This window comes from Cryptomeria japonica, chromosome 11 (assembly GCF_030272615.1).
Source record: "Cryptomeria japonica chromosome 11, Sugi_1.0, whole genome shotgun sequence".
NCBI lineage: Eukaryota > Viridiplantae > Streptophyta > Pinopsida > Cupressales > Cupressaceae > Cryptomeria > Cryptomeria japonica.
In genome coordinates, this window is record NC_081415.1 from 584,292,023 (window position 1) to 584,364,111 (window position 72,089).

Genomic DNA, 72,089 nt, shown 5'->3' on the forward strand with positions numbered 1-72,089 from the left:
GGAATTTCCTTCATAATTTCTTTTTGCAAATTCATCAATTTTCACATTTGTACTTTCTACTATTTTGTTAGATGATTTGATTAGACATTTAAATTCTTTTTTTCTAGAAGAATAACCTAGAAATGTTCCTTCTTCACTTTTCTGATCAAACTTGCCATTTCTATCATCTTTGTGTACATAGCATCTACTTCCAAAGATTTTAAAATAACTTACATTAGGTTTCTTATCATACCAGATTTCATATGATGTCTTCAAAGTACCTTTCTTCAGTTGTACACGGTTCAGGGTATAAACTGATGTGCTTATTGCTTCTCTCCAAAATTTTTTTGGCACTTTCTTTTTAATCATCAAGGTTCTAGCACAATCCACAATAGATCTGTTTCTTCTCTCAGCTATTCCATTTTGCTGTGGAGTTCTCGGTGCAGAGACTTGTCTTTTAATACCATGATCATTGCAGAATAAGTTGAACTCATCAGATGTGAACTCTCCTCCTCTATATGCTCTAAGACATTTCAATTGTCTTCCTGTTTCATTTTCAACTCTTGCCTTGTACCATTTAAACATTTGAAAAGCTTTTGATTTTTCTTTTAAAAACATAACTAACATCATCCTTGAATAGTCATCCACAAATAATATGAAATATTTATCACCATAATAACTTTGAACTTTCATAGGACCACAAAGATTAGTATGCACAAGATCTAAAATTCCCTTAGAAGTGTAAGACTTCTTGTAAAGCTTGATCTTGTCATCTCACCCATCTGGCATCCTCAGCACATAGAATTCTCAAGTTTTTCAAGACTCGGTAGACCTCTTACTCGGTGCTTCTTACTTATTTTGATCAGATTATCCAAATTTACTTGACAAAACCTTTTATGCCATAACTAGGTATCATCTATCTTTGCATACAGACACCTGTTCCGAGTTGAGTCAAGGTGAAATGTGTTACCTTTTGTTTGTGTCTTGGTAGCAACTAAGTTTCCATTCTTGTCATGAACTTTGACAATTCCTTTCTGAAATTCTATTTGGTATCCTATATTGTTTAGCTGTGCTACACTCAGTAAATTGTATTTCAAACCTTGAACCCAATAAACATCATTGCATCTTGCATTGTTAAGAAGTTTTATAGATCCTTTACCTTTCACCAAACATGGTGCGTCATTACCAATTCTAACATAGCCTCCATCATAATCTTCTAACATAACAAACTTGTGTTTATCACCTGTCATATGATGTGAGCATGCACTATCTATGATCCAAGAATCATTAGTGTTTATGTGAGATATTAGGGCTTTTTCTTCATACCTTTCTTCATCTGAACCATCTTTGATAGCCACATAAACTACTTCCTCTGTATCAGTTTCATCTGATTTATCATCATTGGATTCCTCATCAGCTATTAAGCATGTCTTTCTATCTCTTCCTCTGAAGTCTCGGTGTCCTCTGTAATGATTGTCTTTCTGTCTGTCATCTCGGTAATCTCTCTTTTCAGTAGAATCTTTGTTAGGACAATTAGAAGCCATATGTCCTATCTTATCACAATTGAAACATTTCAGAGGTAATTTTCCTTTATACTTACCTTTGCCTCTAGGTAACCTTCTGGCTAATAGTGCTTCAAACTCTTCCTGCTTTTTGATTTCCTCATATAGTTTGTGTACTTCTTCCATGTTCTTACGAAATCTTTCACTTGCTCCACTGTGATCTCCTTTAGAGTACTTGTACTTTCTTTCATTGTAATCATTATATTCATCAAGATGAAAAGAACTAAATGTAGATTCAACTTTATTTATCGAAGATCCACTGTTATCAAAGTTACTTAACTCAAATGCATGTAGCTTACCAATAGTAGCATCTAAAGAAATTGACATATTAGCTACAAATCATAATTCATTGATTGCAGAGACTCAGATTGCATAAGTTAGTAGAAGGGTTTTTAACAACATGCTTGTTGTATCCTTTTCTTCAATAGTTCCACCCACTCATTTATGTTCTTGCTTTGCCTTACTTATTATATCCTTTTTTTTGTACTATACTAAGTTATGTTATATCCTTGTTATATCCTGTTCTTGTTTTTAACAACTTACTTGTTATATCCTTTGTCTTGTACTGTACTAAGTTATGTTCTCACCTTCATTCATCCTCGTAGATTCAAGTTGTCCTCTTAGACTATCTACTTTTGCTCTTTGAACATGTTCATCTCCTCCATATACTGATATGCGCTTATCCCACATAGCCTTTACATCATTGTAACCTTCTAGATCATTAAACTCTGAGTTGGTCAATGTAGATGTTATTTCAATAATTGCTTGGATATGTTCTTGCTTTGCCTTTATCTCTTCCATTGTCAATGGATAGGTGCTCAGTGTGATGAAATCATTCTCTAGATAATATATAGCATATTCTCCAACTCCTAATAGGTGTAGCTTCATCCTTTTCTGCCATGTAGAGAAACTTGACTTGTTCAGCTTCGGTGCATCCCTCTTATACATCTTCGAATCTTTGCCTCAAGTACCTTTAAACTTTTCTTTCGAAGTCCAAAGCTCTAATACCAATTGATAGTTCTGATACTTAATGTAAGTATAGATCCAATATCCAACAAGATGAGAGGGGGGGGGTGAATCATACAAACTTAATCTTCCATAAAAACATCAAATTCAACCTCGGTAACATATACTTTAGTAATATAGCCAAAACTGCTAAACATGCAAACCCAAAAGCATATAAACATCATAAACCTCATAACACCAGATTTAACGTGGAAACCCAAATAGGGAAAAACCACTGTGGGATTTGGGACCCACTAAGAAATATACTCTTCTAGAGTATGCTCAGTTAAAAGCAAATCCTGTTAAATATTACAAACCACATTGCTAGATGTGACATAGTTAAGGGATTTCCCTCAGATCTGTTAGGATCTTCACCTTGTTAGAAGTGACCTTGTTAAAGGATTTCAAACACTCAATCATAATGTCACCTTGCTAGAGGGTTTTACAAAGAATACTGTTAAGTCCACTAGGTTAAGAGATTTTCGGTCACTTCACAAAATAACAGTAATAGAAATCTATCTTCAACTTCACATCTAAAATGCTAAAGTAGATTCTTATTTGCTCAATACAATCTAGACATAGAACTAGTCGTGTCCATCTATTGGGCTTCTATACTCTGTTATTCAAACAGGTCTTCAAGCTTCTATGCTCGGTAATCACTATGTAGCATCCCTGTGCATACATTTTCCCACATGCATTGTTTATCAATAGTTCCCTATTTATAAACAATTAGCTAATCGCTTAATCTCCTTGATCACATTTCCCATGATCAATCATAGCCATCAGATCTTCAAACTTTGACTAGGTTCAATACATCCTTTGATCTGAAAATGTTTTACCCTACCTTGGAACTTGTGCTAGGGTATTGTGGTTCAATCTGAGCTATAGATCTTCATGCCGATTTTCCTTTGCCATAAATTCATTAACAAACTTCATGCATGGCATACCAATCATCTAATCAGTTCCAGCTCATCAGCTTCCTTCATTAAATAACGCATGTAACCATTTAATGTATTCTGTTATAGCTCGGTTACAACTCGGTAATAACTCGGTGAATACTAAACTTCACACGGTAGACATTCTGCCTTCATTAACCAATAGCAATAACCTTAGGGTTTACCAACTAGGTTCCTTAGGGTTTACCGACTAGGTTCTTTGCTCAGTAACATAGTATAGTATTAACCTTAGAATTTAAAACATATGTATGATGTTAAAACAATCTAAACATCATGATCTCATCATTGTCTGACTCGGTAATAGTTGCCCATTGAATACCTTATTCATCCCCTTATTCATCATATTCTTTTTGTGTCTTTTACCAACATCGTTATACTCTTTAAATCATACTTCTCAAGATATGGCAACATCATATTGAATTAGAAAATCAATTTCTTGACATCAATGACAAAATAATAATATCAAGATAGTAAACATCCTTAATCAGTTATATCCATTATCATCAACAACCTTCTCAATATCCTTATTGAAATGCCAATAATCTCCCATTGTTTGTTATAATGCCAAATGCTAATAGGGACATAGTTAGCACACCCTCTTGTACTAGATGATGAGGCATTATTTTCTCCAAGTGGCGACAAAGAGACCATTTAGCATGTGTGTGTTAGTTCTCAAGGATATTCTCAAGGATGGATGACAAGGTTGTTGTAGATGGATCCACATCTCATTCATGCATGATTCGCGAGAGTAGATTTCAGACCCGCACAACTGAGGATGTGTTGTTGACAGAGGAGTTGATGCAAATGTTGTTTCCCGATCAACAATAGACACAGGTGTGTTGATTTGAATTCATAGCATTTTATTCATCAGTCACTTTAAATTTGTAATTACATAAATTAATTTTCATTTATACATCGATTTAAATTGATACAAATAATATGCATTTTAGGATGCAACAACAGTATCCCATACTCATCTCGCAGTTACCACAACTGCAACTACGATGCCTGAGGTATAAATTTGGCAAAATGTTAAAATATAATAGTACACTTTGAATTCAAAAACATTACAAGATATATTAACAATCTTTAATTCTTGGTCCAATTTTTGGTTTGTAGGTGTTGACAGGGGACCAAATGTCCCAGATTCATGACATCACACTCTCAGCGATCGATTTTGGCCTACAAAGCTACACGGTATCATATTTTGTACAACCTTTTTTTGTATTATTTTGATGGAATATGCAAGTCATTTCATTTTTATTTTTAAAATTATGTTTAATTTATTATCTGTACTAATATCTCATGTTAATTTTGTTTTTTCAGGTTACCCCCTCCATGTCTAGGCCTCATCCTAAGAAAAAGAATTCCTCAAAGATGCCAAGAAATGGGAAGAAGGTAATTGAACAAACTTTTAGTTGTACAATTGTTTGAATTTGTTGAATTCAAGTCGTGGTTGGGGTTTTTAGATTGATTAGTGTTTTTTGTCTAGTTTACATGTACAATGGCCATTGAGCTATGTGGATTTGTTGAATGCACCTGATTCTCGTGTGGATTGAGAGAGGGTGGAGGTATGTATCCCTACTTTATTTTCTTGATTTCATGATTATATGCATGTGTACATGTGAACTTGTAAAAAATTATACTTATAATTTTTTCATACAAGAGATATCCATAGTTGCTTCATCAATGGCAAGCCCTTCTATGTGCACTAGAGAAGCATCTCAGGATCTAGTACACTTTTATTTGATATATTATTTTAATTATTTTTAACCTACAATATTTATCGTTATACTAGTTATATTTAATCTTTGATCATTTTTTGGATAGGTAATAGCGATAGTTTCTCCATCGATGGTGAGCCATCCTCAGTCCATTAGAGAAGCATCTCAGGCACTGGTAATTCATTCTTCTCTTTATTATAGCTTTTCAGTGTTTTTGATGTATTTATGTTAGTACATTTTATTAATTGTATATTTAATCTATAATAGCCCCCTTCATGGTTTGGCCATAACATGGATCCTTTTAAGATTGTCTTCAGGAAAACTCCTAAGAGTGACAAGGAGAGGAGAGCGAAGATATTAGCTTCAAGATCAACCAATGAGGTAATCTACATTTTAATTGAAAAGGAATTATAGTTAAATGAATAGTTATGTTGTTAATTGTGAACTATTTTCTACAAAATAATTCTAACTTGTCTTTTGAATTGTGATTTTGCAGTCATCTACAGAGTCACGTACTGCATTGAAGAGGCTTGATTTTGATGATCCACCACAAGTTTAGGATCATATAGTGCTAGTTGTGGTCATGGAATGACCAATACATGTAGATATATTCTACATTGTTATTGTATATTGATTTGGACATGGCATATGCCACATTTTTCTAATACTTGTATTGACTTGGCAGACATGCCTTTTTTTGATATATATATAAATGTTGATATTCAATCCAATAAATGTGTACTGAGTTAATCATTGTGTATTCATTGTATTTCATGGCTTTCCTTTTATAAAGTTAATTGATCATTTGCCTATGTAATAAAAAATATGAATATAAACAACAAAAATTCACAATATGAATATAAGCAACACTATGTGTGAGGTGCGAGAGCACCATCATGATTGCAATGGTCAAATTTTGGTTCTCGTGTGAACAAACTAATGTCACAAGCATGCCTAGGTGGGTAGGTTTATGCTAGGCATTCTCCTCTCATGCATTCCAAAGCGTCAGAACATCGAGAGTCATACCCTATTGATGTGATATCTCAAGTGCCTCGAGTCCAAAAAATTGTCAAATTTTGACAAAATGTTTCTTCCAATCCAAGACACATATGATCAATCCATTTGAACCTATAGGGTTGTGTGAGGCTCTATAATGGCCTATCTCATTTTTTTACGACTCAGAGCCATTTTCAATTGGTAGCATTTTTTCACCTGCTGCAAAAACCGTCAGTTGCATGCAATGCAAAGTTGCAAGATAGAATATAACTGATTCAGTTTGTCATTGCATGCAATGCAAAAACCATCAGTTTCATTCAATGCAAATTTGCAAGAGAGAAAGAGAGAGAGAGAGGGGAGAGAGGGAGGGAGGGAGAGAACAGATAGAGGGATGGGGTATGGATGAAGGGAGAAGGGGGGAGAGAGAGAGAGAGAGGGGGGAGAGGGGGGAGAGAGGGAGGGTGGGAGAGAAGAAGAGAGAGAGAGAGAGAGAGAGAGAGAGAGAGAGAGAGATTGGGTATGGAGTAAGGGAGAGAGGGAGAGAGGGAGAGAGAGGGAGAGAGAGAAAGATGAGGAGAGAGGGAGAGGGAGAGGGAGAGTAAGAGATGAGGAGAGAGGGAGAGGGAGAGGGAGAGGAAGAGATAGGGGGAGGGAGGGAGAGAGAGAGAGAGAGAGAGAGAGAGAATACACACATATGTGTGTATATATACTTAATATATTATATATTATATACTATTATATACATATTATATTATATATATATTATATATTTATATATTATAGGTATATACACATATTATATATACAATATCATTTTATAAACATATTAATAGTGTTGTTTATAGTAAAGATAGAGTGTATGCGCTTCTTACACCATAGGTACCCCGTATGCGCTTCTTATACCATAGGTATCCCGTACACACTTTTGACTATTTAGGCTTGGAAATAGGCCTGGATGACAAAGCTATGGGTTGGAAGTTTGATTTCCCTCCATTTCCCTCCTTTTTGACGTGTTTTATTTTATCAATTTGGTTTCATGACTTTGTCATCATCAGGTTTACACTTCATCAAGTGGGTATTTCTAAAATTTCCACCATATTTTCACCCATCTTCAAAGCTTTCTAACCATATTATTTTTTAAAAATTTGAACAACAATAACATATTATTATTGAATTTCTTTTACCAGTGTCTCCATAGTTCTCACAGACATACGTGTACCATTTTTTTAATAAATTTTGATGTAGTTATCCAAATTTAAAAATTTATATATTATTGTAGTGCACTTGATTCTTTACACTTTTTAAAAAAAGTTGTATTTTTTGATTTTTTTAGTAAAAGTTATTCTTCGCGCACGAATAGGTACCTAATTTTTCAGGATGTGCTTGATTGGAAAAATCATAAAAAAACAAATACTCAACAAAAAATTACAAAAAATACACATCTTCTAGTGATCACTCTTAACTATCTTTTTTCCAAAAGATTTGTCAAAATACTAAATCTAACTATGACTTTTTTGATGCACACATCAGACACTATGTTATGTTTTACAGAAAAAAGTAGGGTCTATTTTTTGTGCACGAAGGATTTGATCCCCTTAATCTTATCCAATTTTGAAAAAGTTTAGTATTTTGGAAACTAGATTCAGAGTACTACAATATTTGTTCTTTGATTATCTTCATCTTGAGTGGATGAATTTCAAATTTGGTCTCCAAGTTTAGGTTCACCTGATTTTATAAAAAAATTGTCCACTTATAACCCCCTTTTTGATGACCATCTTTGTGAACTTACCCACAATAACAACCAAACAAATAACACCAATATTTTGATGTGAAAAACCCAGTTAAGGGAAAAACCACAGTGGGAACCTACCCACAATACAATGATACTCTATAGTAGTATGTGTAAATATTACACTAGGGAATGCACATGCATTCAGGCACACTGCCTAGAGCTCACTGCTCAAAATATAATTACCTAGAAAGCTCCAACCCTCAAGGAAGGTTCAGTACCTTACTATAATGATCAGACTACAATCTGGATTGCATGAACTGCAAAAATAGCATCTACAAATGCTTGATGACAGTTCTGGTTAAGCTCATTTATCTTCCCTACAACAATCTCTGCATAATATACCATACCAAAGGATAAATTCACTTATGAATACATACACAACTGTCTAATAATGCAAACATAGAAAACCACACCCTAATTACATGAATCTAACACCAATTTATAGAATTCATCAACCTTAACTACAAGGTCGGCCAAACCCTCAAACCTCAATTACAAAGTTACATCACACAATCCATAAATAAACCACCAGACCAATACAATCCCATAGATAACATAGCATAGACCTAAACCAAATGTCCAAACATGCATCACCACTGGAAATCTTGCCAAGATCTACCACAACATGCTACACCATCAAAAATACCACATAAAATGAAGAGTATCACCAGATCAACAAAATCACCAATACCGCACACAAGGATCAATGAAAACTACCAAAAAAATAAGAAAAGATCATGAAACACCAACAAGGACATTAGAACCATCTACAATAGGTGCACCAACACACTAACTCATAAGAACACTCAACAATGACAATTCAGACTAGAAAGATAACTTGCAGAGCACCAAATCATGAACCATCTAAAATGAAGATAAACATGAATATCCAAAAACATTCTCCCAAACCCACAACCAAAGATATGATCATACCAAAACACAATGGATCAAATACCAAAATCTGCCAACCTCTTAACAGAAAGACTAAACTTCAAACCGGATCAAATGATATGATCAAGTAAAGTTCTCGATCACTGAAACCAATAAGGAATGAAGTATTCTAGCATCCCAAATAGATAAACCTGCCATATCAACTCAATGCAATCATTGGAACACCAAACAACTCTCTACAACACCAAAACATAGGAATATATTGACATCAATGAAAACAACATATCCTAGCAACATCAATATCAAAAAATATCCCCCTTTTTCATTGATGGAAACATATGAATGTGAAAACCAATCAATGCAAAAGAATAGATAAACACCAACAATATGCAACAAACCCCCCCTAAGATCATGCATACAAAGCTTCAAAGATAAAGCAGTTTTTCACATGCTTCTCTCCCCCTTTGACAACAATGTGAAGGACAAAATATAGATTATGCTTCTCCCCAGTCTCCCCCTTAGGATAAACTCACAATTGAACATCAAAATCATACACTAACTACTCCAACTGAGTAGCAACACCAACTCATCAACCTAGATAAAGAGATAAGGATATAAAATCCATCGTATTGATGCAACTCCATGCATCTAGTTCTCATTAGGAGGGGAAAAGACCCCTAACTTGTCTCTCAAATAGACAAATGTATCTACAGGCAAAGGTTTAGTGAAAATATCTAGAAATGATACTTTATGGACACATGCTTTATTTTAGAATGCAGCACCAGATTCTTTGAAATATTGATAGCACTTGAATTATCACAATAAATAAGAGCAGGCTCATCATAAATCACTCAGATATCCCTCAAATTTTTCTTCATCCAAACTACCTGAGTATAGTTACTAGCAACAACAATGTATTCAGCTTCAATAGTAAATAGTGATACAACATCTTGCTTCTTATTGGACCAAAATCAAATTCTTTCCCAAAAATAATGCTCCATCAATAGTACTTTTTTTATCATCAACATCACCTACCCAATCAGTATAATTGTAGGCACATAATAGGAATCATCATTCTTTGGATACCATAAACCATAGTCAACAGACCCCTTCAAATATCTGAAAATCCTCTTCATAGTAGTAATATGACTCTCTTTAGGATCTACTTGAAATCTAGCACAAATATAGACAACATGCATAATATATGGTCTAGTCTAAGTTAAGTATGATAATCCACCAACCATAGATCTATACAAAGTCTGATTAACATTCTGAGATTCATCATTCTTAGACAATTTCCATCTAGTCACCATAGGAGTCCCAACAAGTTTAGAATCAACGAACATAAACTTCTTCAACAATTCCTTCACATACTTAGATTGAAAAATGAAAATACCTTTACCAGTCTAAGTAATCTACAATCCTAAGAGGAATTTCATCTCACCTATCATAGACATCTCAAATTCCTTGTGCATATCATCAAAAAACTTCATACTCAAATCATCATCTCCTCCAAAAATGATATCATCAACAAAGACTTCAACAATCAAAATGTTATCGTTCTCAACTTTAAAGTATAAATTAATATCAACCGTACCTTTAAAAAATCCCAACTTCGTGAAGTATTTTTCTAATCTAGCATACTAGACTCTACGAGATTGCTTAAGATCATACAAAGCTTTCTTCAATTTGCATACCATATCTCCTTCATCTAATAATGAAAATACATCTGATTTCTCAATGTAGCCTTCCTCTTCCAAATCACAGTTCAAAAAGGCCGACTTGACATCCATCTGGTACGCTTTGAAATTCTTGTAAGAAACATATGCAAGAAGCAATCTAACAACTTCAATTCTATCTATAGGAGAAAAAGTATCCTTATAATCAATACCTTCCATTTGAGAACATCCCTTGCATACCAATCTTTCTTTGTTTCTAACAACTTCACCGACATCCTTTAGTTTATTCCGGAACACACATTTAGTGCCAATTACATTCTTATCTTTAGGTCTTGAAATAAGCTCCCAAGTGTTATTCTTTTGAATCTGATTCAACTCTTCTTCCATCAATTCTATCCAATTCTCATCTTTACATGCTTCTACAACATCTTTAGGCTCAATCTTTAAAATGAAACATATCTCTTCAACAATAATCCTTCTCCTACTCATCACACTTTTATTCTTATCACCAATAATCTGATTTTTTGAATGATTCAATTTTACACATCTTGGAGTCTTTTGATTGTTCTAATTCTTGAGCTCTTGCACTTCTTCACTGGCATCAACAATATCTAGATTAATTGTCTCCATCAGATCATTCTACTTCCAGATCTCAGTTTGCATAGGCTTCGGAACAACATCTTCATCATCAAAATCATAACCTCATGCTTCGATCTGCTTTCTAAGACATTCATCAACCTTCACATTTGCACTCTCCACTATCTTTCTTAGTCTCTTGTTGTAACACTGATAGGCCTTACTCTTAGTAGAATATGCCAAGAAGATTCTTTCATCACATCTTGTATCAAAGTTTCCTATATCCTCATCCCTCTTGATATAACATTTACTTCCAAAAAATCTAAAATATATAACTGTAGGAACATGACAAAACCATAACTCATAAGGATTCTTACCAGAATCACCTTTAATATGCACCTAGTGGAATGTGTAAACAACAGTGCTAACAAATTCTCTCCAAAAGATCTGTGCAACAATTCCCTCAATCAACATAGTCCAAGTAGTGTCCAAAATAGTTCCATTCTTCATTTAAACAACTCCATTTTGTTGAGGGGTTCTAGGAGAAGATAATTGTCTTCTAATTCTATTCTTCTCATAGAATGTATCAAAATCTCCTGATGTAAATTCTCCTCCTCTATCAGATCTCAAGCACTTCAGCTTCAATCCCATCTTAGTCTCCACTCTTGCTTTGAATATCTTTAATTTCTCTAGAGCTTCTAATTTCTCCCTTAGAAAGGTAACCCACATCATCCTAGAATAGTCATCAATCAACAACATGAAATATCTGTCACCCTACATGCTTCTCACTCTTGTAGGACCACATAAGTCAGTATACACTAGATCTAACAATCCACTAGATGAATATAGCTTACTCTTAAATGAATTTCTTATTTTCTTTCCCATCTGACATTCCTTACATACCTAATTAGTAGGCTTCACAATCTTGGGCAAATCTCTAAAATATTGAGTTGAACTTATCCTTATCATACAGTCAAAATTAACATGACACATACTTGTTAGAATCAATGATAGTCCCAAAGACACTGGGAGAGGGTGGTGAATCAGTGTCTAGCCGATTAATAGAATATTTAAACTTATTAAGAACTTTGTATCCCAGAACAATGTACTGATAAATAAGAATTAATGCAGTAAATAAGAATAATAGAGATAGCATAGAGAACACACCATAACACAGGATATTTAATGAGGAAACCCGGTGTGGAAAAAACCTCAGTGGGATTTGTGACCCACAATATTCACTCACTGGCCAATGAATAAATATTACTTACAATGAGGGGCCTGCACATGCAGAAAGGCTAGCAACCTAGAGCTCACTGCTCAACTACAAAACAAAAGTCTCACTGACTTACAAAATGGATTATCAAAATCCAATACAATGTATTGCTTCAGATTAGCATCAACTATGCCAGGTTCAGTACCAGTTTCAGCTCAGTCTATAACCAAACCCTTTGCTGTCAACTATATCACCATATACAAAATATCATCTATCCTCTCTCTCACATTTCTGTCATATCACATAATGAACTATAAGATCTCATACATATATATGATTTTTTTACAATATGCCATGGCAACTTTTACAGGAGATAATTACATTATAAAACAATAAACAAAAGTTTATTCCATGTTGGCTTGAGTGTCGATATACATTATTGTCGTTGTCGGTGAAGTGTCTGCTGGTGTGTGTAGAAATCTATTGTTGGTGCCGATAACTGTCAGTGGGTTGATAGATGATTACCAGTTGGTTGCCATCAATGACAACATCATCTATTCCCATAAGAGTGTAGAATGCCAACAATCTCCCCCTTTGGCATTGATGGCAACACTCATGTGAAAAATCCAAAAACTGTTCCAAAAACTGAAGTCCAAAAAGTTTCCAAAAAGGTGTGCTCCCCCTAAGAAAATGATCTCCTTTGAATAATAATTTTTTCTCTCCACTACTCCCCCTTTGACATCAATGACAAAGGTTGTCAAAAATAGTCAAACGAGTGCAAAAATTTTACCTCAAGGTCTATAACCGGTTGGTTACAATCTGAAAGATATCTACTGAAACTAGATTTAGAGTTTGCATAAACCTTTTACTATCATTCAAGGTTGTCTCGGTCTATTGGATTGTGCAAGTGATATAATGCATGTGATCTTCTAGTGATCATTCTTGTTGAAGTAATGCCTTAGATATTTCTATTCTCTGAGAAATAAGATTGTCCAACTTGGGACCAAGTTTATTTTTAAGTTCTCAAGCATTAGACCTTATCCTTTCCTTTTCTTTCTCAAGTTTCTCTTCCTCCTTTCAACTCTTTTAAACTCAGCTACTTTCTTACTATTGGTTCTAGAGGATGTGCCAATTGGTGAGATGTGTACCTCTATTTGAAGTCCTTCAAGCTCACTAGCTGATATGCCACTAATGTTCATTACATTTTCCTTAATTTCCTTCACTTTCTTGGAAGCATCTCTAATGTATTTTTCTCTTTTTTTCTTTGCTTCAACATATTTGCATCACTTACAATAGTCTCAGCACTACTAAAAACCTATTTTGATGGTTCTCTCCATGCAGGTAGTAAAGCTTTGCATATGTCTCTTGAATGTTAAGATCTACCTCATATCCCATTTCAGTCACCCAGACAGTCCTAGGGAGTACAACCTCCATCCATGTCTCATCTCTCTTGATAACATAACAAATCTCTTTATCATATTTGTCCACTACACTCTGTGGTAGCCTTTCTCTAGTTTTCATCTTAGCTTGGAATTTTTTGAAGTATTCAATTATGTTGTTGTCCCTAGTAGTTTCCATGCTGGTAAAAGCTTCCTGTAATTGTTTTCCTACCGGTATATCATAACCAAAGTCTTTAGGTCCTGTACCAGGGATTTCCTTAGTAAAATGCAACATCAAGCATACCAAAATATTTCCAAATAATTATGTCCCTTTCTTATATGCTTTAATATTTTTCAAATTGTCAATAAGCTCATCTTTTAGCCATTCACACACATCTATCATTACATTGTTGTTAACCATCTCATAAGCATTGTTTATACAAAGACTACAAATTGAATTTATCCTGTTAGCATGTGTGGTCTTGTATCCTAGCACCATACTTACAAATCTCACATTGATGTTCTTGATATCATTCATTCTCAGGGATCTATTGTCAGATGTTGTTCCGGTTAGGTTCATCACTTTGTTGTTAGGAATCTTCTTTGTTTTATCAGGTCTATTGTCGATTGAGGGTAAACCAATTACTGCCCTAATTTCTTGTCGGCTTATTTTGAAGATGGAATCCAACCATAAGAATTCTCCATGTACTCTACTCAGTACAATTCTTACTACCTCCTCTGGAAATTGGGGAATGTTCAGTATCTCCACAAAACCTAGAGTTTTTACAATTTTGTGTTCGTGTTTAACAACACCATTTTCATCACAAATTACCTTAGTAAACATTTTCATCAAATCTTCAGAACCTAGTTCTTCTATATTGCAATGTATATAAATCCTAGGGTCTTCTGTAAATGCTACACCTTTAAGAATTTTTGAAAATGCCCCTACAGAGTCATCTTGGTTAGCAATTTTGAGAATTATCTTAAATACAGGCCTAGGGCATTTCACATTTTCCACAATAGTAGGGATCAGAATAAACATGGGAGCAAAAGAAGAAGCCATTGAAAAATACCTTTACCTGCCTGAATATATTTTGACTTCTTGAAGAAATCACTTCGCACCTTTGCCTTGAATGCCTTTGCTCTGTTTTTGCACTCTTTGATAATTTGAATGCTTGGTGAGTCAAAAAATGAGGGAAATTAGCTGATTTATAATGACATTTCTCTCACCAACCATATTAAATGCTCATCGGTTAAGTGAAAACCTAACACATCTGTCGGTAAAGAGGAAAAATATCTTCTCACCATTGTCCGAGGGTAATTTGCATGATTTTCAACTTGTTGCAATACCCCCAAAGGGTTACTTCTCAGTGGGATGAAGAATCTCCTGCTGGTGGAGTATTGCTCTGTTCTATCGATATAAAGATAGTTTCATCAACATTCTGATCTCTCTTCCTAATCCATTGTTTTAAAAATTATTGTTTTACCTCATCTACATTTTATTTTCCTTTTAAACTAGATCCTTTATTGTTTGTTGGTGAAGTCTTGCTTCTACAAAATTTTGCAATGTTGGCAAATGCACACTCTAATGAGATATTGTAGGTGATTGAAGGTTTTGTCATTGATGGCAACCTTGAAATCCTATGACACCTCCAAGACAATTTACAAGCACCAGTAAAGACAGGTTCTATACCAGCACAGAGACCACCGACAGTGAAAGGAAGCATACTGGCACAGAAGCCGACAAGAATTTTGTTTATATTATATTTTGTTAAATATTGTAAAATTATTGTAAGCCAACTTGGCAAGTTGTAAAATGACTCATATATATAAGAGATCATTGTAGAACATTTAGTAAGAAAAAAAGGTAGAAGATAGACAAAATAAGGGAGACCTATTATGCGAATTATAGGTTAAGGGTTTATGTATAAAGCAGAGCTATAAACCGGTACTGGATCTAGCATAGTAGATGCTATTTTGAAGTAGTACAAGATATTGGATTTATATAATCCATTTTGTAAGTCAGTGAGACTTCCCATTTTGTAAGTCAATGAGACTTCCCATTTTGTAATTGAGCAGTGAGCTTTAGGCACTTGGCCTTCCTACATGTGCAGGCCCCTCTTGTAGTAGTAATATTCTCTTATTGGCCAGTAAGTGAATATTGTGGGTCACAAATCCCACCGAGGTTTTTTCCACACTAGGTTTCCTCATTAAACTATTGTGTTATGGTGTGTTTTTCATGTGGTTACTGTTATCTCTGTTTATTGCATTACTTTTTGTTTACCGGTATACAGTATTGATATGCTTTACATGTTTTAAGTTAAGAAAATCATTCAACCTGTTAGATACTGATTCACCCCCCCCCTCTCAGTATCTATGGGAATCCTAACAATTGGTATCAGAGCTTGGTCCTCTATTTTCAGAAAACTAACTGTAGACATCTAAAAATGGTCAACGCTTGTGGAGTCATACTTTAACATTTGCGCATTGCCTTATTTTAGGGTTTTTGCGTCGCATTAACATTTCTTCTATGTTGCATACTTGGTCTGTATCATTTGCGAGCATCGAGTCCTTCTTCTACATTCCTCATTTTTATCACTTTTGAATTAGGGTTTTGTACTCTTGTCAATCTTGTCATTTTGCGATCAATTCATCATCGATCCTTGTCCTTTCGTCAATCTCATCAATTTTGCGATCGATTTGTCATCGATCCTTGTCCTCTTGTCAATCTCATCAATTTTGCGATTGATTTGTCATCGATCCTTGTTCTCTTGTCAATCTTGTCATTTTGTGATCGATTTGTCATTGATCCTTGTCCTCTTGTTAATCTCGTCAATTTTGCAATCAATTTGTCATCGATCGTTGTCCTTTTCAATCGTGTCAATTTGGATCAATTATTGTTCCTCGTCAATTGGTGCCTATCAATTTGGTCTCTTTATCAATCTTGGTTAATTCGTCAACCAATCTCAATCGTTGGTCTCTTTATCAATCTTGGTCAATTTGTCAACCAATCTCAATCATTTATCAGCATTGGTCCTTTGTCAATCAAAATCACGATCGAATCGACATTAATTTCTTGTTGTCTTGACCTAATTGTAGTCCTTGCATTTCTAATTCATCTTCTAGGGTTTTATGATTTATTCATTTAATCTTGTTTGTTATTTTCCCTCTAGGTTAAATAATTTATTTATTTATCCTAAGTTTTCTTGTCACAATTAAATATTTATTTAATTGGCTAATTAATTCCCTCTCTTTTTGTGAATTAATTAATGAATGAAAAATTATTAATTAATTCACCTAATTTTCTAATTTCTTCTAATTTCTATTTCTAATTTCAAATTTTTGTCATAACATCTTGCATAGCAATTTGACATAATTTGTCATAAATTGTCATAATTTGTCATAATACCTTGCATAGCAATTTGTCATACACTTGTCATAATTTTGCTATTCTTGTTTTGAATTTCCTTTCAAATCTCTTCATGCTAATCTTGTCTTTTCTCCAATTTATCTATAAATTGGATGAATTTCTTCAATCAAAGGATCCATTAATCACATTTTCAAAGAATCAATCACGCTTCTAGTATCCTTATGCTGTCATCTCATCTTGTCAATCTTGCTTTCATACTATGCTTATGCACTTGTAGGTGAGATCCACAAACACACTAATTTGAAGGAGAAAGAAGGACAATGGAGAATTCTGGAAGAGATATTCACGTTTGTAATGGTTCGCATTTGGTTTGAATGTCTTATTTTCAATATCTATATTGAATGTTTTTAGGATTTCTTATCATTGCAATCTAGTTTTTGTGATTGAGCTCATCTAATTTCTATTTGCTTTGATGAATTACAAATTCCTATCTACATTTTTGCCCCTCTTTGAGACAATGCGATTCTAAGTGTTGTTTCAAAGAACAATAATGAAAATGCCCTAGACAATAACAATGACATATGCATGCCCCCTCGAGGAATTGGCCGGAAACATCCAGAAAAGAGGCCAATTGATCGATAAGAATGATAGAAAATGATAGGATCAAACGGATGAAAGATCAGAGGTCGGATACATAAATGATAAGCAGTGGAAGGTACAAAAGACCGTGACCAGCATAAGATGGAGAGGGTACACATCCATCTAGGCAATGACAAAGATCTATAAACGAGACAAGGAGAAGGAAAAGAGCTCATTTGCACTAGCCAAAGTGGAGGAATTATTGCTCTAGAAAAGGACCCTTGCATAGAGATGGCAAAAATTCCAATGGCAGATCACCTCAGGGAATGTGTGCACACCTACAAATGACCAAATGACGTGGGAGCAACGGTATGTATCTCAAAAACCCATATTGTCAATTTTATGAATTTTGCTTGGTTGCAGGACATTGCGGGTCCCACAGGGAACGGATTAACCGACATCTGCACCTATGTGGGTGCATTTTGCGCTTGTGTGAAGATGTTCTATGCCTATTTAGGGTATGCAGGTGCAACTTGATGCTACACAGGCGCAGGACATGGTACACAGGTGCAGTTGTGCACTTAGGACCCCAATTTGACCGAAAACAGTGCGCGGATGATCCTGAAAAGAGGGATAAGGGTAGAATAGGTCAAAATAGATAAGCAACACCCTAATTTGTGCATGAAACAAGGAAATGCAACCCATAGGAGAAAACCCTAAAACTAACAAAGTGTGCCCCAATTGTGATGCAGAGTCGACAATATCCATTGATTGCACGGGAGAACAGACACGACTGCTACATGTTGCGACATAAACTCAAGAGCATGAATAGAGATTAATTAGCAGGACCTAGACTATACTATATTAAATTCATGCCCAAGATTAGGGCAAACACAAGATTGCTTACCACATTGGCAGAGTGATGGCATTCAGAGACTTCCTCTTTCCATCTGCCAACTAGAGAGGCGACTGTGACACTAGAGGACGTGTGGCATATCCTCTGCATTCTGATTCATGGGGAGATGATAGTATATGACCCAGTGACATGGAGACACACTTTGTGCAGATTATTTGAGTGTGACGCAGATGATCTAGATATCGTAGAGAGGGAGATCCGTTGGGAGACCATGGTGGCAGAGTATGATCAGCGATATGTGGTGATAGTCATGGTTATAGCATGCCTATTAGCAGGGGACAGATGAGGACATGGATTCCCTATTGGATGGGGAAGAGTGCTAGAGGGGATGGTATATGCATGGGGACCATGTGTGCTTGCTATGCTATATTTTCAGCTACATCAGATAGCATATCAGGGGGTACAAACTTTGAGCTGTGGGGTCACACTTTTACAGGTATGGGCATTTGAGCACATAGCCATATGTTGACCGATTGCAGAGAGACAGGTAGTACCTCATCAACCATATGTGTACTGCTATGTGGGAGCACTGAGACAGGGTCCATTTGGATACATACTGTATTGGTGGGGGAGGATGATTCAGCCACACATAGCATATGTTGACTTCACACAGCTACAACAGAGACAATGGGATTGAAGATCATATGTTGTGGACACTGGGATGACAAAGGAGTATGAGTGATGGTTTGCACGATGATAGCCAGTGCCATTGATGAATCCTAATATTCCGGTACCTAGGAGACGGGAGGACTTCCCACTCGCTAGAGAGGAGGAGGGAGATGATGAGGATGAGGAGGATGATGAGGACAAAGGGGGTGATGAGGATGAGGAGGATGATGAGGATGGAGGGGGTGATGAGGACGGATGGGATGATGAGGACAGAAGGGATGATGAGGACAAAGATGAGGATGAGGAGGATGAGCTAGATCTAGCCGATCAGGAGTCATTGCAGGATATACCCATAGAGCCGGAGATAGCTAGCAGAGAGGAGATGGAGATATGTAGGGCCACCATAGCGAGTCAGCATGATCACATTACGACATTAGAGAGATGGAATGCTATCTTGAGGACAGAGCAAGATCAGTTCAGAGCAAAGATAGCCAGACTGACAATGACTCGAGATACAACAATAGCCTAGGCATAGCAAGTAGAGCAAAGAGTGACCAAGTATATTGGGTCGATTAGGGATGCTAGTGCATGTGAGATAGCACAGATGTTGGTAGAGACCAGAGAGGAGATACGCCATTGGAAGACACTATATGAGAGTGCACTACCACCAGAGCAGAGAGCAGGCCACGCTCTCGGAGGTCAGTGAGTAGCATGGGGGTGAATGGACCTAGGAGACCACCACAACCAGGACCTGGAGCAGGAGGGACATCATCCTTGAGACATGGTAGGGATGAGGAGGATAGAGGAAGCACCTAATGATAGAGGCACATGCTCCTTATGATAGAGACATATGTAGTTTGACATTATGTATTCAGCCTGTGGGCCATACTTAGTACAGACAGTCCAATTTTGTACTCTGATATTGTTTTGATATATGATATGATATACAGCTATATGATGGGATGCAATGTGTTATGGCTTATGTTGAGGTTACATGTATGGATAGCTTATGCACTATCTATGTACCATTGTGGAACATGTATGAATATATTTTTATGTGTTTTTTATGCATTTATAATATAAAATGGATAAAATGCTTGATATAATGCAAATGTACTAACCAATGAATGCAGGATGCAACTTATGTTTTTTGGAGATCGGAGAACTAGACCGAACTGATTGCCCAAACTGATAGAAGACATGTTAGTAAGAAGAAATTAGACAGAGGACAGTTAGAGATGAATAAAAACTTGCTTTCACAAATGCACAGAAGTAGGTGAGAACCTTTATTTAATGTAGCAAAGCGGATGCAAAGCATCATGGCATTGAAAGTCAAAGCTAAAACACAACCCCTTTTGCAAAAGACAGACACATCGCACACAAGGAATGAGTGAAGCATCCTAGGGTGCATACATCAAGGGTCAAGGTATGTGCGGCATTCACAAAGCGAACATACTTATCACAGACACCCAATGATATAGTTGCCCTAGTTTGTGACAGACATTCCACAAACAGCAAACACAACAAAAAACAAAAGGGACCATGAACCATCTCGGTCACTCTAAATCACTCAGTGACATCATCGAGCAACATAGGAACATGATCGAAGCCAAAGATAAACCAATAAAAAGATAAGACGCACAAATTTGACCAAGTCAAACAAACAATCTGATTGTCATTGTCAAAGGTGGAAAACAAAAATGATGATGCTGTCTAGTTCCAGGGAATGTGGTACCTTGTCTAAGATAGGACATAGTCTAGTTTCGAGAATACCACACCCTGTATAAGACCCATGATAGTGTTGACAAGGAAAAAAGATATTGATGTTGATTAATATGACAATTTTGATCAGTTTGCATGTCTAGTTTGATTGAAAAGTTCATCCGTTAATGCATGATTTCATTAAAGCGCGGTGTTGTAACATGTTATTTGTTTGTTGTCTACACAAATGTTTGATCGATTGTCATTGGATGTATGCTCAGCGATCTGTCTATGCACAGAGGGGATATTTATTGACAAAATGCAAAATACCAAAGAAATTGGTTTTGGATTTTGATGTTTTTGAATTTTCTTCATTTTTTTTCAGGACTTTATTTGACTTTTTAGGGATTTTTTCAAGACATTATGTGATTTTTAGGGATTTTTTCAGGACATTATATGATTTTTTTTTAGGGATTTTTTTTTCAAGACATTTTTCAAATTTTTTGGATTTTTTCAGGACATTATGCAATTTGGAAGCTCCAATAACTGATCATGACAAGGGGCGCGCACCCAATGAACATTTGAAAAATATATATACAGTGACCAAAACCGATACATATGCACAAGGACTGGAAACCTGAGTATGCAAGACAATGATGTTGACCACTCATAGGCCTAGAACAGAACATTGGGTCAGGACAAGGAGAAGCGTGATAAAGCTGTGAGGTCATGATAGATGACAGAATAATAATCTTTTACACATGGCACCTGTTTGCCAGGTTTTCACTAGAGGGTGAATTATTTTTCTTTACTTTTGTGTTCTTTTAAATTTTTCACTTTTATTTGATTTTTCAATTATTCACTTTTTTTGTATTTTTTTGAGCTTTTTTGACTTTTTGTATTTTTTTCAGGATCAAATTTAAAGAACTGCTGACAAAAAACTATGCCCAGTACTTGCAAAGGTGCATGTTATTTATAGGATCTGACAAAGGTTCACCTTCTGGGGTTGCAAGCTGATATGCCCCCGAGCCATAGGCTGCAGTAACTATGAAAGGCCCAACCCAATTAGGTTCAAACTTTCCTTTGATGATGTCAGTAGATTGTGCATTCTTGGGGTTTGCCTTTAAAACCAAATCTCCCACTTTGAAGTTTCACCCTTTGACCTTCTTATTATAAGAGAGACGGAGACGGTTTTGATATGCCTACAAATGTCTCAGGGCTATCTGATGTTTCTCATCTAACATCTCAAGCTGATGCAACTGAGAGACTCTGTGCATCTCATCATCAATCAAATGTTGCAAGGAAATACGCAAAGAGGGAATTTCCACTTCCAAGGGTAAAATGGCTTCTGCACCATACACCAAGGAATAAGGTGTTGCGCCAGTAGGTGTGCGGATGGAAGTGCGATAAGCCCATAGTGCTGGATTCAACTGTACATGCCAATCTTGACCAGCATCATTGACAACCTTTTTCAGGATCTTAATAATGGTTTTATTTGATGCTTCGACTTGACCATTACCCTGTGGATAGTAAGGATTGGAGAAACGGTGTTGAATGTGAAACTTTTCATAGAGTTCCTTGATATCTTTGTTCTTGAATGGTCGGTCATTATCTGTAACAATTGAAAGGGGAACCCCATATTTGCATATGATATAATTTAGTAGAAACTTTGAAATTTGGACACCAATGATATAGGTCATGGGGATAGCCTTGATCCATTTTGTAAAGTATTCTATGGTCGTGATGATGAATTTGTGTCAGTTTGCAAATGTCGGATGAATCTTGCCAATAAGATCCAATCCCCATTGAGAAAAAGGCCACAGAGATATGATGGAGTGAAGTTCTTGGACTGGCGCATGAATGTAATTTCCATGGATTTGGCATTTGTAGCATTTCTTGACAAAATCATGAGCATCCTTTTCCATAGTGGGCCAATAATACCCAGCATGAACCAACTTTTTAGCTAGACTCAGACCATTGAAATGGCCCCCACATATACCATCATGAACCTCGTGTAAGGCCGTTTGTGCTTTGTCAGAATCCAAACACCTGAGGAGGGTGTGGTCAAAGGAATTATGGTAAAGAGTGTCAGCGATGATGACATATTTGATAGTTTGGTGTATGAAGGCTCGGTGTTGGTTAGAGGAAAGGTTAGGTGGTAAAGTTTGGGATTTCAAATACTGATAGATATCATTGTACCATGGGGAATTAGGACCAACAAGAACACACATCACATCTGCTATCGGAATTTAAAAACAAGGGACAAGCAACTGTTCAACCAAAAATTCACATCTGTCCATATTGTGGGGCATATTTAACATAGAAGCAATAGTTGCCATGGCATCTGCTGACTTGTTTTGAATTCTTGGAACTTGACTGAAATGGATAGCTGTAAATTTTGTCTTGAAGAAATCCACCATATGCTTGTAGGGCATAATCTTTTCATCTTTCATTTCATAGTCATCATTCGCTTGATGAATGACTAATTGGGAATCTCCATAGACTTGCAAGTGTGTGATGTTCCAGTGGATCTCTACTCGGAGTCATGTGACCAGAGCTTCGTATTCGGCAATATTATTGGTGCAATGGAAATTTATTCTATAGGATTTGGAAATAGCTTCACCTTGAGGGGTGACAAACAATATACCTACCCCGGACCCAAATTTGGTATGGGATCCATCAAAATATAATTTCCATTCATTAGAAGATGTGATAGCAAAGACTGATTCATATGGAAAATCTATCAACATGGGATGATCATCATGAATAGGTGCCTCTACAAGTTGATCCACTATGATTTGTCCTTTTATTGCCTTTCTCTTAATGTACTCAATATCAAACTCACTTAAGATCATAACCCACTTTGCAAGGTGACCTATCAAAGCTGCCCTGCTAAGCAACTATTTTAGGGGATCAATTTTTGCAACTAGCAATGTCTAATGATTTAACATATAGTGTTGAAGCTTCTATGTTGCAAATACCACTGCTAAACATGCTCATTCAATAGTTGAATAATTCAACTCATAGCCTACTAGTGTCTGACGGATATAATAAATAGCCCATTCTTTGCCTTTCTCATTCTGTTGGGCTAAGAGAACTCCCAGTGCCATTTCAGTTGCAAAAATATACAATATGAATGGCTTCCCTTCTATAGGAGGCATTAGAATAGGTGGCGACAGTAGATAATCCTTGAGAGTTTGAAATGCTGATTGACATTGCTCAGTCCATTTAAAAGTGACACCTTTATGCAATAAGTGCTAGAAGGGATGACATTTGTCTGCCAATTGAGCTATAAACTGGTGGATTTATTGTAACTTTCCTTGCAGACTTCTTAGTTTATGGAGATTTGAAGGAGGAGGCATATCCATTATTGCTTTAACATTTTCAGGGTCTACTTCAATGCCTTTGTGAGAAACAATGTACCCTAATAATTTGCCGGTTGTGACACCAAAGACACATTTCTTTGGGTTGAGTTTGAGCTTGTAGGTTTCCTTTTGATCAAAGATGGGGCCAAGGATGGCTAGATGACTCTCTTGTGATAGATTTGCATAATAGGTCATCAACATAGTCTTCCATCAAAGTATGCATAAAATCATGGAAAATTGTCATCATAGCTCTTTGATATGTTGCACCAGCATTTTTAAAACCAAAGGGCATCACATTCCAGCAGTAGGTACCCCAAGCACATGTGAAGGCAGTCTTATGTTGATCTTCAGGAGCAATACAAATTTGATTATATCCGGAAAAACCATCCATCAATGATACAATCTCATATCTGGCAGTCATGTCAACTATGATATCTATATTCAGCAATGGAAAGTCATCTTTAGGGCATGCTTTATTAAGATCCCTAAAATCCATATAGATTTTGATGCCCCTAGTTACTTTTCTAACTGGTACCAAATTTGAAATCCAGTCTGCATAATCAATGGGTCTGATAAAGCCCACATCTAATAATATTTTTAGTTCTACCTTGACCAAGAGAGCCACTTGGGGATGCATCTTTCTGAGTTTTTGTTTGACAGGCTTGGCATCTGATTTTAATGGCAAGTGATGAAGGACTAATTCTAGATCCATGCAAAACTGATCTTCTCAAGAAAGAAATTGACACAATCTATCTTTTCTTATTTTGATAGAGAAGCAGCGAAATGAATGACCTTGGGGTTGTCAGGTGTACCCAAATTTATCTCTTTAGTCATTTCCACCAGCAAGGTTGATTTATCCTGACTTGATAGGGGTATGTCCAATCTTCCACCTTTGGGCACCTCAGAGAGGTTTTCACCCGCAGGTACATCTTTTATTTTTACTTTTTCATGATCAACGAGTGCCTTATGATTTTCACTCAAAGACCTATTCTTGTGATTTTTTACTATTTCTTTTTCATTTTGATGACTAGAAGATGGAGTTGACTCCCCAAAATATGTTGTGGAATCTAAATCAATAGTAAATCCGGCCTTATGATCACCTTGTGGTATGCCTTCTCATAGTCCAAGAAATTTGGCAATTGCTTCATCATTTTGAAAACAATCTAATGTGAGTGGTTCTTGTTGGTCATGTTGGATAAGCTGTGGATAGACAAGGGGCATGTCATCATCGATTTTAAGGAGAGAGAGGGCCGAGATGGTCAAAATGTAAACATCTATGGTATCACTATCTGAACTGCTAGTATCTGATTCGGAGCTTGGGTCCCATAATGACTCTATCCAAGCATTAGGGCATGTTTTAGGAGGGGGAGTTATTTCATGTTTGTCTTCCACGGGTAAATCATCAGGGTCAAAGAAAACATTGTCAAGTGCATAGGAGCTAGAAGAAAAGGAATTCCACTCCCATTCATTGGAATCAGTTTCAGGTCGAGTATCCTCAGGTGTCGTTTCATCATCAGAGTCACGCCCCTTTCTACATGTGGTCACTTTGGTAGACGAGGGTCCAATTCACAATGGTACAAAACCTAACCCTAAAGTGGGAGGTCGTATCTTAGGTATAATAGGTTCTAGTCTTCCTTTCTTGTCAGGGGCCAAGCCACTGCAGCCATCATATCCCTTTTTCTGCAGCATAGTAAACCCTTTTCCATACTGCTCCACCAGCAACCTGACAGGTGGTGTCTCAGTTGGATCCTTATAAAGCCAATCTATGACATCATCATCCAAAGTTTCTTTGTCAAGTTCACCCCATCTTGTAAATGTAGTGGGGGGCTGATATTGAATGACTATCTTAGGTTCCTTTTGCAACAAATGTGGTTTGCCATGTGATTTTGGAGATATTGGTAAATTCCCAATGAGGAATGTTTGAGCCATTGAATACTCTCCACATCCTTGGTCTTGTATCTTCAATTTTCCTTTGACAACATCTAACAATTCATTAGGATCCACATAATTATGTGAGTGGGCCTCTTTATTGACTGGGACTTGTTGCTTCAGGGAATCTTTTAGATTAGCACAAAATTGAAATGGATTACGATCTCCTGGAATTGTTATCTCAGTCCCATTGTAAGGATATTTTAAACACTGATGATAAGTAGATGGAACTGCTTTCATTGTGTGGATCCATGGGTGGTCAAGAATCATATTGTAAGGGAGATCGAGGTCTAGGACCTGTAGGAAAGTGTTTTCTGTCACTGGACCAACTCTGATAGGAAATGAAATTACCCCTTTAGATGGACGCTCAACATCATTATATGCTTTGATTGTAATTCGTTTGGAAGAATCAATGTCATTTTCTATATAACTAAGACCAATGACTACCCTTAAGGTACAGATGTTAAGACCTTCTTTGCCATCTATCAAGACTTGTCAGATCTTACAATTATGGACAAAGACTTTGAGATTTAAAGGATCATTATGAGGGAGCTTATCAGGAGAAATATTGTTATCAAAAAAGGTGACGTGTTGGGAGATAGATAGATGTCCAATTCGGGCTTGAAACTGGTCAACATCAATGTCTGTTTGGATACTGGACTCAATTAAAGCTTTATCAAGGACTGCGCGATGCATAGGGGACATTTTCAACAACTCAAGAATTGATATTTGTGTCGTTGTCTTCCCCAGATGATCTAGGAGATTGTACTGACTCGTAGGAGTTGATTTGGGAGAGATTGTAGGAACTCCTTTCAGGACTATTTTGGATCGACGAGTAGTGACTGCACACGTAGGATCTTGTCCTTTTAATCTTATGGTGGAAACATACTCATTTGATGCTCGAAAATAATTGATGACATTGTTATACCCATTATTTGCATAATTAAGATTCGTTGTTTGGGTAGAGTTTGAAGAAGATGCTTTACCCTTGTCATGATCAAGAAAAGGAGTTTTGAAAATTGTATGATCAGTGTTAGAGGTCACGTTGGGCGGGTCTACCTTAATTACTCCTTGATCTAACAAGTCTTGAATCATATGTTTCAATTGAAAACATGAAGCAGTTTTATGTCCTTTTGACTGATGGTATTCACAATATGCATTATCATTCCACCAATGCGGCTTTACCAATGGTTCTACCTTGATATCTGGTAACTTGATAAACTTTTCTTGTATTAATTGTTTCATTACTGACTCAATAGGCTCTCCTAACGGCGTAAACTATCGAGGAGGCCCATGCCTTGATCGGAAAGGTTTTTGTTGCTAGTTTTGTTGCTAACCTTGTAGTTGATTATATTGTTGGTATTGTGGCTGTTGAGTAACATTGCTTGCTGGTGTTTGATTTTGTTCCATAGTTGACATATTAGGAGCACTCAATTTCTTTATTGTGAACGGGGGTTGATTTGCATTCACCACTCTTGCATCAACAACTCCATCATTAGTGACATTCTTGTTTTTGTACCAAAATCTATTTTTGTCCCCTGAATTGTTTGTGTTGTCACTGTCTTTGTTGAGCTTAATGATTCCCTTAGCTACAAAAGTAGTTTCAATGTTCATCCCTTTCTTAATGAGTTTCTCAATGGTACTGGGACTTTTCAATTTGAGTTCATACATCATTTCTAGGACCAAATTTTGAATAAATAAGTTCACTTGTTGTTCTTTAGGTATATCTAGGGAAGAACGACTATACAAGCTTTGCCATCATTGCAAGAAAGTCACTAATGGTTCACCTTGCTTTTGCTTGGTGTTGCATAAATCTGACATGGTCACTTCACTGTCAATGTTGAATGCGAAGTGGGATATAAATATTTGAGCCAATTCCAACCATGTCTTTATATTTCCTGGCAAATGTGAATACCAATCCATGGCTTGTCATGTGAGACTTCATGCGAATAAGTGCATTAAATATGTTTCCTCATAACTCACTTCAGTACATGCTGCGAAAAATGCTCGAATATGGTCTTTTGGATTGCCATTCCCTTTATATTTCTCAAAATTAGGTGCCTCAAAATTCTTAGGGAAAGGAGGCATGTACAAGCTCTTGTGAAACGGATTCGGACATAAATCTTGATTTGTGTACAATTTCTTTGTTCCTTTGGTTTCCAATGCGTCGACTTGTCATTGCAACTTCTCAAGCTATTGTACAAATGTGTCAGGTATCGAAGATTTTGGAAGTTCTTCATTCACTCTTGGGTGTACTCTTTGTCGATACATCCTGCTCTCCATTGGCTGTTGATGCTCAAAATTGTTGTCTTTGGTGTCTCTGGCATATAAAGGTCTTGATACAGCTCTTGTTGTTGTGGTTGTGTTGTGCCTTGACATTGACTTTGCTGTTGTGCTTCTTGTGGTGGAATCATGATTGGTAGCCTTGGTTGATATTGCAATTGAGGGTGTTGTTGATATTGCATAGACATCAATTGTGGTTGTGAAGTATGATAACTTATTTGTCTTGGCACATATTGAGGAACATGTTGTTGTTGATGCTAATGAATCAGAAGTTGCTGACTTTGTGCCAATTGTTGTTGTCTCGATGTAAATCCCATCATTTGCAAAAAACTTTGTTTGGGAGGTTTTTGTTGTTTCTCCTTGAGATGGGGCATGGCACTTGCATTGACTTGCTATGTTGTTTGTCCAATCCACTATGGTGGTTGCAAGTTTGAATTAACTTGTAATGGTGTAGAAGACACCGCAACATGTTGTTGAATGTGATATTGTTGTTGTTGTGCATTGCTTGTTTGCACATTCGATTGTGCCTTTTGTGTATTACTCAATTGTTGCAACATTTGTTGTTGGTGCAAACTACTATTTGTAGCTCTTTGTGTTGCCATTATCGAAGGATCTATCACAATATTTTGCATAACAGGTACTTGAGTATTTGGCAAATATATTGAACTTAATGGGACATAGGAACTTTGTTGCATTGTGGAATTGTTTTGGACATTGGTGAGATCAGGCATTCCAGTCGTAAAGCTTTCTTGTATCTTATATTTTGATCCACTTGTAATGATTTGAGGAATCATTTCATGTTGAGGGACAGCTGTCAATATTTGTGTGGCCCTCATTTGATCTTGTGTTACAGATGTTGTATTAAATAATGGATTGTTTATTGTTTCAAATGGTAACTTTTGAGGAATAGTCACAGTCAACATTTTTGAAGCACGTTTACTCATCAAGGTGTGTTGAGGTTCTTGTTGCACATTTTATTCATTTGGATGTGGAGAGAAACTTAACAACTCACTGCCTTATTGTTTTTGCACATTAATTTGCTCACTTGAGGAGGTCACATTACTCATCATGTCAAGATATTTTTGTGGGAACATCTTAAAGACCTTGTTCAAGAATTTATCCATCTTTTTTGTCAACTTTGGATCTTTAAGGAACATATCAACATCATCGGAAGCATCAGAATTTGATGAAGAATCTGGTAAAATATTTGGATTTGTTTTTTGTTGAATGCCTTGATCTGAACCAAATCCCTGTGAAAGAGTTTGTTCCTCATGTAATGTTTGAATTTCATGTTGCAGGTTCAGTTGATTCCAATCAAAAGGTGCATTTCCTCTTGGTGTTGGTGGAACACTCCCATATCCTGGTTTCATGGGTACAAACACTGGCTCATATAATGGAGGTGGTCCAAGTTGAACCATTCCATATGGTGGTAATGATGTGTTTGACGAACCTTCAATTTGTAATGATTGACTAGGTTGCAACTGTGAGTTTGATATGTTGTCAATGGGTTCATATGTTGGTTCACCCATCTTCTTAGATTTTGACCTTGTTTCAATAGGCATGTCACTATGCAAATGCAATATTTTTTGGAATTTTTCAAGGATGATGTATGATATGCAACTAAATGCAAACTAAATAGATGAAAATGCAATCTATGGCAAGAATGCAACCTATGTTTTTGGTTGTTTTTCAAAATTTTGACAAACTTTTTGGAATGCAAATCTAAAAACGAGACCCTTAGGAAATTGAAATGATGTCTAGACCTCAAAGGACAAAAGGACCAAGTGACAAAGGACAAAATGACAATGTCTCCCCTATATGCTTGGATACTAAGCTAGGTTCGACGAAATGACGTTGATGACAAAAAGACAAAAGTTTGATAAGGTCTAGACTTCCTAACAATGACTTAGGGTTTATTCAAAGATTTGGATTACTCAAGTATGACAAAACCTAGTTTTTGAGACTACATGCAAGAAAGGAATGATTATGACAATGACCTAGGATATGATATGAAAATGATCTATGGATATGACAATGCAATGATAAGGATATGCGAAGACCAATGACTTGGAATATGCAAAATGCAACCTATGCAACCTAAATGGAAATATGTCTTGGATATGACAATGAAATGCAAACTTAGGGAAAATGATCTTGGACCTAAGTGCAAAATGAGGACGCTTGCAATGAAAAGGCCTAAAATGGAAGGACCTAAGTGGGACTATGCAAAACCTAGCCTAAAGTGACATGAATTTTGAAACAAAGACATTTAATGTGTTGACGACCATGTTCAAATGTTGGATGAATACTTGGGCAAATTTAGACCTTTGTTTGGATTGTGTTTTGAGTTGAATGTTGTTGATTTCAAAAATCCAAGTTGATTATGAGCACTTTTGAAAGCTTGTTTTTAGTTTAACCTTTGACAATCATGGAAAACAAAATGTTTGTTTGACTTTGACTCAAGACAATCAAGCATATTTACAACAAATCCTATGAATGGCAAGGGCAATATCTGTTGAATCCTCTGACCATAAAATACAACACTTAGCCGGATAGGTAGACGCTTGGTAGCACTGGCTCCTGCTAACAGTGCACTCATTTCTCGGGCATACCAAGCTTCGAGTTCAAGGGGCATCACTTCCCAAGAACTTGCTATCTCTAACTAAGGAGTACATGAGAGGTGTCTTCAGCATGCGTGTATCACAATGCCTGAGCCAATAGATAGAAGGATTTTGGCATCTAAACAAGAGATTCTAGTAAGGGCATCCATTCGGGTGGGTATTGATCTAGTGAATATATCATCGCAATACCATTCCAGCACCCATTGTCTACAACTTTCATTGCATCCATAGTTATTTAGAGTGGTTCGGAAGAGCTTGGTTTTAGCCCATCACCACTTAGGGTCATTCCCTCTCACCAATGCTTGTATGAAGTGCCAGGCAAATCAAGAGGCAAGCCCAATTCTAAGGGTTAAAACATGCAATCAAACTAAAGGCAATCAAAGCATGCATGGTGTTCATTAACCTTTAGGAAACTAAATGTGCAACTACTTTAAAAATCACATGCAAGATGTTTTAATAGAAGTCTTTGACCGCGTCGTGCATAAGATTTGTTAGTAGTTTCATTCTTAGTCTTCGTCACACATAATGCCAAGGTGCTACATAGAGAATCCGTACCAAAGAAAAACCAGAATATAAGAACAGAATGAAAACAAAGTAATTTGCAAGTAAAAACACTGGTTTCACCTTTGTTTCTGGCCTTACACAAGCATAGAATGTCTCAACACAGGTGCAAAATGCCTTGACACAAGCGCAAAATGCCTTGACATAGCTGTAGAATGTCTTGACATAGGCGCAAGTCTCCTTAACACAGGTACATATTCCTCCTACACAGGTGCAGAAGTGCCCAGAAAGCCCTGAGTTGCCCTAATTCTTGGGTTTTTACCTGCAAATCAGCTCAAAAGCACTCAAAAACATAGTTAAGGGGTTAGATTCATGTCAGGTTCATCAATTAATGTAGATAGGAATTTTGAATTCATCAAAGCAAATAGAAATTAGATGAGCTCAATCACAAAAACTAGATTGCAATGATAAGAAATCCTAAAAACATTCAATAGAGATATTGAAAATAAGACATTCAAACCAAATGCAAACCATTACAAATGCGAATATCTCTTCCAGAATTCTCCATTGTCCCTTTTTCTCCTTGAAATTAGTCTATTTGTGGATCTCACCTACAAGTGCATAAGAATAGTATGAAAGCAAGATTGACAAGATGAGATGACAGCATAAGGATACTAGAAGCGTGATTGATTCTCTGAAAATGTGATTAATAGATCCTTTGATTGAAGAAATTCATCCAATTTATAGATAAATTGGAGAAAAAACAAGATTAGCATGAAGAGATTTGAAAGGAAATTCAAAACAAGAATAGCAAAATTATGACAAGTGTATGACAAATTGCTATGCAAGGTGTTATGACAAATTATGACAATTTATGACAAATTATGACAAATTGCTATGGAAGATGTTATGACAAAAATTTGAAAATAGAAATAGAAATTAGAAGAAATTAGAAAATTAGGTGAATTAATTAATAATTTTTCATTCATTAATTAGTTCACAAAAAGAGAGGGAATTAACTAGCAAATTAAATAAATATTTAATTGTGAAAAGAAGACTTAGGATAAATAAATAAATTATTTAACCTAGAGGGAAAATGACAAACAAGATTAAATGAATAAATCATAAAACCCTAGAAGATGAATTAGAAATGCAAGGACTACAATTAGGTCAAGACAACAAGAAATTAATGTTGATTCGATCATGATTTTGATTGACAAAGGACCAATGCTGATAAACGATTGAGATTGGTTGATGAATTGACCAAGATTGATAAAGAGACCAAATTGATAGGGGCCAATTGATGAGGAACAATAATTGATCCAAATTGACACGATTGAAAAGGACAATGATCGATGACAAATTCATCGCAAAATTCATGAGATTAACAAGAGGACAAGGATCGATGACGAATTGATCACAAAATGACAAGATTGACAAAAGAACAAGGATCGAGCATGAATTGATCGCAAAATTGATGAGATTGACAAGAGGACAAGGATCGATGACAAATTGATCACAAAATTGATGAGATTGACAAGAGGACAAGGATCGATGATGAATCGATCGCAAAATAACAAGATTGACAAGAAGACAAAACCCTAATTCAAAAGCGGTAAAAATGAGGAATGCAGATGGACTCAATGCTCGCAAATGATAAAGACCAAGTACGCAACATAGAAGAAATGTTAATGCGACGCAAAAAACCTAAAATAAGGCAATGCGCAAATGTTGAAGTATGACTCCACAAACGTTGACCATTTTTAGATGTCTACATTTTGCCCCTCTTTGAGACAATGCAATTCTAAGCATTGTTTCAAAGAACAATAATGAAAATGCCCTAGACAATAACAACTACATATGCATGCCTCCTTGAGGAATTGGCCGGAAACATCCAGAAAAGAGGCCAATTGATCGATAAGAATGATAGAAAATGATAGGATCAAACGGATGAAAGACCACGACCAACATAAGATGGAGAGGGTGCACGTCAATCTAGGCACTGACAAAGATCTATAAATGAGACAAGGAGAAGGAAAAGAGCTCATTTGCACTAGCCAAAGTGGAGGAATTGTTGCTTTGGAAAAGGACCCTTGCATAGACATGGCAAACATTCCAATGGCAGATCACCTCGGGGAACATGTACGCACCTACAGACGACTGAACGACATGGGAGCAGTGGTATGTATCTCAAAAACCCATATTGTCAATTTCATGAATTTTACTTGGTTGAAGGACATTGCGGAGCCCACAGAGAAGGGGTTCACCGACATCTGTGCCTGTGTGGGCGCATTCTGTGCTTGTGTGAAGATGTTATGTGCCTGTGTAGGGTACACAAGTGCAACTTGATGCTGCACAGGCGTAGGAAAGGGTACACAAGCATAGTTGTGCACTTAGGACCCCAATTTGACCGAAAATAGCATGCGCATGATCCTGAAAAGAGGGATAAGGGTAGAATAGGTCAAAATAGATAAGCAACACACTAATTTGTGCATGAAACAAGGAAATGCAGCCTGTAGGAGAAAACCCTAAAACTGACAAAGTGTGCCCCAATTGTGATGCAGAGTCGACAGTATCCATTGATTACATGGGAGAACAGACCTGACTGCTTCATGTTGCAACATAGACTCAGGAGCACGGATAGAGATACATTAGCAGGACTTGGATTATAATATATTATATTCATGCCTGAGATTAGGGCAAACATAGGATTTCTTACCGCATTGGCAGAGCGATGGCATTTAGAGACTTCCTCTTTCCATCTGCTGACTAGAGAGGCGACTGTGACACTAAAGGACGTGTGGCATATCATCTGCATTTTGATTCATGGGGAGATTATAGTATATGACCCAATGATAGGGAGAGACACTTTGTGCAGATTATTCAAGTGCGATGCAAATGATTTGGATATCATAGAGAGGGAGATCCATTGGGAGACCATGGTGGAAGAGTATTATTAGCGATATGTGGTGATAGCCGTGGTTATAGCATGCATATTAGTAGGGGATAGATGAGGACATGGATTCCCTATTGGATGGGGAAGAGTACTAGAGTGGATGGCGACAGAGGGGACAATATACGCATGGGGACCATGTGTGCTTGCAGGTTTAAGACAGTATCAAAAGCTCAAATTTTGCACCAATTTTTTTTTGCAGGTTGATGACAGTATCAAAAGCTCTCAAAGGAAAATTCAGATCTATTGGAGCATATTTTAATTTTCTATGAATTTTTTATGAATTTTCATAAAAAATTAATTTTGAGAGTAAATGAGCAAATTTTTCAAATTTTCTTACATTTTTGGAAATATCTCATAACTATACACAAGATTTGTTCTTTGTGATTTTAATTTTGATGCAAAATAGTTCCCTAAAAAATGGATCTTTAAAAATTAGGGGTTTTCCTTATTTTGATCAGATCTCACAAATGGCTTCAAATTTTGGCATAAATTTGTTTTGCAGGTCAAGAAAATTATTAGAGGTGTTTGGTAAAAATTTCAGAGTTTTTGGATCAAAGTTTCATTCTATATGAATTTTCTATGATTTTTCATAAAAAAATTAATTTTGAGAGCAAATTAGCAAATTTTTTGGATTTTTTTTACACTTTTAGAAATCACTCAAAATTATACATAAGATCTGTTCTTTGTGATTTTAAATTTGATGCAAAATCATTCCTCAAAAATTGGGTCTTTGAAAATTAGAGTTTTGCATTATTTTACTCATATCTCACAAACTGCTTGGATTGGTTCGAGAAATTTTTTTATGTAGGTTTGGAAGACCATCAGGACTCTCTAGTAAAAATTTTAGATTTTGTGGATCGATTTTGCATTTTATATGAATTTTTTATGATTTTTCATAAAATCTTAATTTTTGGAGCAAATTAGCAAATTTTTTGGATTTTCTTACATTTCTAGAAATCTCTTGAAATTTTACAGCTGGTATTTTTTTATGATGAATCAGATATTTGAATTGGTCAAAAAAATGCATTGTTGAAGGCCCCTATTTCACAAAGTCCTTTGGATCTAAAATTTACCTAACTTGTGTGCCTGCAGGAAGGGGTGATCATTTGAAACAATCCAAACTACTAACAAATCTCTATTGCAGGACCTTGACAAGGATTTTCTTTTGATCTTTATTGCATGCCTTGTTTTCATAGATTATCAAACACTTCAGTTGGTGCACTAAAATTGAACCAGTTTCCTTTGTGTCTTGGGCAATAGGCTCTTTTTGTTTAATCTTTAGAGGGCCTGTCTCCCCGTGTGGTCATTAGGACTACTAGTGAGGAGAGAATGACCCAAGTGGTAGCGAGGAAAACCCATCTCTTCTAAACCACTATAAACAACTGTATTCATGGTGAAAACTATGGATAATGTGTGCTGATTAGTTCATACCGACACTATGTCTCCCAATAAACCCATTTAATCAAATTTATTTGATCATTTGTAGGGCGTAACTCCTATCAGCTGGGAGCCTTCTATATTTACAGAGCTGAAAGTGCCACATGTATGGCCACACGAGTGGATGCCCTTACTAGCACCTTTTTGTTTTAGAAGCCAAAATCCATCTAGTTGTTGGGCAGGAGGTCAGACCTCTGGTAGCGGTCTAGACACATACGGTTCTTAGTAGAGATACAAAGTTCACCACAGGGAGTTTTCGTGGGGACTGATGCTTGTCTGCCTTGAGAAGTGAGTGCCGAGGGTGGAGCCAGTGGGGTCAAGCATCTAAGTATCCGCTCAAAATAGCATAGCCTTGGGGGAAACTCCATGTGGGATCAACAACTATTGTCTTGGCCAGCCATAATAATTGTGCTTGTCTTATTTTGAACTATCAAACATTCAAGACCAAACATTAAAACATTGTGTCTTCAAGTGTATGCATAACAAATTTTACATCAAACAACACACTTTTCTTTGAGTCATTTTTGAGTCTAAACACTTGCAAACATTGAGTCTTCATCATCATTGTGTCATCTTGTCATGGAAAAACAGTCAAAAATTCAGATTTGGTCACAACAAACAACTTCACAAATTGGAAAAATTTACAGTCCAACAAACAAGAGCAATTAGTTTCAGAATTCTTGAGCTTCCTAAGATATCTCTTTAGGTTTTCATCTAGCATTCAACCTATCTTTGGGTCTCACAATGTCCATCATTGCTTTACACCTTACATTACATTCACATTTGTCTAAACTTGAGTCAAAAGGTCACTTGCTTGTCCTCATCATACTTTGTCAACACACTACATACAACAACATTTTGCTAAGTGGTCCCTCATCAAGGTCTATCACCTTTGGGTCTCATTTGGTCTTACTTAGAGTCAAGGTCAACTTACCTCATCAATAGAAACTATCATCTCTTTGGAAGCCACACCTACTCTACTACATACATACTTAGTCTTACACTTTGGACATTGCAAGTAGACCTCATATTCATTTACATTCCTTCCAAACTCTTGGTCTTCCATACTCTTTCCATTTTCATCTAGTCTCACACATCTTGGTCAATACCTAGTTCATGGTTGAAACTCATTCCCAAAAATCTAGGAGAGAAGCTAAAGAGGCTCAAGAGTCCACAAACATGAGTGCCTATGAGTATGACAATGATGTCTTTTTAAATTCTGATCATACTACATTACCTGACATGGATGCCTATAGAAACATTCCAAATACTGAGCACATGGACACTATAAACAACAATGATACACACAATGACAATATTGACAATATTTCAATACATTTAGCAGAAGTGGAAGACTCCATTATGGATCCTCATTTCAATAGATTGGTTGAGGAAATAATGAGGAGGGATGGACAATATTTCTTAAAAATGATGGCACAAAGTGGACCCAAAATACCTCATGATTTTGACATGTCTCAAATAATGGAAAATTAACCTTTGCAACAACCTCACCTCAACATGAATCAAAGGAGGCCTAATATTGGAGGCAATAGAGAACCACATCTTGTGCCTGAATCACCATCATCTTTATTTGAAAAATGAGAGGTCCCATACACACATGGTCAAGCATATGATACTCACCTTCACAGACCATTATGGAGGTCTTATGCAGAAAAATATGCTCAATCACATACCAATGCTAAGGATCAACCACCAAAATAATTGGATATTCAAAGGCATGCGCAAAATTTGGATACAAGGAAACCATGCATCAAATTTGGGGGCAACACACTAGAACAAACTCATTAAATGCCTATAGAGTATGGTATACAAGGACAAAGAAGATATTCCATTCCTCACCATGACTCTATACCAAGTGGTACATATACGCAGCATCATTATAGACCTCCTCCATATGAACATGTGTATGATCAATATCATCCATATATGCAACATGCTTCTCCTCCACTCGATGGTTCAGGCATGGGGTATGGTCCAAGAAGTCGGTCTCCACCTAAGAGCAATTTGGAACAGAAAATCAAGGATTTACAAAAGAAAATGGAGGACATAAATACACCGAAGCCAACTTACACAATGAGAGACATATGTCCTTATCCATTTGACAAGAGCATTCCAATGCCTCCATTTCCTACACACTTTGTTATGTCTAAGTTTAATAAGTATAGAGGCAAAAGAGATCCTAAGGCACATATAAGACAATTTTTCACAGCTTGCATTGAGGTAGCAACAGAAGAGACATATTTGATGAGATTATTCCCACAGAGCGTAGGTGATCAAGCTATGGAATGGTTCTCCCAACTTCCACCTAGTATTAAGACATGGGGTGACTTAGCAGAGGCTTTTATCCAACATTTCTCATACAACATAGAGACAGACATATCACTCATCACTTTGTGCAACACCAAGCAAAAGGATGGAGAATCTTTTTCATCATTTTTACAAAGATGGAGGAATCTAGCCAGTAGATGCTCTTATGAAATTCCACAAAAACAAATGGTAGAGATGTTCACCCGAAATGTTAACAAAGACATTGGTTATGACCTGAGAAAAGCTTGTTTGTCTACCTTTAAGGATGTTATTGAAAAAGGCTTAGCAATAGAGAAGGTCCTAATTGAACAAGGAGTCATCAAAATATTCAAAGAAAACAAAGATGACTTTAAAGGAAAAGACAAGCCAAGATTTTGGAATAAAAACAAGAACACGGTCAATGATGGTGTTGTTGATGCTAATACAGTGCGACCCCAAATCATTTTTTCTAGATCAAGATCTACAAACAATCAAGTGAATACTCAAACAACTTCCAAATCACAAAGGAAGTACTCTCCATTGGGAGAACCACTTGAGTCCATCTTCAAAAAGCTAGTGGCAAACAAGATAATCACAATTCCAGATTTTCCTCCATATGAGCCAAAGGTCAAACCAAATTGGTGGAATGATGATGAATATTGTGAATTTCATAAGAGAAAAGGTCATAAAATAGGCAATTGTCATCGACTAAAGAACATCATAAAAGATCTCATTGATAGAGGTGACATTGAGATTGAAGGACACTCATCCAATCAAGAACATGAAATGTTTAAGGAACCATTCCCAAAACATGACAAGGGAAAAGCTAAAGCCATAGATGACCAAACCAACTATACTAGAGCATCCTATAACTATGATTCAACTATCAATCACATCTCGATGGACAATTATGTCTCTACCATTATCATCAAGGACAAAACGCTTGAGAATTCTACCCAAAGACCCAAGATTGTCCTAAAAGGCATCGGATCTTCTTCTAAACCTACCCCTGAATGTAATGTTACAACTCATCGAGGTAAATTCACTTTGCAAGGTGCTCCAGCTAAAAACACGACTTCCTCAATAACCAAGCCTGAGTATGACCTTGTAGAATAGTTAGGGAAGACACCCACACTCATCTCCATCCTTGAGCTCTTATGCATATCCCAAGCCAATAAAGCTATCCTTGACAAAATTTTGAGAGACACTGTTTCAAGCCATGGTGGGATACCTATCCATTCCACACTCGCTTACATTCATAGAAGCTGATGACACCTCCGTAAGTTAGCCACATAATGCACCATTACACATTCAAACCTTCATACCCAAACATCGAATAAAACGAGTCCTAATATATGGAGGAGTAGGTCTAAACTTTTTTACATTGAGCACTATTAAACAATTGGGATATTCAGATAAAGCTGTGAATTCTACAAACAAAATTACCATCAAGGCATATGATGATGAAGAGCGTTCATCCAAAGGCACAGTCACCTTGCCTCTCAGAGTTGGGCCAGTTACAAAGGATGTGGTTTGTCAAGTCCTAGACCTAGATCTCACATACAATATATTTCTAGGATGTCCATGGATTCATGAAATGAGAGCTATTCCTTCTACATATCATCGATCTATCAAGTTTCCACACAGTGGAGTTGAAGTAACCATTAATGGTGATCCTAATCCATTCATATATTGCAACAATCTATGACCTAGATTAGAAATAACAATCCCAATCAATCAAGAAGCTATTCCTTCATTAGCATATGTGGATCCAGAATCATTGAAAGCATCTACATCCAAACAAATAGAGCTAAAAGAAAAATTCAAGATTAAAGACATGGGATGTGGTGAGTATGTATTTCATGTTGATCAAATCCCACTATCTCCTAAGCTATTCATTCGATGAGAACAATCTACAAACAATCTGCAATTCCAAGGAATTGGGTGTGAACCACCTAGTGTTGTGGATACTAAGTTTGAATGCAAATCTCCTCTAGTGGTGCAAGCACCTCTTGATATCAATAGTCTTAAGAGTGGTTCCAACGAAGAATCTATTGAGCATATCGCCAGTCCTCTTGAGAAGTCACATAGCCTTACCATTTCATCCACTCATTCCATTTTCACTCCTCTCTCAGACTTGGATCAACAAGAATTACAAAAGCCCTTACTCATTGAGGATCAAAAATCAAGCTTTGAAAAGAAAAATCTAAAAGTCAAAAATAAAGAAAATCCCTTTAGTCCAAATCAAAATCAAAAGCTATTAGACTCTGAAAAAATCAAAGTCAAGGATAAAAATCCTATGAAGCAAAAAGAGAAAGAGTTGATCTCACTTAATATCAAAATAACTGGGGGCAAAAGTTCTAAAATTTTAAGTCAAAAAGAACACTTGTTGATCCTAAGTCTCCATCATGCTATCCTACTTTCACTTCTTTTCATAATTATAAGCCTTCATAGCTCATCCACTTGTTCCACACATCCTTTCCCTTCTAGTGATACATCATGGACCTTTAATGGAGCTTCCTCGAAGGACTTTGTTGTCAAGGATGCCCAAATTTCTTTAGGTGACATGCATACAGGCTTGTGTAGTCCACACACTAGTAATTCTATCTCTGTTCCTTTATCAAGGAAGATAGTCACTTAAGCTACACATCATTTAGTCAAGGAACATCACAACTACAATCATAAAGTCAAGACTCACACATTCAAGGTGGGTGACTTAATTCTCAGAGAACATCCTAAAAATCAGCAAGATAGAGAAAAGAAGGGAAAATTCGAACCAAATTGGCTTGGTCCTTACATCATCACAACAGCATATGGATTTGGTGCATATCATCTCTCAACCACAGAGGGTGAACCTTTGGAGGATCCTATCAACAACATGCACCTTCGCAGGTTTTACACATAGCTCTTTAGAATATCCTAATTCAAAAATACAAAAAAATAAAAATAAAAAAAATTCAAAAATACAAAAAAATCATAAAAACTTAAAAAATCATTACTTGGTGAAAACCTGGCAAACAGGCACCTTGTGAGACAAAAAAAATGAAAAACATAAAGAAAAACATTTTGTTCAATGGTGAAAACCACTTTGGTGGTGCCCTGGGCAAGTACCATGGTGAAAACTGGGTCACCAACACCATGTGTAGAGACATTGCTCCTCCCTCCTTCAGGATTCCATTTCATCCTTTCACTTTGCACACACTCACAACTTATCCATTCATAATAAACTTATTGCATTCCCATCATGGCTTATTATTGATCTACCCAAGATCGGTTCACCATTCATAATAAACATTCCTTTTCATCCCTTTCCATCCATAATAAATCAGCTCCTATCTGTGGCTAAGGCAAATCCTACATCTAGTAATGGGTGTGGAACTGAGAGCATCACATGTTTTGAGGAGTATAGTTTCTTCCACTTTTCTTCAGTCTATCTGCACACAATTCATAATAAAGAAGCATTTGCATCACCAATCCGCAATAAGGTTTCATCTTCTCCACAATAAAGTATCAACTGCATGGATTCAGTCAGTTCAGATGAGACACAACAACAATAATGGGCTTCAACAAATCAAATCTTTCAACAAACTCAGACAACATTATGGTTCAATGTTATCTATCATTTTTGTGAAAGTAAACATTGTGACCACAATCAAATAAGACTTATACAAGTGACAAGAGACACTAAACTTGAGGACTACAGTGAATGTTGGTGTTGAGTCTTGGTTTTCTTTTGATTTTTATCTTTTGGTGACATTTCTTTTAGCTTTTCCAGGATGTCTTTGAGTAGAGATTCTATCTCCAGGATGTCTTTGACTAGAAAGGCGAGGATGGGGTATCATCACCTATTTTTCTTTTGTTGTCTGTGGATTGTCTCTTAGTAATGCTATGACTTGTCCAAGGATATGAGGACATTGTAAGTATAGTATGAACTAGGGCATTCCTTTTTTGGGGCATTCCATGCAAACGGGTACAAGAAGCTCTTTCACTTTCATATCTTCTATCTTTCATCCCCCTTTCTTGATTGGCCTCCATCATCCTTCTTGAGTCTGTGTAGCCTGCTATCACATGACTAAGTATAATGACACACCAAAAACATTTGCACCTGCATTACCACATATAAGCATTTAGTACATACATATTGATATCAAAATTGCACCACATCTTGCACACAACACATATTAGTACATTTTACATTTTCATCATGTAAATAATCATTTGCATTATCATATCCATCTGCATTTCATGCATTCACATTCACAAATGCATAACATTTAAAAACATAAAAGAACAAAAATATTGCATTTTCTCATGTACATATTTGCATCACATAGATACATGCATCACATAGAAACATCACATAGGTACACATGCATATAGCTTCTACAAGGATGAATCTCATATATATATCTCAAAATCATAAGTGTCATGATACAATGATGTCAAAATCATATGGCTACAATCACCTGCAAGTGTCTACATCATCATACAAAATGGTACAAAATTGATATAGAGGAACCCACTCATCACTCCTCCTAGCACTGCTAGTAGTGCTAATCCTATCCATGTCATAGTATCCCAAGCCACATGTCCAACCCTCATCTCTAGTCCTGGATCCTGAAACACTCATCTCAGTACATCCCTAACTCCATCTCTATCGTAAGGAACTAACTCCCCATCGATTAGTATCCTCAAAATTCTATATACATCCTCTAAGGTGACTATCATCTCACCCATCAACAAATGAGAACTACAAGTCTCTGAGTGCCATCTCTCAGTCAGCACAGTCAGCAACCCCATGTTCGCCTGAAAATCAAGCACATACAGAATAAATCGTAAACCCATAACCTCAATCGTGGCATTGTCCTCAAATATCAGCTCTTGTCGTAACCTCTGAGTCGATGGGAATCTCTACCGTGACTCCAGCATAGGTAGGTTCTGCTGCAGTCAAGCAAATCAATCATGTCAGTCATAGTGGCATTCCCTATTCATCACAAAATGCTGCTCTTTATCCTAGTGCTTATATTTATCATATGGCGCTATTTATCCTAGTGACACTCACTTTTCATCACAAAGTGTTGCTATTTATCCTAGTGGTACTCCCTGTTTTTGCACTCCCTGTTCATCACAAAGTGCTACTTACATTTGCACTCACTATTCATCACAAAGTGTTGCTCTTTTTTTTAGTACTCCCTGTTCATCACAAAGTACTTTGTCTTGGTACTCAATATTCATCACAAAGTGCCTTGATCTATCCTATCCTAGGGCTATACTTGAGTGTATCCTCTTGAGTAGTTTCCTAATTGGCAACATATGTTCTATCACAAAATTGTCAATCCTAGCCCTATCTGATATCCTAGTCTTCCCTAGAGGACCTTCTTGAGTGTATCCTCTTAGCAGCTTATCCAATCGACAGTGTATGTTCATCATAGAACTATCAATTTGACCTTGAAGACATAAATGTGCCTTCATGGCATAAATGCGCTTACAGACTGCACAAACGCGCCTGCTCTGCACAAACATGCCTTAAATACACAAACGTGCCTCTGTTCTGCACAGACATGCCCACATTTCACAAATGCACCTGCACAACGCAGACGTGCTCGCATCTGGCATAGACGCTTTTCCCAGCATAGATGCACCTGGCACCAACACAGACATGGCTAGCCAACCTAGATGCACCTTGCACCAACATAGACGCGCCTACACATTCTTGACATTTTCTAGACATACCTAATGTGCATTTATTGCACTACCTAAGATGCATTAATGACAACATTTATTGTGATAAAGTACAAGGAGGTTTTGCGGTACTTACCAGCTCTCTTGCATCTACTGGCCTCTGATATTAACAAACGCGATCAAATCTATGCACCAATGCTATTGCTGCTGCTCTATTCTCTCTCTGCACTCTAATCTCTTGGATGTGTGGATGACAATGAGGATGTTTTCCTCTCATGGTCTATCTTATAGACTGCTCGAGCCCTAGCCCTAGCCCTCGTTTCCCAAGTCAATCTTCTTTATCTCGTGACTCTGTCACCTTATCCTATCTGGTCAGTCCGTTCTAGCATTTCTTTCTTATCGAGAGATTGTCTGTTATGGTGGATCTTTGTTGTTTTTAGGCTAGGGTTTTGTTGTTGAATCCATTTAGTCTTTCAATTATTGTTGTATCCATTTTCACCATATATAGTTGGCAAATGTTATGTGTGTATCAAAGTGAAGAGATACTTGATTCTTGCCAGACCGGAGAAGTGTGTTGATACCTGTAGAGTGTGATTGTAGAAGAAAAGGATCTAAAGTGGATCTACCTTGGCATTGAGTGTTGTTATCAGATCAATGTATCACCTATTGACTTGTAATCATTTCTATAGTTGGAAAATCCCTTAACCGGGTAGCTTTAATAGGCTTTTTGTAAATCCTTTAACAGGGTGACTCAAATTCATTGAGTTCTTCAAATCCTCTTACGAGGTAACCTTTAGTAGGGTTCTAACCTTTAACCGGGTATTTAGCCATCCCTTAACCAGGTGATCCCTAGCAGGATCGGTTTCTAGCAGAACCTATTGTAAAGTCCTTAACCGGATTAGGCTCCTAGCAGAGCGAACTTCAGAACAATTCAAAGAACAACTTGTGGGTATTCATCCCCACCATGGTTTTTCGTAGTTGGGTTTCCACATGAAAAATTAGTGTGTCATGTGTGATATTTTTTCATGTGATGATTAGTATTCTCTGTTAAGTAGTAATGCATGGTGATCCAGTGGTCTTTATATTTATGATGATGTATTACTTGTTTAAGCATATGGGTGAAGTGGAAGTGAGCTATTAGGTTTTGTGAAGATCCAAGTGTTACCAATTTATGTGTTTCACAGTCCCATTGTGTTTTACTGGTAGTGCCTTGATTTAGATCAGTGACTTGTTTACCAGTTAGTGCAGTCTTTGCAGTCATAGTGGTTTTAGGAAGTTTTTGTCTATACTAATTCACCCCCCTCTTAGTATCTGTTGAGTACTTACTATTCATCATTATTCATCAATCCATTCTACTGAGGTGTTCGGGGAACAAAAAATTGTCTTCTTATACCATGCTTGTCACAAAAGTTATTAAACTCACTAGATGTGAATTATCCACCATGATCTGATCTCAAACACTTAATCTTCAATCCTATCTCAGTTTCCACTTTAGCCTTAAATATTTTAAACTTTTCAAGTGCTTCATATTTTTCTCTCAAAAAAGTTACCCACATCATTCTAGAATAATCATCAATGATCAACGTGAAATATCTATCACCATGAAAATTTTTAAATCTAGTAGGACCACACAAATTAGTATGAATAAGATCAAGAGCATCATTTGATTTATCTTGTATACTCCTAAAAGAGGTTCTGACCTATTTACCCATTTGACATTCTTTACATACCAAATTATAGGGCTTCATACTCTTAGGTATATCTCTAATAGCCTTAGTTGAACCGATCTTCACAATGCAATCAAAATTCACATGACACAACCTTTTATACATTAACCAACTCTCATCAATCTATTTAATCAAACATGTCTTCTCACCAGAGTTTAAATGAAATATGTTACCTTTTGTCTATGTACCGGTTACAATCTCTAAGCTAGATCTGTTAATGATTTTGCATTTTCTATCCTTGAACTATAATTGAAATCCCTTGTCTACCAATTGTCCTACACTCAAAAGATTATGCTTCAAACCTTCAACATAATAAACATTGTTAGTATTGTTCTTACCATCCAATGATATAGTTCCTTTTCCTTTGATCATACATGCCTTGTCATCTCCAAATATAACTAGTCCACCATCAATTTCTTGCAAAGGTAGAAACTTACCTTTATCTCCAGTCATATAATGTGAACAACCATTGTGAATTACCCATTCATCTGTATCCTCAGTTTTAGTAGCAATTGCCTTTTCCTTAGGTACATTCTCATCCAGTGTTGGATCATCTTCCTTGATAGCCAAGAAAACCCATTCTTTCCCATTGTTACATCCACTAGTAGAATCTTCTGTCAGTTCATCATCTAAATCAGTAATGCCTTCCTCATCTGCTATGTAGCATGATTTTTCTCTATTTTTCTTAAATCTATACTTGTTCTGATATCCAAGGTTAGGTTTAAATGATCTTTCAACTCTTTCTTCAAATCTTGAATTTCTTTCAAGACATCTAGATGCGAAATGACCACTCTAATTACATGCAAAACATTTAAAAGGTGTTTTTCCTTCATACTTACTTCCTACTGGTCCTTTCGGTACTCTTCTAGAAAATAGTGCTTCAAGTTGCTCAAATTCATCATCTTCTCTCTTCATATCTTCTAATTCTTTTTCATATAAAGCTCTCTAATATTGCTTACTGATTGTAGATTTAGATGCATGAAAACCAGGTTTAGTCTTCACAGCACCAGAAGGTCTAAATTCATCAAGCTCAAAAGAAGATAGTTTCCCAGCCAAAGTATCTCTGTTGATAGATGCATTAGCCATTGTTCTCAACTCATTGATAACAGTAGCCTTCATTTTGTAAGGTGGTGGTAGGGTTCTCGAAACTTTAAAAACAATTTAATCTTCACTCAGAGTTTCACCACAACATTGAATTCCCATAGCAATCTCATTTACCCTTTCCATGAATGTAGTAATCCTTTCATCCTCTTCCATCTTCAGGTTTTCATATCTCACCCAAAAACAATCAAATTTAGCAATCTTTACTCTTGGGTCACCTTCATTAGGAGTTTGCAACTTATCCCATATAGCCTTTTTAGATGATTTGTCAATTAATCCCGTAATTTTTTGATCCAAAAGTGCACACAAGAGGGCATCTCTTTCTCTATAATCATTCTCAAGCTCCTCGTCTAGGTTAACCAGAGGAGGATTGCCAGATCATGGATTATAGGGTGTGACACCACTCTGTGTGATCTCAGATGAGTTTCCATCTGAATCTTCCATATTGAATAATTTGTTCCTTCAAGCCTCGATATATCGCTTTGAAAGATATCTCTAGAATAACTAGATGAACTTGAACTATTGGTCGCCATAGGATCTTCCTCAAGCGCTTAAGCTTTCTATAGAGAGGACCAAATCTTTAATACCAATTGTTAGACAATTCAGATAATCAGAAGACAACTGAGAAGGGGGGTGAATCAGTTACCACAGATTACTGGAAGCATTAGCATTTTAAAATATAAATACTAGAACTCAAAACAATAATACCAGAATAGAAAATAATCCAATTAAGCATAAACAATAATCACACAATAAAATCCATCCACACAACACCAAGATTTGTATGTGGAAAACCCGGTAAAGGGAAAAACCATGGTGGGAATCCTACCCATAGTTAGATAATACTTTTGCAGTAAGTATGTGAATTTACAATGAAGGGGCATGCACTTGTAGGAAGGCCAACAACCTAGAGAAAACTGCTGATCACAAAAGTAGTCTCACTTACTACATACAAATCCAGACTACAATCCAGAGAAGTGTTGAATTGCAAAAGATAGCATCTTCTATGCCTAAGTACATTTCTAGTTAAGCTCAATACCAGAGGACTAAATCCTCTCACAAACCCAATTTGATCTCCAATGATCCACCAAATCCTCTCCCTAAATGATATCACATTAATCATACATTACAATCCTTGACCATGACCTTTTAAATTAACCATGATGATCTACAATGAGATCTTACATCTATATATACAAGCCCTCGACCATAAACAATCAGGTTGGATACCAAACAATAAACCAATTAATAATTACAAACCATGTCAGCCTTAGATGAAAACAAGTAATATCCACACACAAGATATCCTGGAAATACAACAATAGGTCCTATCCACATGTTACATTAATGTTGGTTCATAACCAAGATCAATGGGGACCAAGTATAGGTCCACACACTTCAGCAATGATCTCCAAACACAAAGTCTCGAACATGATCACCAACAACATCCTAAAAATCTATCAGAAGCTGCACCACCACCAATTATGTAATGTATCAAAGACTCCACCAAAAGCTTTGTCGGTGAAACACTCGCCGGAAGAAGAAATCAATCTTCATAGCAAGCAGGATAGAATCCATTCACAAGACTAAAACCATGTGACCAAATATGAGTATAAGAATTATGAACAAGCCAATTCCATCACCAAATTATACTAGAGTCAACTGAATCATGCTGGATACAAGTTAACCAAAAACCATGCAACCTACAAGGACCAAAAGGGTGTCGGTAAAGCATCCAAACAACTAGTGTTGACATCAATGACAAAACATAAATGCAACAAATAATCAATTCCACCAAATGGCCAACACTGATCTTGAAACTAGAGCACTAATCATCTATAGACCTGGTGCACATCCAAATGCTAAAGTTAGTTTCTCCTTTGCTATATGTTCCTTCTCTACAGCTACCTCCAAAGTCTTAGGTTCATGCTTCTGAACCTCTCCATTGATGTGATCATTGAGACCTATAACAGAATGTTGAATCAACATTGGCTCATCATCGGTGATTCTAGCATACTTCTTAATTTCAAAAAACTAACACTCGTACTTCTCAACTATCATACTTTACGGCCTCAAATCATGAAACTTGTCAAACTTCCTTTGCCTCCAATGATCTGGTAAGAAATAGGCATGAAACTGCTCAAGGAACAACTCCTATGAAACTGTCACAATATCTAGATGCAGCTTCTGCTCCTCCATATGCCACCATCTAGATACAAAATTTTGAAGATGCATAATTGCACACCTCGCCTTTGTGTTGCTACTATATGGGTGCATAGTAAAACACCTACTAAAATACAACAACCAAGTATTTTCCTCCATATCACTACTAGATCCATCAAAAGTGGGAGGATGAGCCTACAAAATATCTCTCATGTGGCTAGATGCACTCGCATCCTGATCCACAACTACCTTTTCTCTCCTACGAGGTGATCGTGATCTCTCTCTCTCTTTAAACCATAATGGTGAGACTCCTCATTCAGATTCTCCTCCTATCTCATTCCTAATCAACCAAGAAGCTCCTGAAGCACATTCACCAACTATGGAACTGCATCACCACCATGTTGATTCTGTAGTTGCTCTTGCTACTACTCCTCATAGCATGACTCTTTAGAAACATCAGGATTAGGATTATGTCGAGTACCCATATGACCTCCATGTCCACTACCTCTACCTCTAGTAAGCATCTTATCTAAACAAGATGCACGAGAAACTATAAGATAAAAGATAGGAAAACAAATGCAAGAAAATAACAAGTAGGGGCATATCACTGAGATACCCCATGCTAAAGTTATAACATGTACAGTGGGCTCAAATGAAACCAAAGTACCCAGTGTATGAACATGGTCTCAGATACTAGATGTAATTCCTACCAAAATACCCTAGAGAAATAAATTTAATCTAACCACAAATAGAGAGAATTTGTTTTTTAAACATCTACTAATAAACATATGCAACTTTGAACATATACCATATACATATCAAATGCAACATTTTCTATCTACAAAGATGCATAGGGAAACATAAACATGACCATAGTATCATATAATGCAAGCTGAAAATAAAGATAACATAACATCCATTCCCTAGGGTATCTCAACATGTCATGCCCAAACTTTTGGGCACAAATGGAATAATTTTTTTTTTAAAATACTTAACCTATTTCAACTAACTTATTAAAATAATGCAATACTAGTTTAGTCTTAACTATGTTTTGAGTGAATCAAACAACTAAATTAATTAGGTGATAAATAATCTAAGTTATAAGCGAGATAATAATTCTCCAAAAGTATTTTTATATCTCTTTATTGAATTAATAAATTCGCTTAAACCCAAAAATCTCTAAATAAAACTGCAGGGATACTTCCAAATCTCAATTAGTCTTTTAATTGCCTAGGGACTAACTAATTAATCCCTAGCTTATTTTAACAATAAGAATAATTTGTCTAACACTTGATTAGAGGCTCAATTAAACCCATAATAGCATTTGTGCTATAAGATTATTTTAATGAAGGCCAAAATAATTTAACTTCTAAGGCTTCCTAATGCAAGGGTAATTATTAATATTTCCCTCCTAAACTCAACTCAAAAATGAATCTAAATCTAGCTCTTAAATAAAACCAAAAAAAAAAACTCTACTTAATAACAATAAATTTTCACTATTGGAATCTTAATTCAATAAAAATCTCAATCTTATAAACCTAATATGTAATGGTAGTCAATACACCATAAATGGGTATATATATATATATATATATATATATATATATATATATATATATATATATATATATATATATATATATATATATATATATATATATATATATATATATATATATATATATATATATATATATATATGGGGAAAAGTATGGTTAAAAATATTATAACACTTTATTTGCAAGGTCTTATGGGGATACCCTATTTAAATTTCAAATAGGGTTCCCCCCCCCTTTTATTACCCCATACCCCTTTTTTTTTCTTTTTATTTAAACACAACCCCACACACATCTTTATTTTAAAAAACTTGTTATGAGTTTTGCCCTAACCCGAAAATTGGGTTAGGGCTTTCTATGTGTGTGTTTCATTTTATTTATTTTTGTTGTAGTGTTGTGTGTGTGTGTGCAGGAAGTGAGGCAGCGGCCATGGAGTCCCCGAAGGGCGGCGGCCAAGAGAGACAACAACAGAATGGTGAACGATAGCGGGGGGATTTCCCCCAGGCGTCACTATGTTTAACCACAGTGCGGCCGAGCGCCATCCACTATGGGTAAACACAGTGGCGGCCGAGAGCCACCACCACTGTGGTTGCCCACTGTGGGGGACCCGGTGCCATCCACTGTGGTTGCCCACAGTGGCGGCATCAAGTCATCCACTGTGGGTAGCCACAGTGGCGGCACAGGCTGCGTCGTCCTCTGTGCACAAGCACAGGGGTTCGACCCTCTTCCAAATCCGCTGGTGAAAAAAATTTATATATTATTTTTTTAAATTTTCTTTTTCTTTAAAATGTTTAACATTTATATATATATATAATTTTTTTGAAATAATGTAGTCTTCAAAATGAAGCATTTAAATAAACTTGTTTAAGTTATATATATATATATATAACTTACTTAAACAAGTTTATGAGTCTTCTCTTTTCTTTTTCTCTCAGTATTATTAAGTTTGTATAATCATGCAGAAATTAATAAAATAATGACAATAAGCTATAGATGAAGGTTTCTATTTTTTTTTATATGTTAATATGCATGCTTTATATATATATTTTTGTTTAAGGCATTCTATTTATTTCTATTTTATTTAAAAATAAACGTTAACAACAAGCTCTAATCTAGCTATTTTCTTTTTTTTTAAGTCTTAGATTCTAACTTTGGAAATGGAACACTAATTAGCTTTATTTTTCTGCAACTAATAAAATGACAGAAAACAGTAGTTTATAACAGCAACTACATTAGCCTAGAAAACATGTAAATCAACTTAAAGATAGATAGATTAAACCTATTTAACACATTTAGTATTTGTATTTAGCTCAAGAGGCATATATGCATTCTATTCCCTATTTCCATAATTTTATTTGCATGAAGAATAAAAGGAACTTTAAATTTCAAAAGAAACATGAAAGAAACAACCTTTTTTTTTTTTTTTTTTGCAAATGAAGATTTTAATGCAAGCTCATATATTTCATCTTCCCTTTTTGCAAAACTAACCAAATAGAAGAAATACATTTCTTTAAGAAAATTAAAATACAAAGTAAATATTATTACAAATGGGTTTTGAAAACCCTACTAGGATTCTCCTTTCCATAGGACTATGAATAAAATACAACCTTTCTTTACTTTTGGAATAATAAATACAACATTGACTCCTCTTTTCTTTTTTTTCTTTTTTTTTCTTTCAAGCCACAATATTAAATACATTTTTCCTTTAAACTTTTCTGCAACATAAAACAGCAATAAATCTCTTCATCTTTTTCTTTCCCATCCCATGCAACCTACAATAAAATACAACTTGACCATGGACAGCTCACCTCCTAGCCTAGGCTTACTAGAAGCCACCCCCAAGCTTGGAGAACCAAGCACTAGATGGGTCACAAACAAACAAATAACACAACAAACAAAGGTCAAACACTAAACATGCATTTTCCCATCCCAAGCTACACTCTCACCACAACTTGTGATGAACTTTCCACAGGTGGAAGTGGACCAAATACCATTGGGGAGATTGCAAGCATAATACAACTCAAGCCACCTCATGGCAAAAAAAAATACAATGAATTCATCTCCACACCTTTATGCCCCCCAAAGGCATAAAAGCCATATTTTCTCCCCTTATGACCCCCAAATGCATACACAAGGCTATGCAGTAAGGGTCACAAAGGACACCCTTGAGATCACTCTCCATAAGGAGAGCCTCTCACCCAAGGCTGTCATACTTCTTCCACCCCAAGACCATCCTATTCCCCCAAGAGTAAGAGGCCTTGGACACTCCCAAAACAAGAACACATAAACAAAGAACAAGGAAAGGAAAATTTACATTTTTCTCCTACAAAACAATTTACATATACACATCTCCTCATACAAGCATTTCTTTCTTTCAAAACAACATAAACAACATAACTAAAAGGAAATAAAACAACCTTAATCTGCCAATAGGTATGATAGACTTAGTTGGGGATGAACAGCCCAAATCCACACAAACTCTTCACCAACACTTCACCAAGAATTCTATCCTACAACTATTTTCAAAAATTGCATAATCTCCAACAATGGAGAGTGGGTGATTACTCACTAAGTCCCTAATCCTTGCCTAAGAAGGAATCTCTCACGCTTCCCAACCCCCTAGGTAAGGTGAGAGTTCCCATTGGTTTCTCTTCCCAACCTCTTACATGTTGCTAAAACTGGAAAGGGAAAAGGTGAGAGCGGATGGGGAAGAGAGTTTGACATCAAAGGGGAAGGTTGTCTATCCTAGGAGGAACTTTCTAAGTTGAATTTTCGCTCACCTTGGGAAAACCACTTTTTGAGGTGACTAAACAGTCACATGGGAGTAGTCACATGTTTAAAAATACCCCTAACCCATAGGTATACCCTTTGGACCTTTGGAAAATCTCTAAAACTAACCCTAGGAGTCCATTTGACCCCTTAGAAACCCAACTGAAGTTAACCTACGGGTCAAACCTAAGTTGACCACTCCCAAGACTCCCTACCCAAGGCAAATTTGGGGCCACACTCATGTGTTTGAATGGCTTTGGTAGAAACAAAACTCCCTCCAAAAGACAAGTCAAAATCAATGACACTAATCAGCACATGTGTCAAGTGACACAATAAAATACAATATAAAAATCACACATGGAATTTGTCTCTTGTAGAATTACACATATACATAAAATCAATTTAACACTCATGCATCATTTAATTTCACAAATAAAATACAATACAAACGGGGTGTTGTCTCTCCAAATAGACAACCCCTGGCTTAACAAACGTACATAGGTCTAGGTTTGGTTCTCCATATTATTTCCATGGTCACATGGATAATTTTCCTGGGCATCTCAATTAACACATTAGTAATTCCAAATAATCACAATTATATATATAATTAAACACATGGATTTCATTGCACATCAAACACCCATACATTTGACAATAATAATTCAATATCCCATTCATTTAAATTCGATTCCCCATAAGCAATTATCATACTCCTCAAAATTGAACCATTCACATAATAAGCATCCTATTTCTATCATCAAAATGAAATCCTACAAATCTAATAATGACATACATCATTTCAAAATAATTCTATTCTAGCAACATATAAAGTTTCATAATCATAATGCATAAAATGAAGCATCAATATACGTCAATGTGATCCAAATCATGGAATCATAAAGGTTCTAAATCCATAATGCATAAAATAAAGCATCCCTAATAGTCTCAATATGAAAATAATAGAAAATGTCAGGATGAGTCGGGGTAGGGCCTCACACCCTCCCCATCTAGGCATGAACTTCTTCCTAGAGTTCATCAAAAAGGTGGGGGTACTGTGATCTCATTCGTGCTACATCCTCCCATGAGGCTATGACCTCATCATAGCAATCCCACGACCCTAACTTAGTCCAGCTCTCAACCTCGAAGGCCTAGCGTCCGGCGTGCCAAAATTTGAATGGGCTCCAAAGCTAGCTGCCCGTCCGAGTCCACCTACAAGGCATCCCAATCTAGAATATGAGACTCATCATAGATATACTTCCTCAAAACTAAAACATGAAACACATCGTGGATGCGTGACAGGCTAGGTGGCAATGCTAAACGGTAGGCAACTGGTCCTATCCTCTCAAGGATCTCAAATGGTCCTACAAATCGAGGTGTGAGCTTAGAACCCTTTCCATAATGGATTGGACTCTTATGCAGTTGCACTCTCAAGAAGACTCTGTCTCCAACCAAGCAGCCACAATATATCCTCTTTGTATTTGCATATTTCTTCTGTCTATCTTGTGCCTCTCTAAGACACTACCTAATCAAATCCACCTGCTACTCCATATCCCGAACTATCTTAGGACCAATAGCAACTTTGTCTTCTATGCGGTCCCAACTCAACAGTGTCCTACAAGGTCTACCATATAATGCCTGATAGGGTGGCATCCCCAAATATGTGTGATGCCCATTGTTATAGGCAAACTCCACCAAGGGAAGGTACTCTTCCCATCTAGTCTGCTGATCCATGACGTACATGTGAAGCATATCCTCTAACACCTGATTAACCCTCTTTGTCTGGCCATCTATTTTCGGATGATAGGCTGTACTAAAATTGAGCTTGGTACCCATAGCTGCCTGTAATGCCTTCCAAAAGGAAGAAGTGAAGAGGGAATCCCTGTCGGAAATAATCTTGCGGGGAATGCCATGAAGTCAGACAATGTCTCACAAGAACACCTGTGCTATTGCTGGTGCTGTGAAGGTGGTACGAACTGGTGAAAAGTGGGCCACTTTGGTCAACTTGTCAACCATCACCAAGATGGCATCATGGCGATGAGATGACATGGGGAGACCAATGGTGAAATCCATGGATATAGTATCCCACTTCCACTCTGGTATAGCATGAGATTGGAGCAACCCACCTAGATGGCGGTGCTCCACCTTGACTCTCTGACACTCAAGGCATCACGCTACCAACTTAGCAATAAGTTTCCGCATTCCTGGCCAATGGTACAATTCCCTCAAGTCTGCATGCATCTTCTTATCTCTGGGATGTGCTGCATAAGGAGCTCTATGAGCCTCTATGATAATGAACTCCCACAATCCCCCAAAAGAAGGTACATAGATGCGCCCTCTATGGTGTAATAATCCATCAGACTCTAAGGAATAATCCACATATTTCCCTTCTAATGTTTCTTGAGATCGTATAGCCTGGCAAACCTCTAAATACCTTCCATCCTCTAGCAACTACTGCATTATCTGATCTCTCAAATCCGTGCCCATAGATATGGTGTATACCTCATGACATCTCCTACTCAAAGCATCTGCAACTACATTTTCTTTCCCTTTGATGTAGTGAACGTCAAAATCATACTCACACAAGAATTCCATCCATCTCTGACGTGCATTAAGATTCGACTGAGTGAATATGTACTAAAGGCTCTGATGGTCTGAGTGCAACTCAAAATGATGACCCAAAAGGAAATGTCTCCACCTCACAAGTGCATGCACTACTGCTACAAGCTCAAGGTCATGAGTAGGGTAATTAAGCTCATGAGTCTTGAGTTTCCTAGACTCAAAAGCTATAGCTCTGCCATCCTGCATAAGGACTGCTCCTAAACCCTCTAGGGAAGCATCCGTGCAAACCATGAAATCAGCTGAAGGATCTGGCACTACAAGGATAGGTGTGGTAGTGAGTGCCTTTTTAAGTTCTTGAAAGGCCTTCTCACACTTCTCCGTCCACTCAAATTTCTTCCCTTTATGTTGAAGAGAAGTAATAGGATGAGCGACTCTAGAGAATCCCTCAACAAAATGTCAATAATAACCTGCTAAGCCCATGAAGCTCCTGACCTCTGTCACACTGGTTGGCACTGGCCAATCCATAATGGCTTTGATCTTTGATGGGTCTACTAAGATCCCATCATTGGATATAACATGACTAAGGTACTTGACCTCTGTTCTAAAGAAAGCACACTTCGACAAATTGCTATACAACTGATTATCCCTCAAACACTGCAAAACCTGTCTCAAGTGCTCCTCATGCTCCTCCTCATTTTGTGAATATATCAATATGTCATCGAGAAACACAATCACAAAATGGTCAAGGAATGTGCGGAATACTCCATTCATGAGACTCATGAAAATAGCTGGGGCATTTGTAAGACCGAATGGAACCATGGTGAACTCATAGTGGCCATATCTAGTGCGAAATGCAATCTTGTGGATATCGCTATCCATTATCCTCAACTGATGGTACCCTGACTTTAGATCAATCTTGAAAAATACTTTGGCACCGTGAAGTTGGTCGAATAAATCATCGATCCTGGGCAACGGATATCGGTTCTTGATGGTTACTTTGTTCAACTGACGGTAATCCATGCATAATCAGAGAGATCTATCCTTCTTCTTCATGAAGATGACTGGTGCACCCCAAGGGGATACACTAGGATGAATGTGGCCCTTCTCTAGGAGTTCCTCAAGTTGCATCTTGAGCTCATTAAGCTCATTTGTGGTCATCCTATATGGTGCTCTTGAAACTGGTTCGGCTCCTGGAACAAGGTCTATATGAAAATCAATCTCTCTATAGGGTGGCATACTGGGTAACTCTAAAGGAAATACATCTGAAAATCCCTTAAGGATAGGATGGTCATCAATAGATGGTTCCTTTTCTTCTTCTTCTTCTCTATCACTAATGGTGATGGCAATAACTAGCATCCCTTTCGCATGCTCTACTTAAGCTGCATGGCGGAGATCATATGAAGAGACACGGGTTTCTGAATTCCAGTGATTACTATGGGAGAACCCTAATCATCCTCACACTCGATCCTTTTCAGGTGACAATCCATCTTGGCTCTGTGGGCATAAAGCCAATCCATGTCAAGTACGATGCCATATGATCCGAGTGGTGTAACTCTAAGTTCTACTAAAGTGGTGGTATTACCAATCTGAAGCTGACATCCCCTAACCTCTGATTCCACTGACACTCTAGCCCTTGAAGCTAATTCCACTTCCCAACTGACCTCTTGTCTAATTGCCACTAGCTCGCAATGCTCCACAACCAATGGAGATATAAAAGATTCAGTAGCTCCTAAATCAAATAATATAGATACACTGCTACCTCTGATCATACCTGCAACCTCAATAACCGTGGCCTGATGCTCTACCTGGCAGTTGTCAACCGCTACGAAGACCCTATGGGACTTGCCCATATCCCCAACTATTGGCTCTGATGCTGCCATCCTTTGACTGCCTGCCATCTGACCCTAAGGACACTCTCTCGCCATGTTTCCCATGGCTCCACATGTGAAGCAAGCTCCTCATGCCTGAAACTGCACTCCTTGTGGTCTGGAGAAAGATTGTCCCCCTATCCTGCTAGAACCACTATACCCACCCCTAGAGGACTGCTGAGTCCTCACCAGAGGTGTGTAAGGAGCTTGAGATCTCTGATCTTGCCTTTGACCCTGTGACTGCCACTGCTTGGGCTTCGTGCCTTGCTGACTCTGCAGAGGCCTTTGCCTCTGGTTTTGCTATGACTGCTATGGAGGGGGTTCGGAGAACCCCGATGTGTGTTTTTTGTTACCCTTCCAAAGGGGTTTCTGAAACCCATAAGTCTATGGTGTAGGGTTACGATTCTGGAACCGATCCCTCGAGTCCTGAGGTCTAACTTGAATCTCCTCTGCTATCAAAGCCTTCTCTATGGCAACTCAAAGGCTCCCTGGAGCGGTCATCCTCACTAGTCCTGCTATGTTGGAATTCAACCCTCTGATAAATCGATTGACGAGAAGCTTCTCATCTTTCAGGTAGTCTATGTACGGTAAGAGTTCAAAGAACTTGTTCTTGTACTGGGTCACTGAAAGACCCTTTTGCTGGAGGTCATGGAACTCATCCACCCTACGCTGTCTGTAATGCTATGATAAGTACCTCTCCTTGAATCTCTCTGTCAAAATCTCCTAAGTGAGAGTATCTATCACTAAGCCACACTTATATTCTTCCTGTCTCCACCATGTGGAGGCTGTTCCTCACAATAGGTGGACCACTGCGCATGCTCTTAGATTGCTCTCATAAGAGCGCAATGCAAAGCACATATCTAGGCTCAAAAGCCATGCCTCTGCTTCTACCCCATCGGTAGATCCCCCAAAAGATGGTGGTTGAAGTCGCATAACCTCTCTGATTAGATCCCCTGGATCCCGACGTACCCTCTAATTATACACTGGTGCTACAACTAGAGGTGGTGCTGGTAGGTGAACGGACTCAGGCTCATGCCCAGCCTGACTCTCTATGGGATTAGGAGGTGGACTCCAACTCCATTCCCGTTCCACTATTCTACGGTTCCCTGAGTCCTGGTTCTCAACATTATGATCTACTACCGGAAGCCTATCCTGAACTATGCCAATTAGGTTCTGTAGAGCTACCAAGATGTCTCGGTTTGGGTCAGCTGGTCATTCGGGAGGTGCTTTTGGGTTCACTTCTGGAACCGATTCCTCCCTATCAACCTCTTCGCATGCCATGTATTCACGCCTAGGACCTCTACCACGTTTGTGAACTTGTCGCGTAGCTGGAGGCATCCTTTTTAAGAAAATAAAATAAAATGAAATAAATAAATATTTTTGGAGAAATATTTTAACAAATTAAAAATAAATGTAATAAAAATAAATATAGTTTAATTAATTAAATAAATATAGTGAAATGTAATGGAGGAAGGTTCCTAGTGTTGGAAACCTTGCTCTAATACCAAAATGTCATGCCCAAACTTTTGGGCACAAACAATTTTTTTTTTTTTTTAAATACTTAACCTAGTACAACTAACTTATTAAAATAATGCAATACTAGTTTAGTCCTAACTATGTTTTGAGTGAATCAAACAACTAAATTAATTAGGCGATAAATAATCTAAGTTACAAGTGAGATAATAATTCTCCAAAAGTATTTTTATTATCTCTTTATTAAATTAATAAATTTGCTTAAACCCAAAAATCTCAAAATAAAACTGTAGGGATACTTCCAAATCTCAATTAGTCTTTTAATTGCCTAGGGACTAACTAATTAATCCCTAGCTTATTTTAACAATAAGAATAATTTGTCTAACACTTGACTAGAGGCTCAACTAAACCCATAATAGCATTTGTGCCATAAGATTATTTTAATGAAGGCCAAAATAATTTAACTTCTAAGGCTTCCTAATGCAAGGGTAATTATTAATATTTCTCCCCTAAACTCGACTCAAAAATGAATCTAAATCTAGCTCTTAAATAAAACAAAAAAAAAAAACTCTCCTTAATAACAATAAATTTTCACTATTGGAATCTTAATTCAATAAAAATCTCAATATTATAAACCTAATATGTAAATGTAGTCAATACACCATAAATGGGTATATATATATATAGATATATATATATATGGGGAAAAGTATGGTTGAAAATATTATATCACTTTATTTGCAAGGTCTTATGGGGATACCCTATTTAAATTTCAAATAGGGTTCCCCCCCTTTTATTACCCCATACCCCTTTTTTTTCCTTTTTATTTAAACAAAACCCCACACACATCTTTATTTTAAAAAACTTGTTATGAGTTTTGCCCTAACCCAAAAATTGGGTTAGGTCTTTTTGTGTGTGTGTTTCATTTTATTTTTTTTCATTGTAGTGCTGTGTGTGTGTGTGTGCAGGAAGTGAGGCGGCAACCATGGGTTCCCCGAAGGGCGGTGGCCAAGAGAGACAACGATGGAATGGTGAACGACGGTGGGGGGGTTTCCCCCGGGCATCACTGTGTTTAACCACAGTGCGGCCGAGCACCATCCACTATGGGTAAACACAGTGGCGGACGAGAGCCACCACCACTATGGTTGCCCACAATGGGGGACCCGGTGTTGTCCACTGTATATGAAGCATTTAAATGAATAAAATGTATATATCTATTTATATATATATAGGTATATATATATATATTTTTAATAACTTACTTAAACAAGTTTATGAGTCTTCTCTTTTCTTTTTCTCTCAGTATTATTAAGTCTGTATAATCATGCAGAAATTAATAAAATAATGACAGTAAGCTATAGATGAAGGTTTCTATTTTTTTTTATATGTTAATATGCATGGTTTATATATATTTTTTTTATTAAGGCATTCTATTTATTTCTATCTTATTTAAAAATAAACATTAACAACAAGCTCTAATCTAGCTATTTTCTTTTTTTTTTAAGTCTTAGATTCTAACTTTGGAAATGGAACACTAATTAGCTTTATTTTTTTGCAACTAATAAAATGACAGAAAACAGTAATTTATAACAGCAACTACATTAGCCTAGAAAACATGTAAATCAACTTAAAGATAGATAGATTAAACCTATTTAACACATTTAGTATTTGTATTTAGCTCAAGAGGCCTATATGCATGCTATTCCCTATTTTCATAATTTTATTTGCATGAAGAATAAAAGGAACTTTAAATTTCAAAAGAAACATGTTGCTAAAACTGGAAAGGGAAAAGGAGAGAGGATGGGGAAGAGAGTTTGACATCAAAAGGGAAGGTTGTCTATCCTAGGAGGAACCTTCTAAGTTGAATTTTCGCTCACGTTGGGAAAACCACTTTTTGAGGTGACTAAATAGTCACATGGGAGTAGTCACATGTTTAAAAATACCCCTAACCCATAGGTATACCCTTTGGACCTTTGGAAAAGCCCTAAAACTGACTCGAGGAGTCCATTTGACCCCTTAGAAACCCAACTGAAGTTAACCTACGGGTCAAACCTAAGTTGACCACTCCCAAGACTGCCTACCCAAGGCAAATTTGGGGCCACACTCATGTGTTTGAATGGCTTTGGTAGAAACAAAACTCCCTCCAAGAGACAAATCAAAATCAATGACACTAATCAGCACATGTGTCAAGTGACACAATAAAATACAATATAAAAATCACACATGGAATTTGTCTCTTGTAGGATTACACATATACATAAAATCAATTTAACACTCATGCATCATTTACTTTCACAAATAAAATACAATACAAACGGGGTGTTGTCTCTCCAAATAGACAACCCCTGGCTTAACAAACATACATAGGTCTAGGTTTGGTTCTCCATATTATTTCCATGGTCACATGGATAATTTTCCTATGCATCTCAATTAACACATTAGTAATTCCAAATAATCACAATTATATATATAATTAAACACATGGATTTCATTGCACATCAAACACTCATACATTTGACAATAATAATTCAATATCCCATTCATTTAAATTCGATTCCCCATAAGCAATTATCATACTCCTCAAAATTGAACCATTCATATAATAAGCATCCTATTTATATCATCAAAATGAAGTCCTGCAAATCTAATAATGACATACATTATTTCAAAATAATTCTATTCTAGCAACATATAAAGTTTCATAATCATAATGCATAAAATGAGGCATCAATATACATCAATGTGATCCAAATCATGGAATCATATAGTTTCTAAATCCATAATGCATAAAATAAAGCATCCCTAATAGTCTCAATATGAAAATAATAGAAAATGTCAGGATGAGTCAGGGTAGGGCCTCACACAACACCACTACTTAATGAATAACATCTCCATACTATTATATTTTTCATTCAACCTTAATTTATAAGTTCATTTTATAACTCCAAACCAAATTCCAAAATTACTATTTTATATTATTCATCTAGCATATCATGAAGCTATACATCTTTCTCTATTATTGCGACTAGATTATTTCCTTAAGAATTACATTACATATCACCAAGATTACTATCCACATGCATATACAGAAACATAACAACAAGTATTAACCTTTCCAACTACATAATTCCATTTAAGTTTACATAAAACAAGTCTATCACAAGCTACACATAATGAACCTTTCCATAATATCAACCATAGGATATTACATAATCTTATTACATTCCAAATCATTATCATTACAACTTCATGTTACATGATATTACAAATACAAGAGTTCATAATCTTCTTCCATATTTTCAATGCCATCATGAATACAATGTTATCCCAAATACTTAGAAATAAGCTCCATAGATCATCTGCCTAATGAAGAACAATAGAATCTATATCCACACATGAAATCATCCAATGAAGAACATCCAATTTGAAGAATGCATCAAACCACCCACCCATGTGGAATCAAATAGGAATCACCCCCATGCTAGGAGATGGCATGAGGTTCTAGCTCTCACTCAAGACCTAGGTTGACACCTAACAACCAAGGGACTCAACATGACATTAAAAAGGTATACAACATATCAACAACCAAATCACATCACATGGCTAAAAGAAAATCAATAAACTCTCTTAGAGGCATAACAACAAATCAAGGCATAAGGACCATGGTCATATGTAGGAGTGGAGTGTTATCACTTGTTATCCTCACATAGAAGGGAATATGGCCAACAATGATAGACATGTCTCTGGATGCTATCCTCACGAAGAAGATAAATATACACCCATAGTAGTAATTTATTATATCCTTATATAGAAGACTAATCCATATCCTTGATATATATACAAGCTACTCTCACATAGAAGGGTAAAAACAATCCCTAATAGACATGTGGAGCCATCTCAACCTATGTGAGAACAAGGGAGATTAGCTTTCCATCTCAATGGACTCAACCAGTTAATATTATCTTATTAAGTGAAACCCAACCCAATCAATTTAATTTTTTAATGTTATCTCTTGTTTATATTAAGGAAACTTTCAATGTGCCTTGGTGGTCTAGGTATCAAACAACCTATCACACTTGACCCTGATCATCACATGAAAGCCCACTCCCTCTACCATATTCCAAGACCTTAGGGTAACAAACATTAATTAACATAATAAACACATAATGAAGGCCCATAAGAGACATAAAAGTACTCATAACTTAATTGAGAACATAGTGATCATAATTAGATACATAAGCCACAAACAAGGCAAGAGACTGCACCAAAACATATAAATCAAAGAGACAATCATAAACATGATCCAAATATAAATACAAATCCATTTCAAATTATCAACAATGAGGCAAAGAACATCCCACTAGAGCCATGATACCAATCCTCAACAACAAGGTAATTCAACCTCCTGCTAGAGAAATTCAGCACCTATGAGACCACCTCAATAGTAGGGCACACAACCACTTACTAGAGAATAAAGAATCATAATAAAATCAAGATTCATCCATAAATATCATTGAGGAACTCAAAAAAAATATACAAAGCCTCTAGAAGAGCCCGAAGATTAGACTAACAAAATTCAAATCTCAGACACCCTAAACCCTAAAAACTGTAAGCAGAATTGCACATTAGAAACCTATAATAGTGGATACGATTCACAAAATTGTGCATATGACTTGTAAAATTGTGCACATGCCTTCTGAAATAACATATTTGACTCATAATACAATTTTGAGGAAAAATGAAGGAAATAAGGGGCTAAATGCACCCAGTTTTGAGCATAGACTTACAAATAGGTAAAATACACTTCCAAAAGGTGTGCGAGAAAGAAAATAACACTGAGAAATAATTCAAAATAAATATTATAAGCATTTCAAGAGAAATAATCAAGGAATGATAGCCACAACGACACTTGGAAGTGCACAGAAAGATACCTAGCTCTCACAACAACTAAGAGAGATGCAAGAATGAAATAAAAAGGTACCAAAGAGAAATACAAAGACTTTGATAGCCTCTAACATGACTTAACACTATCACAAGAGAAAATACTCATAAATTGCATTACACAGGTGGTCAAAACAACACCCAACAAATCACAAATTTCTCCAAAACAACAAACACAATCAGAGAGTCTGGGACATGATAGAAATACAAAAGGGACATATACATAACCTCTAATCATAAGGAATATACTAAATCACAAAGAATTATAAACAAGAATCAAGCAAGGAAAGTCATATGAAAGCCATTCCTGACAAACAACTTTTCCCAAATCATAAAAATTAATTAAATGCAATCTTTTTCAGAATCTTTCTTGTACCCAAATTTGATCTTAAGAATAACATTCCTACCTCCCCAAGAAATCCTTCAAATAAAACCAGAAGACAATATTTGATCAAACAAAAAGTAGACAATTTCTTTCCAAAAACCAAATGCGAAGGATGAAGAATCCAACTTGTAAATTGCAATCCAATAATGGTAGATTTGAAGAAGAGAAAATCCAATAATCTAAGCAAGCCAATATTCAATCCAAGCTCCCAATTGAATTCAGAAACCAAAATGCAAATCAAAATCTTTCAGATGGTAACCTGACAGCTTTCACAAATTCTCAATAAAAAAAAAATTAAAACTCCAAAGTATAGAAAAAATCCGACCAATCAAAAAATTCAGAGAAAAGATATAATATACCTACCATACATAGTTTTGAGGAAAATATTATTTATTAATATTATTTACTTACCATTCAAAAATAATCAATCAAATTCAAGGGTAGGTAACTTTTATATTATTTCTATTTATACAAACAATACTAATGTAACAATACAAATACAAATGGGGTAATAATAATAAATCAAATCCCACTAATAAATAAATAAAAGGCTTGTACAAATAAAAACTAAATAATAAATAAATATAAAATCATATCCACAATTAGACATAAATATTAAATAATCAATAAACCGATGATTAGATAATAAAACAATAAATAATTGATACAAATTAAATTATTTATTTTTAAACAAAAAGTGGTGAGCAGTTAATATATTGCCTTTCAAGGGCATGCTTTATTTGGTCATAGAGCACCATGTATGCATGACTAGTTAAGATGAAAGATCATGGAAATAGACCCCCTAGGAGAGTCGAGCCCTGCCATAGATTATAGTTGGCCAAAGCTTCATAGAACTTGGTAGATTCAAGCACATCCTTCCTTACCAACTTAAAAAATAGTATTTTGAGTAGAGGATTCGATTGCAAAAGATCAAAAGCATTGGACAGAAAAGAATTGAGAATTTGATAGGGAAATAAAATTCTTTTGGCTTGAGGGGACAATATCTCCTCACCAATGAAGTCTTTAACTTCTCTCCTTAGTCGCGGGTTTTGCAGATGAAATAGTTGGTCAAGGTCCCCATCATCAATGTGGCCATGGAATGCCGCAGAGGGCTCTTCAATACACACTACCACTCGGTCATTTCATGGTGTGTACTCCCAATGCAATTGCCTACAACCTTTGCACGAAAAAATTCTCCATTTTGCCACTCACTGAATTGCTAAAACTTTCAAACACTTCGGCTGATAATTATGAGCTAATGCAATGAAGTTTCCTTTTATAAACAAAAAATAGCTTGCCATGCAAAAATAGTTTTTGGAAGGATTGCATTAAGGCAATATTTGTGTTGCAATAATTAGTCAGACTATTAAAAACCACACTCAAAATTTCTTGCATTAACATCTGACATTAGCGCAGCTGAGGGAGTGTTTGAGAAGCCAAAAATCTCCTTTCCCCATGTGAGTTGACATCATCAACCTCTCGGAGTACTCGTATTATCCTATCATTCATACAATCCGCAGGATTCATTTTAAGTGCATATATGCGAGTGTCCTATAATTCATACAATCTGCAAGCTTCATTTTAAGTGCATACATGCGAGTACTCATTGAGCTATAATTTGGCATTAAAATGCTATAATTTCCTTTTGTACTAATTCAAGCAATTCGGGGTATGAAGACAGTTTGATGGGAGAGTTAACAGAATCAACTGAAATGCCATCACAACCCATGTTTGCTAATTTTTCGACTACGAAATTGCCTTCCCTGAATGTATGGCTAACAATGTAATCTGAAAATGACTCAAGTAAATCCCAGATACGCTTTAAAACATACCATAAGTGCCATGTATTGGATGTTTTTGATGTAATTGCATTGATGATAACTAATGAATCCCCTTCTAAATGTATGTTGGAGAGATTGCATTTCCTTGCTAACACCAGGCCGGCTAGTAAAGCATTTGCCTCTGCCAAATTGTTGGTACCTGAGGAGATGGGAGATGCTTGGAAAGCACACATTTTCCCATGATGATCTTGAATGCAAACTCCAATTCCTGACTTCCCTAGATTTCCATTGGAAGAGTTATCGAAGTTGATCTTAAAGAAATTAGGTGCAGGGGGTAACCATTTTATGGAAGACTGATCTTTAACATGAGTTGATGACCAATTCAGAGGAATCCCAATTGGTATAATATTACCATTCCATGATTTTTAAATTACCTTATTCCACTTGGTAAATGAATGATTGTCCTTGGAATTAGAGAGAGAAGAATTTATGATTTCTGTAATCAAATTTTCCAACTTGGCCAAAACTCGATCCAGGGAGGAGGATTCTTTTCTTAAAATTCTACAAATTAATTAATCATTAATTGATTTCTGCAGTCGAATTGATACAAATTAATTAATCATCAAATTAATAAATTAATCTCAACAATAAATTTTAACTATCAAGTAAATCAAAATAATAAATAAACCATTAAACAATAAATAAAGTAAATCAAAAAAATGAAATAGATTAATTAAATTAGTCTCAATCAAATAAATACAAACCTTAACAACAAATACTTATCAAATAGTTAATTAACTAAACAAATAAATGATAGTCATACTATAGAATAAATTTTTAACCATTAGTAAATTACATTATTCTAATTATTAATTATATAATAACACACACTCACAACACCTCAAACAACCTAACAAAAAGGGTCAACATTGATAGAAGACTCTAACCACCAACTTGCATTGTGGCACAATTTGACAAGGTGAAAAACTAAGCCTAGAGTGAGTGAAAGAAACCCATGCCATCTCCAACAACTTGCCATTGGGATAGGACACGCTTAGACCTGTGGGACTAGGTAGAGTCGATGTTTGGTACCTACAATCCTACAACCACAATATGATACACATATAACATATATCCATCATGATAAATAGGAAAGTGAAAAGAGAATCTCAACACCTTATCATACTCGCAATGAGTGATAAGGCATTGTCCCTTTCATGAAGACACTCACACAATAACAATGTCAACACATATCATGAAACTATATTTTACCAAATAAGGGTTATAACCATCATAACATCATAAATCATATAATCCACATAGGAAAATCAAGTTCATATAATACATCCAATGTAAATCCATCCATTAAGTAATCTAGAATGTGTCATCAATCATATGAATCATCAAATACCATATGTCCATATAAAGTGTCTAGCATCATCAATATCATCTAAATCGAAATAGAGTCATGAGTAATCATCAAAACATCATCCATATGTCTAAATAGGTCCATCAAAGCATAAATCAAAATGTGAGTCTAAGAGGGACACTACAACTTCTATTCTTGAAGGGGCTCCTTCTTGTATGGCTTTTACGGAGGTTAAGTCTACCCCTATTGAGGTGGGGTCTTTGATGTTGGCTTTGTTTTGGGAATGGTGTATTTTTCTCCTCTTGTTATCTTTCCTATTCCTTATTGAGGTTGGGATATCTCGTATTGAGGTGGGGATCTACTTGTGGAGGGAGGATGAAGGTTTCTCTATGTGGTATTCTTTTGACTGTTGCTACTCGAATGCAAGGATGAGGCATATTTGGTCCGCCCTTCATCCTATCTTCTTCTCTATTTCTCCTCTTGTGGTAGGTTCCTCTCCTATTGATGTGGAGATGAGTTTGTTAGGTATGAAGTTGTTTCATTGTTGGGATTTCCTGACTAGTTGTAGTTGGTTGGTTTAGGGTGCCATTTCAAAACCCTATGTGAAGGTTTGAGGAACCTTAGAAAAAAACCTCCTCTTTCTGTACTTGGCTACCTAGCCCAAGTTTTTTAGTTAGATGGTTTGGTTTCCATCCTTTCTTTTCCTTTCAAATAGTTAGTTTCTAAAAGTAAATGTTTTGTGTGCCTTGGTACACCCACAAAGGTTTTGGGTTCCTTGTTAAAACCCATGGAGGTTTTGGGAGCCTTGACAAATCCCAAGTGATTGGTCCTTTTGTTGTAGGGTTGTTCTATTAGGTTGTTTACCTTTCCTTCTTTGTACAAGGGTTCAGGTCCCTTTCAAAATGCCTTCTTACCTAATAAAAAACATTCATTTCATAAAATTTATAAATATAGTATGAATTTATTAGAAAAAAATCATGTTGGAAACTTTAGTTATGTTGAGTTATGTTGTTATCAATGTCAACCTATATGGTATTGTCATTGACGTCACTATGTATTGTAGGTGATTTTGAAGTGAGTGTTCAAATGTTGTTGTGTGGTCTAGTGGTGATATTTAGTAAGTATGTGGTTTTTGTGTAAGGAAAATGTATTGGAAGTTCCAATATGTAGGAAATAGTATTTAATGTCCAAATGGAAGAATTATTTGAATTTCTCCTATTTGTGAAGATTGCAGCTTAACAATTTTGGATATAATATTTATGATATGTATATTGCACTATTAAATTTTTAGGTCCTCTATTATTTAGATGGTAGAGTTAGATATTTCTTCTAACATCAATATTGTCTATTAGAACTGGTCCAAAGAATGCTTCGTGATACACTTATATGTGGATTTGGGTGTTACAACTTGGAGGACATGTCCATTTGGTCCGCATAGTGTTCTAGTTCACTTGTTTAGTGCTAGTTTTTTTGGCAAGTGAAGTTATCTTGTTTTGCATTTGACATGATTAGTTGTGTTGGCTTCTTGCCGATCCGGTTGGTTTATCTTATTTGAATCATGCTCTTTTGATGTCAACTTTGGAGAATAAGTTAGCATGTGTGATTTGTTGGAATCAATTTACAAGGATGTGCTTTGATGTGTTTGTGTCCCCTTTATCCCTTGGAGTGGACCACATTGTGTATTATTGGTCTGGGTAGTCTAATTTATGTAATATTGTACATTCAATCTGTAATGTCCACCAAGAAACCCTAGAGATCAAAGCCAACTAACAACCTAACTAGACACCATATGTTGGGAAAATGTTGTTTCAACCTTGCATTTACATGAGTTTACTATGCCATTTGGAGGAATTGATTATGTGTTGCATTGATTCCAACACTGGTTGTTTGGATGCTTCACCAACACCCTTCTGGTCTTGGTAGGTTGAGTGGTTTCTATTTGATTTGGATTTAACATGATCTGGTAGGCTCTAGTATAGTTTGGTTAATGAATTGGCTTATTCATGATACTCGTGTTTATATCTAGTAAGTTGGTTTTGGTTTGGTGATTGGATGCTATCCTGCTTGCTTAGAAGCTTGATTTGTGGTTCCAGCAAAGGTTTTACTGGCAGAGCTTTTGATGAAGATATATGATGAGTTTCATAAGTGGTGTTGGTGCAGCTTCCGATATGGTTTTTGGATGTTGTTGGTGATTATGTTCAAGACTTAGTGAATGGAGATCATTGTTGTAGAGTTTGGATCTATATTGGGTCTTGCTTGGTCTAGGTTATGGACTGGTTTAATGAAGCGTGTGGATTGCACCTCTCGAAATGTTTTTGGGATGTATTGTGTGTTGGATATTATTTGTTTAATCATAGGCCGACATGTTCTATAATTATGTAATTGGTTTATTGTCTGGTGGCCGACTTGATTGTTTATGATCAAGGGTTTGTATATATAGATGTAAGATCTCATTGTAGATCATCATGGAATAATATATGGGAAAGGGATGCAATGTGCGAATAATGTAATATCATTCAGGCAGAGGATTTGGTCGATCATTGGAGATCTAATTAGGTTTATGTAAGAGGATTTAGTCCTCCGATATTGAGCTTAACTGGAACTATACTCAAGCATAGGAGATGCTATCGTTTACAGTTCAACACTTCTCTAGATTGTAGTATGGATTTCTATGTAGTTAGTGAGACTCCTTTTGTGATGAGCAGTGTGCTCTAGGTTGTTGGCCTTCCTACAAGTGCAGGCCCCTCAATTGTAATTCACATACTTACTACAGAAATATTATCTGACTGTGGGTAGACTTCCCACCATGGTTTTTCCCTTTACCGGGTTTTCCAGTACAAATCTTGGTGTCATGTGGATGGTATTTATTATATGATTATTGTTTATGCTTAATTGGTTGAACTGCTATTCTAGTATTTGGTTTAAGCATTCCAATATTAATGTTTTGGGTTGTAGTATTTAAGTTCCAATTGCTAACGGTTCTGGTAATCTATGACAACTGATTCACTCCCCCCATCTCAGTTGTCTTCTGGTTATTTGAACTATTTAACAATTGGTATCAAATATTTGATCCTCTCTGTAGAAATATTAACCTCTTGAGGAAGATCCTATGGCATCTAACAGTTCTAGTTCATCCACTTCATCTAGAGCTATCTTTTGGAGAGATATTCCTAGGCTTGATGGAACAAATTACACAGTATGGAAGATTCGGATGGAGAATCATCTAAGATGTCTTGGTAAGGAGATCTGGGAGATCACAGATTGGTGTCACACCTCATAATCCAACATCTGGTAATCATCCTCTGGAAAACCTGGATAAGGAGCTTGAGAATGATTGTAGAGCAAGAGAAGCCCTCTCGTGTGCACTTTCTGATCAAAAAATAATGGGATAGGTTGGAGACTATTAATGAAGGTGACCTTACAGTGAATATTGCTAAACTTGATGGTTACTGGATGAGATATGAACCTAAAGATGGAAGAAAATGAAAGGATTACTGCATTCATAGAAAAAGGGTAAATGAGATTGTTATGAGAATTCAATGTTGTGGTGAAACTCTGAGTGAAGATAAAATTGTTTCTAAATTTCTAAGAGCCCTACCACCGGCTTACAAAATGAAGGCTATTTCTATTAATGAGCTAAGAACAATGGCTAACACATCTATCAACAGAAATACCTTGGTTGGGAAATTGTCTACTTTTGAGCTTGAAGAATTTGGACCTTCTAGAGCTGTGAACACTGAACCTGCTTTTTATGCATCTACATTTGCAACCAGTAAACAAGATTGGAAAGTTTTATATGCAAAGGAATTAGAAGATATGAAAAGAGAAGATGATGAGTTTGAACAACATGAAGCACTATTTGCTAAAATAGTACCTTAAGGACCGGTAGGAAGTAAGTATGAAGGAAAAGAACCTTTTAAATGTTTTGCTTGTAATAAGATTGGTCATTTTTCATCTAGATGCCCTGAAAGGAATTCAAGATTTGAAGAAAGAGTTAAAAAATCTTTTAAGCCTAACCCTGGATATCAGAACAAATATAAGTAAAAGAAGAATAGAGACAAATCATGCTACATAGCAGAAGAGGAAGGCATTACTGATTCTGATGATGAACCAACAAAAGACTCTACTAGTGGTTCTAGCAATGGGAAGGAATGGGCATTCCTGACTATCAAAGGAAAAGGAACTATATCTTTGGATGGTAAGAGAAATACTAACAATGTTTATCATGTCAAAGGTTTAAGGCATAATCTCTTGAATGTAGGAAAATACAAAATCATCAACAAATCTAGTTTGGAGATTGCAATTGGTACATAGACAAAATGTAATATATTTCATTTGAACTCCAGTGAGAAGACTTATTTGATTACATAGATTGATTAGAGTTGG